Below are 72,089 nucleotides of genomic sequence, written 5' to 3' on the forward strand. Positions count from 1 at the left end.
AGCACTTCGGTGATCTCCGGATCGCGCCTAACTTAGATGGCGGGCAAAGTGGTTCGGCTGTAAGATCAGTTCGGCAGTCTCGGAGGATGAACATGTTGTCTGCTGCAGTATTAGTTAATTAAGACTTTATTAGCAATATAATGTTGTTTGAACACATAGTTGAGAACAGTGTGGTACTAATTACGGAAATATGAAGTTCAGTAATATCCTGAGGAATAGAAATCATTTTTCACTCTAAAGAGGAACGTAATTGTGCAGTTTCTCGTTTTCTGCTAATAAAGAGCGAAATTTAATAATTTCTAAAACAACAGTTCCTCACTAAGAGTTTCTTACAGCCTCAAGATTACGGATTCACGACTATCGTGCTGTTTTCGCCTTAAGGGACTAAAACCATAGAAGACTGCAAGTTGGGGAACATTAATTAGAACTTGACGGTGGAAGCAAATAGGCACCTCACGTGTACTGCAGTCTTAGCACAAAGGAGATCAGTAACACGTCATCTGTGGTAACATAGAGGAGGTACAAAGAAGATAAATATTTCTGAGGGAAGGGATTTATCATACATGCGCATATACCATTTCTCTCTTAGCTACCTCTTTTTCAACTTGTCGTAAACTGAAGAGCTGTTTTGACAAACACATGGGATAATGAAAGAATATGAAGTAAAGTACAAAACTAAAGAAAAAACAGCGCTGCTACAGCTTGGGATCCAATGCCCCTACTGCATATGTTCTTTAGAGTGTAATGAACCTCCTGATATTAATACTGACACAGATTATCATTTCTCCTGGACCCCACAATTCCTGGTGTTTATCAAAATTTCTTTTCCCTACAGACAACAGTTAGATGGCCGTTTAGCAATATGCTTGTGATAATGCTATTTCACTACGAACGCCTCATCGAAATCACTTCCATTCCATTTATCCTCTAAATGATTTGTTTTAATAACTACTTCCTCATTATATTCTTACATAGTTCTCTCAGCTCTCCAGTCCTACCCTGGATATGTCTGACAAACTACCATTACTTAATTACATCTAAGAGTGTAGTAAGCTACATAAAATATTTTTTGTATCTCTTTGGAACATATACCCACAAATGTAATCTTTTTCATTTTTAACTAACACTACCTAGCCTCTTCTTATTCTTTTCCGAATATTCATCTGAAACTTTTCTTCAAGCATTGTTTGTAACAGAAACTGAGTTTACTCCTCCTCCTCCTCCCCCCCCCCCCCCCCCGCAGATTACGAACAATATTGTCAAAATTGTATGAACTGTAGTTTAAATGTTTGACAATGGCAGGCACAGCAGTTCCATCTAGGAGACTATTACCAACGAAATCGTCTGCAAAGGTTAGACGGAGCAGGTTTTGAATTACCAACAAAATCGTCTGCAAGGGTTAAAATTGAGTAAAATTTTATTTTTGCAAAACAAGAAACATTGATATTCTTAAAAAACTAACTGTATTTCTGTTATAACAGTCCTTGTAATTTCTATTAAACGGTTTTGAAGATTAAGGTTTCTGACTTCTTACAGGTTCAGGCATATGTAATGAAGATTATTGTTCAGTACTGAAATTAATCGATGTATAGGAAACATCAACATGTTTTTGACAAATCAGTTCTCCGATGCCACCATGCTACACATTCCACCGAAAAAAGCATACATTTATTGTGGTGTCACCGCCACACACCACACTTGCTAGGTGGTAGCCTTTAAATCGGCCGGGGTCCGTTAGTATACGTCGGACCCGCGTGTCGCCACTGTCAGCGATTGCAGACCGAGCGCCGCCACACGGCAGCTCTAGAGGGACTTCCTAGCACTCGCCCCAGTTGTACAGCCGACTTTGCTAGCAATGGTTCACTGACAAATTACGCTCTCATTTGCCGAGACGATAGTTAGCATAGGCTTCAGCTATGTCATTTGCTACGACCTAGCAAGGCGCCATTATCATTTGCTATTTATCTTGTGATGCATGTAACGTCAGACCGATGTTCACCAATTATGGATTAAAGTTAAGTATTTCACCACCTGCGTCCGTTTTTCTAAGTTCTAAATTCCTTGTCATTTTCCAGACCTCACGCCAGCCTGCGTGAGCTTAAACGCGTGCCTTTCGGCTTCCTCCAAACCCCGTGAATTGGCTCCTGCCAATTCACATTTATTATTTTAATGTCCACCCGTAATCCAGTTTTCGCAACTATAGTACATTTTGTCGAAAATTAATAAATTGTTCGGCAACTGTCCCAATGAAACAATTATATAATAAAAAGAATCCTCTGCGTTACCATTTAATAATATATGTGGGTCGAAAAATTTATCTACCAATATTCAGCAAACATCTGGAAATGAGTGGTACAATCATAACTCTTTTTCTCTGGGAGAACAATAATAATAATCTTTCCAGCAAAATTAAAACTGGGTGACTCGCCAGCTCCAACGCATAGTGGTATAGGCCTAAATTAAGAGTTATCTCTGGTCTCAGTGGACATTAGATGAATGTGCAGCTGAGAGACTGGTGATCTGTTTTAGGGAGAAAGGTCTGAGAATTTGAGCTGTCCACTACCAATAATAAAATATTTTCTTTGAATTTGATAGAAGTCTTTCTTATTTCCCTTTAGTGACTTGGCTGTTTTTTAACGTAGTATTAGGTATGATGTCTGCCCTGAATTGTGTATAGTGTTGGTATAATGAACGTACAGGTTCTCATCAACTGAGTAATTGCTCCTTAATGAGTTCCATAATGAAGGTTCTAATATGTGAGTGCAGATATTAAGTATGACGAACATTAATTTATTGATTCCGTAGTCGTCAAACATTCATGGTAAGACTCTAAAGACTATTCATCATGATATACTTAAAAGACGTTTCATACAATAAGTCTGATTGTGAGTCTGTTCCTGAGATGGACACGGAACTTATTTTTGAAATCCGGTTTCCTTGTCCTCCATTCAGATATTAACTGAATTATCACAAAAAATTTTTGATGTTTCTACACCACATCGTGTCACACAGTGAAACGCCACAAAGATGAGCAGATCTAACTCCGCTTCTCTGTAACTCGTTCTGGTGATCAGTGATATTCTTTTCTTACTTTTTTCAACAGCAGTATATTATTTTAGCAATGGTGTCCTACCCATTCGTCTAATATAGGGTGCCTAGGAAGCTGTTTCCTCGGATAGCTAGACAACATACAAATAAATCTTATTAACAGAGTTTAATACAGTAAAATGAGTTGACAATACTTAGCTTTGCCTTTTTACAAAGAGCTGTTGCAAGCAATTGGCGACATGCAAATAATCAGTGTCCAGCTTAGCCTTTCTACAAAGAGGTGTCGCAAGCAGCTGGTGACATGTAAATAGTCAATGTCCTTCGATTTATAGCATTTACCTGCAAGCAATTAATATAGATCACAAGTCACGGGTAAATCGTTTGGATCACGCCTCGCCTTCTAGTGTGGCTCTTCTAGTGTGCGGTCGCGGCTAGCTGGAGCGGCACTTATGTTCTCCTCACCCTAGGGGCCACTCCTGTCGTGGTGCAGTCGTAGTCAGCGGGCTATTGGCTGACGTCGTCTGACAGCCTTCTCTACGGTTACGTTCCAGGCCAACGTGACAGCGCTTGATGTTATTCTGGAATATTACCAGCTATCGTTTATGTAAAACCTGTATCAAGTCATATTCCATATAATACAAAAAAAAAGATATCAAATTTAACTAGCACATTTAAGGGTGTAGGAGGGTAAAAACCCTTACATATGTCATTATGCTGGTTCTGTAACCACAGTCGTCACACGTAGGCAGGAGACGTAAGTGTTATATGTCAGAGAGTGGGAGTATTCTTATTTTGAATGTCCTTGTGTGGCATATTTCTGGTGGTGATGAATAAGCCCAGAACTGTGAAGAGCCGTTTATAATGCATGATCAGAGCAATGGTCGCTAATTGAGAACATGGATTGGACCAAAGTTGATCTCAGATGACTGTATCATAATAAGTTAAAAACTGATCAATACATTCAGCGTCTCGAAAAGAATAATTTACAGTTTGACTGTGTCTTTTCCGCTTGTTAAGAACATTACATAGTTGTAGATATTTGTCATACAGCAAATTGCTCCCTTTCCTGACAAAGTCACCTTGATTGGGTATTAATGTGATATTTCCATCTAACATTATGTTAACTGCTTTTTATGGACTGAAACTACATTTTTCAAAAAGGATTCCAATATGAAATACTGATATTAATATAGCATCCTGTACATATGTTTTGTTTTTGCCCCTATTATCATACAGCTAAGATGTTTAATTCACTATGTCGTTGTTAACTGACTGTGCGCCTCATATGAGCACGAAATGATTCCTTAACTGATTTTGAAAGAGAATATGAAACCATATCCAGTCAAATATTTTTCCCTTCTACGTACCCAAAAACGCTTTTTGGACATATAATATATAATCTATGTGTACTACTTATATAACCCTTTGGTTTCTATCACTGTAAGCTCTGTATTCTCCACTATTTGTGAAATAATACTTATTTAACAGTAGAATGGGTTTTCCGCATCTTTGGGACTTTTCCCTTTCACCAAAGTACTGAAACACATTGGGGTATTTTATTAATCTGTACTTGTATTTGTAATACATGTCGAAAACCAGTACATCAAAATTAATGATACTACCATAGAACCCATTTCAGAAATACAAATTAATGTGTTAATGGGAGGTTGCCAGATAACGATGCACCTACTGATAGATTGAATATAATTTTACCCAGTTTAAAAATATAATCAGCACCCACTTGGATAAAAATATATTATGGCAGCAATGAAAATATCTGGTTTTTGAACGAAAGTCGTTCTTTTTTGAAGAACATTTGTTTCCAGTAACTTGACAAGTGAAATACTTTCACAGGTCGAACCTTTCACGTTGCACATAGGGGATTATCAGGTTAATGAACAGTCTGAATCATACTGTCCATGCTCATTCCAAACTACTTAAGTTACGTAGTTAAGTCAGTAGAGTAAGAGAAAGAATGATAGGGCGGCATATGAATGTACGCCCCATTTTATTTCAGAGTGATTAGGGCAAATCACAGAGAGTGTAATGAGTTTCAGAGCAACAGGGAGATCGTCTATAGCGACCAGGCAAGAAGATATTCTGTCTGTGCGATTTCAGGTATTATAGCAAACTGGCAAAACGACATTCTGTCTGTGATATTTCATGTGTTGCCTTAGAGCGTCCATTTTTAATCTTTCCACAGCTGAATGCCGATACAATTGTAGCTGTTGAATTTTTAAACATATTTATTATACTAACTAATTGTTCTATAGGTTATTTGCAACTGTTGGTAGTGGAAAATCCTGTAGTGGTGACTTTTGAGAAACAAAAGGAGAACTGTTTGGTTATTGTAGCTGTTGAATTTTTAAATATATTTATTATACTAACTTAGTGTTCTCTAGGTGATTTGCAACTGTTGGTAGTGGAAAATCCTGTAGTTGTGACTTTCGAGAAACAAAAGGAGAAGTGTTTGCTTATAGCTAAAACATGTGGCACCAAGAAATTAAATGGTGAGAACAGAATAAGAACGATTGATTTGTGGTGGCCAAGTACTAAAAGAAAAGCTGGTACCGTTATTATAGATAGGCCTAATCTTCTACAGGAGAAACAAGAGAAATTCATGTCAGATGTAGGAGAAATGTCGCTGGTGGAGTAAACGTTATCTTGACGAAGAATGTAGGTATTTTCATAATCTTTAGAGTTGAATGACTGTGCTCTTTCCAGCTGTTTAGAGTACTCCTTTTTTCCTTTATCTACTCTCATCCTTCTTCTATTCTTTTCACTCTTTATGTTTGGTCAGGTATTTGAGGTACTGAAATTTGTAAGTGGATAGGACAACCATAGCACTATGTTAGAGAGAAAACTAACTGATCTAAGATATCGGTAGCTGCAGTACACCCTTTGGTATGAATAATTTTCAAAGTGTGATAAAGGTTCAGAGAACAAAAGTTGAGGTAACGGTCAAAATGGTATATTCATCGCGAGAAATAGTCTTCTCAAGTGGGAGAGTATAAGTAACAAACCACTGTTTAAATAATGGTTGTAACTACAAATGCTAAGACAAAGAGAATAAGCCGCAACGAGGCTTAAAAATATGTGTCGAGTTGGGTATGTTCTTAGGGACAGCGATGACATTGCAGCAAACCAGTCAGAGCAAATACACTCCTGGAAATGGAAAAAAGAACACATTGACACCGGTGTGTCAGACCCACCATACTTGCTCCGGACACTGCGAGAGGGCTGTACAAGCAATGATCACACGCACGGCACAGCGGACACACCAGGAACCGCGGTGTTGGCCGTCGAATGGCGCTAGCTGCGCAGCATTTGTGCACCGCCGCCGTCAGTGTCAGCCAGTTTGCCGTGGCGTACGGAGCTCCATCGCAGTCTTTAACACTGGTAGCATGCCGCGACAGCGTGGACGTGAACCGTATGTGCAGTTGACGGACTTTGAGCGAGGGCGTATAGTGGGCATACGGGAGGCCGGGTGGACGTACCGCCGAATTGCTCAACACGTGGGGCGTGAGGTCTCCACAGTACATCGATGTTGTCGCCAGTGGTCGGCGGAAGGTGCACGTGCCCGTCGACCTGGGACCGGACCGCAGCGATGCACGGATGCACGCCAAGACCGTAGGATCCTACGCAGTGCCGTAGGGGACCGCACCGCCACTTCCCAGCAAATTAGGGACACTGTTGCTCCTGGGGTATCGGCGAGGACCATTCGCAACCATCTCCATGAAGCTGGGCTACGGTCCCGCACACCGTTAGGCCGTCTTCCGCTCACGCCCCAACATCGTGCAGCCCGCCTCCAGTGGTGTCGCGACAGGCGTGAATGGAGGGACGAATGGAGACGTGTCGTCTTCAGCGATGAGAGTCGCTTCTGCCTTGGTGCCAATGATGGTCGTATGCGTGTTTGGCGCCGTGCAGGTGAGCGCCACAATCAGGACTGCATACGACCGAGGCACACAGGGCCAACACCCGGCATCATGGTGTGGGGAGCGATCTCCTACACTGGCCGTACACCACTGGTGATCGTCGAGGGGACACTGAATAGTGCACGGTACATCCAAACCGTCATCGAACCCATCGTTCTACCATTCCTAGACCGGCAAGGGAACTTGCTGTTCCAACAGGACAATGCACGTCCGCATGTATCCCGTGCCACCCAACGTGCTCTAGAAGGTGTAAGTCAACTACCCTGGCCAGCAAGATCTCCGGATCTGTCCCCCATTGAGCATGTTTGGGACTGGATGAAGCGTCGTCTCACGCGGTCTGCACGTCCAGCACGAACGCTGGTCCAACTGAGGCGCCAGGTGGAAATGGCATGGCAAGCCGTTCCACAGGACTACATCCAGCATCTCTACGATCGTCTCCATGGGAGAATAGCAGCCTGCATTGCTGCGAAAGGTGGATATACACTGTACTAGTGCCGACATTGTGCATGCTCTGTTGCCTGTGTCTATGTGCCTGTGGTTCTGTCAGTGTGATCATGTGATGTATCTGACCCCAGGAATGTGTCAATAAAGTTTCCCCTTCCTAGGACAATGAATTCACAGTGTTCTTATTTCAATTTCCAGGAGTGTAGAATGGGTCTGGGCAACAAGAAACTATTGTCTTGTGGATTGGAAATTGGTGATAGCAGATTACCACTGAATGTTCAAGTACTAAGGTTTGTAAACCTAGCTCGCAAGTGAGACAGAGACAAAGCTTATGAAATGAAATGACACAAGTTCAGAGACCTTAATAGTATCATATAGATATGATTTTATGTATATAGGCTGAAGCGGCAAGTGAAAATTGGTTCCAAGGCCAGGTACGATCCCGACCCTTGGTAAAAGAATTTGACTCTCCGCTCCAGTCTACATACATAAAAGACAGCTTATGGGTAGCTGCTGGCATCTTCTGTAACGAGGAAGGGGCAGACGGAGCACAGTTTCTTTGGACTGGAGGCATCACATGTGGAGATCCAACAGTTTCTCCACAACGGTCTCTAAATGCCACTAACGTCGTCACAAAAGAGAGAATTAGTGTTGCAGCTGTTCGATAACGGTACAAACTGAGAATTTGAAGTGGGTAGAATTAAAATGATCAACGACCAAACCAAGATTGCAATATTAGGAATTTCTGAATTGTAATTGGACTTATTTTTGTATATATTATTTAAAACTGTGTAATTTCTCCTGAATATCTCTGCTGGTTTTTATTTTTGGACAAAAAGTGAGGGAACAAAAGTCACGTTAGGACTAAGATACAATATAAAGCTATAACATGCACAGAGTTTTTATTTTAGAATATTAGGACATATTGGAGATTCAGAAGGACGCTGTTCCAAAAGACTGTGTTCCAGGTACTGATGTTCAAATCTCCTGGAATTTTATCTCTTAGTCTCCCTCTACGACTTTTACTCCCCACGCTTCCCTCCAGAACTAGAACCGGAGATCCGTTGATGTCTCAGAATGTCTCCTACCAACCGATCGCCTTTCCTAGTCAGCGAGTGCTACAAATTCCTTTTCTCCCCTGTAGTGTTCCGTACACACAAATTACGTGAGCTACCAACCTAATCTTCAGCATTCTTCTTCTGTTCTCTTCTTGTCTAAACTGTTTATAGTCCATGTTTCACTTCCATGCACTTCCATGCACGACATACGTACAAATAAATTCAAAGGAAATTTCCTGACACCTAAATCTATACTCGATATTAACAAATTTCTCTTCTTCAGAAATGCTTTTCTTGCCACTGCCAGTATACATTTTATATATTCTCTACTTCAATTACCATTAGTTATTTTGCTGCCCCAATATAAAAACCCATCTACTACTTTAAGTATCTCATTTACCAACCTAATCCCCTCCGCATTACCTGAATCGATTCGGCTACATTCCATTATCCTCGTTTTCATTTTTTTGTGTTCACCTTGTATCCTCCTATCAAGACACTGTCCATTCCGCTCAGTTGCTCTTACAAGTCCTTTGCTATCTCTGACAGAATTACGATGTCATCGGCAAACCTCGAAGTTTTATTTCTCCTCGCTGGACTTTAATTCCTAATCCAAAACTTTCTTTTGTTTCCTTCACTCGTTGCGCAAAATACAGATTGAATAACATCAGGCATAAACTACAATCCTGTCCGTCTCCCTTCTCAACCACTGCTTACCTTTCATATATCTCGACTCTTATAACCACCATCTGGTTTATTTCCAAGTTGTAATCAGCCTTCGGGTCCCTGTTCACCCCTGACACCTTTACAACTTGGAAGAGAGTATTCCAGCCAACATTGTCAAAAGCTTTCTCTGAGTCTACAAATACTGTAAACGTAGGTTTGCGATTCCTTAAGCTATTTTCTATGAGAAGTCGTAGGGCCACTATTGCCTCGCGTGTTCCTACATTCTCCGGAATACAAACTGATCTTCCCCGAGGTCCGATAAGTTTTCATTCGATCGTTACTTACTTAATCTGATTTCTACAGTAACTATATTTAGTTTCACTAAAGGTGGATAACTCATTTGGTTTAGTATGTGACAGCATCTGCCTTGTTGACTACATATCTTTCAAAACCTCATAAACCTATTAACATGTCCACCATTAAAGTTGTATGCCTTACAGAAGAACGACTTATCCAGTTCTTCCTTGTTTCAATCATCGTAGTCAGTCACCTGTTGAGGTCGTGCAAACCGACTCCGATTCCCTTAAATAAATTTAGCTTAATATTACAGTGGTCATAATATATACCTTCACTTACCCTAACTAGTAAGATTCTATTGATGCACGTATAATACTAGCCAACAAAATTTTATTCTTTCTCTGTTAACTGGCGTGAAAATAACTAATCTTTACATTTAAGGGTGTAATATAACGAAAACGTTAATGGAAATGCAAGATTAGACCTCGTTTTGAAGTTATGATAACTATACATAATCGTCTGTATACGCTTATGCATGTATTTTAGTATGGTGTTATCCCTCAGAGGAAGGTCATTAAAGACGCTACCGCTTTGCCTGGATTTTGTAGTTTTCCGTTGTTGATTCACTGACTGGTGTCCATCAGTTATCGGATTGACGCACTCCACTTCCCTGGTACTCATTTCCATGTCCGAAATTTTACATTTGAACAAATGTATCTGAAGGTAACTGTCATGACGGTGTTGGAATGCTCATCTTTGTTGTACAGTATGCGTATCTGGGACCAACGAAAATCATCCCTTTCAATTTTCGCCTCACTAAGATGTGTAGGTTGCTCGCGCAAATAGAAAAACTCATCTTCACTTTTGTCCATGATCTTAACGAAATTTTTCGTTAGGCCCAATTTTGTATGAAGAGCAGGGCGGATGATGTGCTCCGATACCACATGTGCTTCGTGAATAATATGAGCCTGGTTCAAGTGACTGTCTGTTATATCAAACTTTTTTTTATATTGAAGTGCTTTGGTACAGCTATCCCACAGGCACAGAAAGTAACAGAATTTGGTGTAACCCTGTTTTAGCCCGAGTAACAGGTCTATGACTTTCAAATACCCAGAAATGTGCCTTTTAAACTTATCATCGCTCAATCTAAGTAACAATCGTTTCGTGCATCATGTTTCTTTCAGGCAAAGTGCATTAACAATCGGACTCGATGGTAACACATTGCCGTTGTACAGTAGCACGCACCTGAGACTTACTTTGGAGGAGTCGATGTGAAACCTCAACTGATCACTTTTATATCAATACCAACAGCTGCCATTAGTCCCAGTACGTCTCTACAAAATGCCAAGTTCTTTTCAGTTTTGAAAGACGGAAGTAATGCCATTTGGCCGTTACAGATTGTAGTCACATTTACAAGTTTCATTGTCGTCATCGGGGGGCTTAATGCCAAGTTTAGTTTCATGATCTCACGCTCACACGTCCTCTGTGACCTCAATAGCACTGACCACAAGATTTTGATTTTTCCACTGTGGCTCAACATTGTGATCCGACTCCAAGTTTGCTTGCTGATAAGTATCACTCATATTGAAGTGTGGCGGCTACCTTTTATTAGACTGACACTTTAAACTGTGGCTGATTCGGTGTATCAGAATACCACTGGTTAGTACTGTTAAGATTATTCCATGAACGTGTTGTGTTATTTTGATAACCTTGGTGATATCTGTCATCAGTTCTCCATTTATGGTTCGTAGAATTACCAATTGACGGTAGGTCACCTGCTAGCTGAGGAGCCGGCAGTGAAGCAACAGAGCTCATGCGAGCTTCAGCTGATCGCTCGCGACTGTAGCAAACCTGTGATAAATTGTGTTTTTTTGGTGGTAAAACCAAATAAATGCTTAGACTTTATGTTCTAAGACCGCCCTTCTAAGAAAACAGAAGAAATACTGGTATCTGTCGCCACACATTTGTGGCAATTTATTATTAAACACTTCGTCAGAAACTTATTTTCAGGAGACCATTGATTATGATACATGTCAGAAGTCCTATGTGCATTGGCTACTCCACTTCTTACTTCTCCACTAACAACATTCCATTCCTTTTCTCTAGTACCTATCTGAGTATACAACTGAGTTGGTACACTGTCTAACCGGTGACGAAAATCCTGTCACTGTCTTCTCTATTTGTCATATCTCGTTCTTGACTGTACAGAAGTGATTTGCTCTGTACATGCGTCATTAATAGCTTTCTGTATCGCATTTTTAAACCATCACTCTAATCCTTCTGTGATCTGGTCATCTTTTTCTTTTAAAAACTCTTCTACCTTCCTTGGTCGATAGATCCTATTCTTGTGTTACTTCTTGCTGAACTGTTGATCTTACAGTGTGTTGTTGTAATTACAGAGTACCATAGTCGTCAGTTAACCCTATTAAGGGTCCAAGGATATACTTAATAGCGCCTTATGATTCTATAATTACGGTTGTTATGTAAAGACTGAGTAATGACGTTGGCAACTTCGGTTTTCAACTCCTCTGTTTCGTTTTTAACCTGCACAGTGACGTGTGCAAGCTGACTACCTTTCTACGCAAACTGTCTTGCATTTTATTCCTAATAACTGTCTCTTTTGATTTGTTGTTCATTCCTCAAATCACATGTCATATTTTGTAGCCTTTGGAGGACTTTCATAATAGGATCAGGGGTCGTAGAATCTGATTCACCATGTAACCTTCCCATACATAAAAATTTCTGGTATAAAATTGAAACTGAATTGAAACTGATAAATTTTCGACGTAAGCAGAGCTACGTCATGGTCCTGTGAGATCAACCAGAATAAACTGAAAAATTCTTACCTCACAATGGTGTCACCAGATAGCGCTGTCGATATATCTGCTCCTAAATGGTACAGATTAGTGCAATGCTGGCCTATCTACTACTACTGAAGAACATTTGTCTGAGATTTGCATTATTGCAAAAAACTGACTTTACTTGTTGACACAGCTGCATAGCTGGTCCTCTGGTTATTAAGCAACAAATGAATATGATCTGGGAAAAATTGTAAAATATTTAAATTTAGGTAAATGACTGGTAAAAAATTATGTTCTGAAAAACTTTATTATTGAAAACATTTCTGCAAACCATTACACAAAACATTGAACATTACAAGTCTGACTTAATTAGTGCTGACAGATCACAAAAAGATTGAAACAAATTCATATTAACAAATTTAAGCACGCGCATGGCGATGAAGAATAATAAAGTTTACCTTACACTACATCGCAATGAACTGTGCTGCACCAGCGGCGACTGCTATTGCTCTTACATGGCTAGCAACTGTACCGTAGCGGTGAGCTACTACGACTTCTCCGTAACAGCGAGCCATTGCGACTGCTCTGCAGGATCGAGCAATTATTACTGCTGCCGACTCTGCACTGACCTGCGATTCTGTTGCAGCACAGATGTTTTATATCGCAGGCAGCGCGTGAACCATACATCGAAATTACATTTGCTGCAGTCGGGTAGTAATCAGTAAACCTCTTACATAATGAACCCCTTACAACCAGTAGCTTTGTTTACAGCAGGTGACTATCTCACCTGTCGAAGTGGGAGGATTATTTACATTTTCCTCGGTGAATAAGGCTTCGGATTCCTCATCTGGTACAGTCTCTATATTTAACGACTCCATCATGTTGGAGGAAATGGACGGGAACTGCAGGTAGGTGCCGCTAGGTGGGAATGTATGTCGGCCGAGAGGCGTTATAACATCCACAAAAAAAAAAAAAAAAAAAAATATATATATATATATATATATATATATATATATATATATATATATATATATATATTACGAGTGGAATATGAGCGTGTTGATATATTCATTCAATTATGTAATTATTTCTTAAAAAGATGATAATTATGTAAAACAGAGACAATATTTGTCTCACATTCTTTGTTAATCTATGTCATTCTTTTCTTTTCTTTTGTACCCTTTTGTCTTCTTCTTCTGATGTACATCGCCGACGCAAGACGCGAATCGATTTGAGGTCTGTTAAATGAAAAACATTTAATCTAAAATTATTGTACTTAATTATTGTACTTATGTTCATTTGCTGGTAAAAACTAATAGAGCCAAATGCGTTAAAACTATGATTACTTATTGAAAATTCACTTCCTGTTTTAATTATAATTTTGTGTTAATTGTTTTATCATAGCTGCAAGAAGCGCAGCCATTGTTAGTTGCGAATATATAGCAACTTCGTCTGTACTTCTAGTTGAAAATAGCATGGGTTTGTGTTAAACTAATTTGAAAAACAATTTAATGATTTTTTTATTGGTAGCATCAATTTAAATGATTTATTGGGAAAAGGAAAATCTTCATTAAAAAAGAAATCCTATATCTTTTGTTGGCCGCCATCTTAATTTTTATTACAGCGGCAAATTTAAATTACTTGAAACTGCAAACTTTCAATACTACGATGTGTAAGAAATAAACGTGCACCGGTGGCATTGAACTCTATAAAAGAAAAAAAATTAATCGAATCAGACTGCATTTTCTAAGAACAGAGCTGATGGTATTTATTGTTGCACAAGATTTCATTGCTGATGTATGTGGCCAAAATTAAACTACGCACGAATCACGGAGAAAAATATTTTTTTGGTAGCATACGTCAGTGTTGTGTGCGGGTGGTATTCTGTGGTTCCTTTTCATGATCAATTTGCTAAGAATAATTAAATCCATCGAAGACAAAAAAAATTATAAAAGCTCTGATGTACGACCTGTAATTTTAGTGATATGAACACAGCTTACAGTCAACATTATTACACTACGTCAGGTGGAATTCTTGAGCAATTTGGACAAAATAATTATCCGGGATAAGTTGTAGTTTGAATAATTCATTATACATGTGTATAATATTGCCAGTATCATTTACAAGATCGAAACAATGCAATTGCTAAAAAAAATAAAATCGTATCACCCATATTCATTGCACTTGTCGATGATGATGATACACAAAAACCGCCACAGCGTGCCGATAAACACTGTACCTGAGTGGTGCAGTGATTAACGCAACTGCCTATTAAGCAGAAGATCCTGGGTTTAAATTCCAGTCCAAAACACAATGTCACTCCCAATGCAGCTGACATAAATAGTCCTTTTCCTTCTTTTAAATAATAAAAAAAAAATAACGGCAGAAAATTGCTCAGATATTAGTGGTATATTCCCTATGCATTTATCTGGAACAACCGTCCCATGGTTTTCCAAACTCTTTATCCATTATGGAGAAACACCGCAGAAACTTGTTTTTTGGATACCAAAACCAAGCCGCCGTAGGGCTGTAGCTATTACTATGTATTTCCTAAGATGATGATCTCGAACAGTTCGAAAATTTTCTTCACATCTTTATCCATTTTCTAAATACAGAGGTTCAGAGTTTTGCTACTTGCACACCTACAATACGCATGTAAACTCCGGTGTGAGGCGGAAACGTAGTGTATAAAGTGACGTAGCGCGGTGGAATATGCTGTAAAGTGTCTCCGTTATAACTGGGAACAACATGCTGTAGTACCGTAGCACATACAAATTTTTTTTTGCTCTTATAATGTGTTCTGAGGTGCTAAATTAGTTTTGCGTCATTTCAGTATCACAGAAGAAAATTACCTAAATTTTACTGACCAATACATTTCGTTTCGGATAAGATAGGTGCTCCGCTGCAGCAGAGAAAAGAAGGGAACTACCGAAAAAATGTTCCTTTCGGAGAAAAAAAACTGCAAATCTGTTTCTGTTTATTTAAAAGTGAGGTATCACCTGACTGATTCCACCATTCTCAACTCCTTTAAAAATTTTCCCAAACGTTTTGGCATCCCAACATATCCGCGGTTTTTATGCTGATGCAGAAGAAATCGGCGGCAGTGGCAAACAGCCGGAAAGTAATAAATACTGGAAGATAATAGACTGTGGTTGTGTTACAGAAAGAGCGAAGATGAGAATGGCAGTGTGAGAGAAGGAGAGGGATACTGCACCAGTGGAACCTAGTAGACAGTGACAGAACAGCGCTAGGAAAAGAGTAAGGGAGGCAATGGAAGGAGGGGGAAGAATAAAGAGAAAGTGGAAAGGGGTCAGAGCCAGTAATAAGAAGAGCACACAACAGTGACAACGAGGAAGGTAGAGGCAGTGACAGTGAGAAGAGACATCAGCAGTAGAAGGGAAGGAATTAGATGTTAGCAGTAAGAAGAGGAGACTGTGAAGCAAGAGGCAATGACAGACAAGGACAACGAGGTAATGACAATGAGTTGGGCTGAATGTGTGAGCCAGAAAGGGCAAATGAAAGTGGATGGGCATGAACGACTTACAACGATGGACTAGTGGGTCTGAGTGAGTTACAGTTAGGGGAGAACGTCAGAGTTTGAGGTGAGTTGCAAGTTGTAAAAAGCAGGAATATCTTCGCATTCCATAATTTTTGGTAAAATTTTTAAAGGTGCTGAGTAAGGTAGAATGAGTCAACTGCTATTCCACTTTTCAGAGTCTTTTAGATAAACAGGAACTTAATCGCATTTTTGTGCTCCGATAGAAGCATTTTTCAGCTGGTACTAAACTTTGAGAAAGACATCTTTGAGAAAGTAAATTTGGATGACTGCAGTTCATATACGTGCTTTATAATTTTAGTGAAGTAGGAAGTTAATCTTTTGAATGTAGTACACCAATGTAGTACACCAATGAACCAATAGATGTCACTTTCATTTTCTTTCCATCAGAGACAGTAATACATTTCAAAGTGTACATCAGCGACAGAATCAAGAGCCGCAATGGTATCTTTACGAGTACAGCCTAAAACTGAATTTACTTGTCTGGAATTTATGGGTTTACTGATATAGCTTTGCAAAAACTGTCATAATGTCTTATGGGATAACAGCAATCAGTGATTTTATAATGTTACTTAAAATCCGTCTTGATTGCAATTTCTTTTTTTTTATTTTTTTATTCATATGACCGGTTTCGGTTAATTCAGAACCATCTTCAGATGCTACGTCACATGCGACGTAGCATGTGAAAGTTTTTGGATTTGGACGGGTTACTCCTGTAACTGAAATATCAGATCTGAAGATGGTTCTGAATGAACCGAAACCGGTCATATGAATAAAAAAAAATTGCAATCAAGACGGATTTTAGGTAACATGATTTAGCTTTGTCTATTAAAACCTTAACGAAACTGCTTTGCTTTCTTCGATAGGTTTTATTTGTATTTGACTTCTCGAGACGAAAATCTTATTTATTGACAAAGTGATCATACAAGAGGGCAGTTTTTTACCGATTGAGGCGCAGAACCGTAAAAAGCGACGGAATGCTATGGCTCTTCTTTAACTTCCATTGCCAAGATGGGCGTATAACTAATCGGTAATAAAATAACTTAGAACAGTGCTATATTTTATTTGATGACAGCATGAGCTAATACAGTTTCATATAAACCCGTAAAATGGAAGAAAAATTATTTTAACAGGTTTTCAGTTTAGTAAATGAGAGAATAGAAAGAAAAGTTTAAAACTTTTATTCTGTAGCATTTTATTAATTCTCTCTACATAGCAATAACTAAAGTGCATAATCTTCTCCGTGGCATAGGCAGCAGCTGCGATTCATGAGGTGTATTTGTGTGTATCATAACAGTTTCAACATTTTTGCTCTGCTGCCTTTATTTGGTCGAATTATTTAGTATGCAAATGAGTTTTAGCAAAAATGAAGATAAGTGAGATTTTTAAAAGTAATTTTGTTATTCGTGCATTATCATATTTAAACGCAGCAAGCGTATTATCACATGCGCAGTTTACACCAGAATGCCCAAACATCCGGCACAAAGTCCTCATTTAATTTCGACTGATTAAACCCAGGTCTATGTCTATTCATCTTATTGCCTCATTTGTATTTATTTCTTCTCTGGCCAGCCTATTTTCCTCGTTTATTTTCTTTCGTATCATTTTAACAGTGACTTCAATTAATTAAATATTGTGGTGTTTCTTCATGCGTATGTCTTTCTGTTCTCACTTGTAATTATTTATTCTTCCTTATTGTAAATTAAAGTCCCTTACCGAGATTTTCTTTCCGTATGCGAAGGCTAAGGCATCAGTTGGTGCATCGTGGAACGGCATTGCGAGAATCCGAATCGCTCATCGCGGAGGAGCTGCTGCAACCTCTTCAACAGTACCCGCTCCAAAAACTCTGGAAAGTGTTTGAAGGATGTTTAAGGAGGGACAGGTTTTTGGGATCGTGGGTCTTTCCCAGGTCTGGGAATTTCCGAGACCTCGATGTGCTTTCATATTTCCGAGTAGACTCCAGATCTGAGGACTGAATTGAATGTGGCTGAAATTATGCCTGCGGCAATGTCAACAGCTCTACTTTTGCGATCTTTCCTCTGTTGAGCACTCGTAACTGCACTTCGAATTTTCTCACTGTCGGGTCGCTGTCGGATGGTAGTGACAATACCGTCAATTCAAACTCGACGTGGAAGCGATATGATGAAAACACGTCACTGGTGTTTTCTGACCCGTAATTTGGTAGCGCATTCGGCATAATGCGTCACCTCTGTGCCGCTGGGCGCGCAGTTGGCGCATGTGGACGAATGGTGAATGCGTGGTGTAGCTCGACCAGGTGCGTCAAACGAGAAAACTACAAAGAACGAAACTTGTCTAGCTTGAAGGGGGAAACCAGATGGCACTATGGTTGGACTGCTAGATGGCCCTGCTATAGGTCGAACGGATATCAACTGCGTTTTTTTAAAATAGGAATCCCCACTTTTTATTACATATTCGTGTAGTACGTTAAGAAGTATGAATGTTTTAGTTGGACCACTTTCTTCGCTTTGTGATAGATGGCGCTGTAATAGTCACAAACATATGGCTCACAATAATATACGAACACTTAGTAACAGGTAGGTTCTAACAATACTACCACTTGCAAATTAGGTTAGAAATCAGATTAATAATGTTGCTCACGCAGCGTATGTTTGCTTTATCGGGCAACAACAAACTTATTGACTGTGGATGGTATCGTCAGAATGGAAATAATGAAGTCACTGTAAAAAAGTCATTAATTTTGGCACTTATATTACATGGATTCCCACGTAGATTTCAGATTTCGTCGACGTTGTTATGGCTCATCTTGTTGATTCTAGGTTGATTCCACTTTGACTGCTAGAAGGTCCAGATCTGTATTTTACCAATATTTGAAGACATAGCAAATGCGTTTTTCAGGAAATTCTTAATGATCAAACAATCCCAGATCAGAACAACGGTATGGTAGAAATAATTTTTGACTTGGTGTTCACGTTCCACATTTTTATTAAACTTATTGTAAATTCACATATACTTCTTCTTAATTGTCACACCATCAAGAAAACAGCTTTGTATCAATCTTCATATATTTAATTTCCACTTTATTCAAACACAAGACTTGACTGTTCTTTTATAAAGCGAAATAACAACTTAACTTCTGCAAAGTGAAACAAAAACTGCTCTGTGCGCAGTTGCGCCAAAACGGTTACAAGTAAGTCAAAGATTATGACAGTCTCACAGAAATGAATACACACAAGAACCATATCACTGTAATATATCGATACATCGGAGTACCTATACATTAATAAAACCAAATGTGAATATTGTCACAAAAATATGTCTGTTACTTCGCAGAAAAGTAGTACGATATTACTGGTATCGAGAACTGGGGTTGGAGTGCCGTAATGGACACGTAAATAAAGAACCATTACAAGGTTTTTTAAACTAAAATACAGAACGTAGGTACGTTTGAACATTTTATTTCGGTTGTTCCAATGTGATACATGAGCCTTTGTGAACTTATCATTTCTGAGAACGCATGTGTGATTACCTGTAAATACTACATTAATGCAATAAATACTCAAAATGATGTCCGTCAACCTCAATGCATTTGGTAATACGTGTAACGACATTCCTCTCAACAGCGAGTAGTTCGACTTCCGTAATGTTCGCACATGCACTGACAATGCGCTGACATATGTTGTCAGGCGTTGTCGGTGGATCACGATAGCAAATATCCTTCAACTTTCCCCACAGAAAGAAATCCGGGGACGTCAGCTCCGGTGAATGTGCGGGCCATGTGCTTCGACGACCAATCTACCTGTCATGAAACATGCTATTCAATAACGCTTCAACCGCACGCGAGCTATGTGCCGGACATCCGTCGTGTTGGAAGCATATCGCCATTCTGTCATGCAGTGAAACATCTTGTAGTAACAACGATAGAACATTACGTAGGAAATCAGCATACATTGCACCATTTAGATTGCCATCGATAAAATTGGGGTCAATTATCCTTCCTCCCATAATGCTGCACCATACATTAACCCGCCAAGGTCACTGATGTTCCACTTGTCGCAACCATCGTTGATTTTCCGTTGCCAATAGTGCATATTATGCCGGTTTACGTTACCGCTGCTGGTGAATGACGCTTCGTCGCTAAATAGAAAGCGTGCAAAAAATCCGTCATCGTCCCGTAATTTCTCTTGTGCCCAGTGGCAGAACTGTACACGATGTACAAAGTCGTCGCCATGCTATTCCTGATGCATAGAAAAATGGTACGGGTGCAATCGGTATTGATGTAGCATTCTCAACATTGACGTTTTTGAGAGTCCCGATTCTCGTCAAGTTTGTCTGCTACTGATGTGCGGATTAGACGGGACAGCAGCTAAAACACCTACTTGGGCATCATCATTTATTGCAGGTCGTGGTTGACGTTTCGCATGTGGCTGAACACTTCCTGTTTCCTTAAATAACGTTACTTTCCGGCGAACGGTCCGGACATTTGGAGGATGTCGTCCAGGATACCGAGCAGCGTACATAGCACACGCCCATTGGACATTTTGATTACAATAGCCATACATCAACACGATATCGACCTTTTCCGCAATTGGTAAACGGTCCATTTTAACATGGGTAATGTATCACGAAGCAAATACCGTCCGCACTGGCGGAATGTTACGTGATACCACGTACTTATACGTTTGTGACTATTACAGCGCCATCTATAACAAGCGAAAAAAGTGGTCCAACTGAAACAGTCATATTTCTTTACGTAATACACGAATATGTAATAAAAATGGGGGTTCCTATTTAAAAAATCGCAGTTGATATCGTTTGACCTATGGCAGCGCCATCTAGCGGGCCAACCATAGCGCCATCTGGTTTGCCCCTTCAAGCTAGACGAGTTTCTTTCTTTGCAGATTTTTCATCTGATGCTTATTTCGTGAGATATTTGGCCCGGTTACGATCAATGGACCACCCTGTATAGGCAGCCCTCTGCCGGTAGATGGGTCCCAGTTGTAGCCTATAACATGGCGGTTAATGACGTAACTATGTCGGTGCGTGAAAAACAGCATCCTGTAAGCGAGTTCCAAATTCGAAGAGCTCGCCTACAAATGAAATACCCTCTCCCTCAGTATGACAGTAAAGGGCAACACACTATCGTTGCGACGTGTGCAACAGTTCGACGCCTTCGGTTCACTTGTCATCGATTCATCCTCCATACAGTCCAAACTTGGTGCCATCCGATTTTTATCTGTCTCCAGAACCTAAACAACACCTTGGAGGACTTACTCTGAAAGTGATGAAACGGTGCACGCAGAGGTGAAATTGTGGCTCTGTCAACCAAGTCAAATATTTTACAGTCACGGTATTAATAAACTGGTCCCTAGTTGAGAGAAATGTGTTTGTCGGCACGATCATTATGTTGAGAAATAAATATGTGGACATGAAGAATAAAGATGTAAAACGTTGGTGATATTCGTTGTACGTAAAAACTTCAAGAGTTTTCACATAAAAAATTCAGAGGCATTAGTTTCCAGCACGCTCTCGTAGCTTCCTTAGCGCGTCACCTTTCAGCAACGCCATGTGGTGGGCAGTGCTCATAATGTTTCGGGGCATCAGTGTGCAGCTGCTGAAGACGTCACTGCACTACTGTTAATGACGCACCGGAGGGTTCATTTTATTTGGTCTAATTTCCTTCGTGTGCGTCAAATAAAGAGACAGTATCGTGACTGAGATTAGCTTATTCCTGGAGGCTGCAAATCAGAAAATGTTTGCATTGCGCACCGCATTTGGACTTCCGTGTGCTGTGAAGTGGTCGGACGCTAGTGCCCGGTACTAGCCTGTGAATAGTTCAGGTTACACTGCGGTACTATACCCTGCGGATAACGCTCGTAGAAACTTGGCTGCTGCGCAATGTGAATATACGAGCTTTGTCATCGCTTGAGGGCCGAGGGCTAACGCACAGCTATATAACTGAGTTGGCTGCGCATGAGTCACAACAGGAAACTCTTCAGATAGAGCAATGTTGATAGAGGAGTTGGTACGAGGAACCACACTTGCTGAGGTATGAAGCAAAAGCATTTGACAAGGCATTCCCCTTTTGTAGCGATGTACTAATAGGTCATCAGATGAATAAGCATAGTGAAGTGGCCGTTACTTTTCTTGTGTCGTCGACCATTTCATTTACTACTGTCACGGAGTTAATTTTAACAGTTAACATGACTACAGTGAAATAATTTCATTAAAAGAGGCATTGGATATATCCTTAATCAGTCGCGTTTCCTTCACAGACCATACTAACGACTATCCGAGATGACGCAATAAGACAAGTAAGAAGCAACTTACATGGTGCCTTCACATACAGCAATACATACGACAAATTGTAGTCGCTTTTCAATAGAATGCATTCATACCAGCATGACGATGCTAAAATCTAATTTTTCGTGCTGTTGCACTATGTATTTAATTTCATTAATTACCTTTGCACGAGATGTCAGTCATTAATCCGCTTGATCTTCATTTGGAAGAATTTACTGGGATCGGTTTTGTTGTTTGTGGTGAGGGCAATGACCCTACCGCCCATAGGAAGACGTTTGGTATCCCCAAGTCAGTAGGTATGTCCATCTCTTACTTACAGGCATTGTGTTTTGTTCCAAAAACGAGCGCGGTTGTAAGGAATGCCCAAGAAGAGGAAAGGGAACAACTGTATATATGGTTCTCGATACTAGCATTATATGAAGCCAGAGATATGAAAAAGACACTGTTGTACTTATCAATCAACAATGGAACAAAGCCATAAAGGGAAACGCTAAGAACATATAGTATTGTTTACTTTAAAAAACAAGTGTTGCACCTTATATATTCATGGGAGTCGAGATAGAAAAAAAATTTTGAAAGCCTTTTTATGGAGATGAAGCAGTGATCTCGATGGAATCTTTTAAAATAAAAAATAAACAATTTTGATCGCAATAGAACATTTATTGAAAATGGCAACCGGTTTCGGTCAAATAGCTGGCATCTTCAGACCATAGGCGCCATAATAGCAGGTGGTGGTGGCTGAGCGGAGCAGGTATCATGGATGTTGTGAGCCACTGACGTTCATACATCCACGACGCCTGCTCCGCTCACCACCACCACCTACTATCATGGTGCATACGGTCTGAAGATGATTGCTGTTTAACCGGAACTGTTCGATTGCAAAATCGAAAAATAATCACAAATTGAATACAGAGTTGGTCCCTATCGCAAAGCAAGGTAATTAGTTCAACAGTCATCGTTTTCCGCCATAGCCTATCCTCTGACATGAAGAGCACTCGATAACATTGAAAGACTAGTTCACCAATGCCAAAGTGTTGATAAGTGGTAGGAAAGAGCAACGTGTAGAGAGGATGAGAATTCACATGGAGAATGGAATTCCCGACAAAGGCTCTTTATCTGCCTGGACTATTAATTATGCATTGTAGGTGGCAACATTTCTCATTGTAATAGGTACAAGCTGTGCTGAATCAATAATAAAATGCGGATGATTAGATTAATGTTCGTAAATCGTTGCTTAATATGCAGAGAAATGGCTAACTTCCTCCACTAGCTAACACTTGCTAAATTTGCACATCTGCCTGTACCAGAGAGAAGGCGAAGACGGACACCCTAGGCTAAGGCTACTTACTCTCCTTGTCCTTTATGACTAGTTTTCATCAGGATAGAACTTGAACGAAGCATGACAGAGCGAAGTGTGAGGAGGTGGTGTGCTTGATTCTGAAAAACTGGGAGCTACCCAAGTCTGAATGCTACCAATCGACAAGCACCGACTGTGGCAGTAACTTCACCAAGCCATCAAACTGAGAAGGGACTATCGCAAGTGCATCTGGTTGGCACCGACTATTTGCTGGGAGGATTTCCAAACGAGCAACTGCTGCTTTCCATTATCCGTCATCTTGTGGGTTTTAATCAATGAGTTAACTTCTAAGGTCATTAAACTGAAACTTCGTGTGGAATTTTACTCCTGCACATGAGGATGTTTGTCGTAGCTGTACTTGCCTAAACTACAGAAGTTAAATATGTGAAGTTCAGCGGTAAAAAGACATTGAATCTACACTGATTGTCATATCAAACTTTAAATCAGATTTATGTTTTACTGAAATTTTTAAATTGAATCGTACTATACATTTAAAGGAAGCACCCAATATTTAAAGTGCTATAATCTGTGACGCAGATCTAATTTTCCTTCATTTCACTACAATGTATGAGGTAACCTGCCCGTGAACGCCTGGAAAAGTATTTAACGATTTTCATAAAGCTTTTATGGCTCTAAATAAAAAATGTGAAGCCTAAGTGAGATGAAAATTCTAAGACAATAAGGTATGTCTGTTGCTGAACATTTTTATGTGCAATTAATCACGTTAGTTTTCATATTGACGATATTACAATCTTTGTGGGGATCAGTAAATTACATTTTTTCATTTGCCGCTTCATACTCTGAATCTACGTACTGTCTGTCAATCTTAATTACATCCTTGAATCTTTAAAGCTATCTCAGACGTAGAGTATAATCATATAATTTCAGTCCCAAGATTTTATTCCAGAAATTCTTACATCTGATAATGAAAAATACGGTTACTTTTGTAGTTATCCAGTATACATTCTTCTTCCTGTTGACTCTATGTTCCGCTTGTAGTCTGTTTTCCTCTAGGCAGTACAATGAAATATCACAAAAAATTGTGTGTAAAACAAACATGACAGAAAATTTAACTTTCGGGAAATTCTATTCAGAGTTATCTTTGAATCACCTCTGTTGTTCCTGATACATTTCTCTTGCAGTCTCCTTGGTTTGCATGTTCTTCATCATCTCTCTTCCATCTCTTGTTTTCCCCTCTTTTCTGGCTTCTGGTTGCCCCAAGGATCCATTTTTTCGACCCGGCTACTCTCATGGTTGCAATTTCTTGCAGTGGTTATTTCATGTTCAATCCAGAACATATTCCTAAAACTCAAGAACTTCATACCTACTGACTGACGAATCATTAAAACAAATTATAGCATCTAACATACCTTATATTACAGACGCTGTTTTCAGCACGTGTTCCCGTATAGTTGAAACGTTAATTCACATTTGGCATCTTTCGATGTAATCACAGTGGTAATTGTTTATTGTCATGTATGTGCCTGTATATACCATTAATAGCTTCTAACAGTGAAAACGGCAGGGAGTGACGGTGAATAGAAACATCACCAGTGGTAGCTGCTTCACTCTGTCTACACAATAAGCCTACTTCATTGTCACAGAGACAGCTGTGGATTGTCATCTGTTCAAGTTTTATGGATTATGGTAGCCGAAACTGTTTTCATCATGACCTCTGTATCACGACGTATCCATCTTATGGCTATACAATAGTAGAGCTGCGGCTTGTCGACGTCTGCCTCAGTGAGACGATCACTATTCACTATAGGTTTGCCGTTAGTGAGATATTTCCCTTACATGTCCTTTATTGGTGTATGTAAACGTGTCCCCAGCATCTTTTACAAATGTCCAAAACAATCTAGGTCTTTAATTTTTATAGTATTTTCGGAAGGCGTATTTTCCAATACATTTGCGAGACATTTCGAGCCATCATCTCCAAGCACTTTTTATAATGCACACCAAAATTTTTCTTTGCCCTTAGAAACATTCTGGAACTGCCTCTGATTCTATTCTTCCATTGTGCCTAGAGAAACACAAATCACAAACATGATACTGTTTGGTTCCTTTGCAACCATGACAGTATTTTGTCAAACATTCGGTGTTCACCACCTTTCGCTTTTCTAGGGAAGTTGATGCGACAAGGGCCTGTTTTAGGTAACCAAGCTTCAGCCATGTCCCATTAAAGGATGCAGCTATGCCTTTGTGACCTTTATTGCACACCACTGTATCTTTCACTGCTTTATTAATAGACCACTGCTTTATTCATAGACACAGCACTCACCTGACTAATGTTGTGAAAAGTAGCTGTGTGTACTTCTCAAATTCAGGAGGTGGCGGCAAACGCATGATGGCAAAAATGTCTGAACTGCTCTTCTACCCTTTCCAGTACAGTTCATTCCATATGTTGACCTAATATTTAAATTATAAACCCAAGTCACAAAACATTTGAAACTTGCTAGCTTCAAAATCTTCTGCTATTTTAATTCCACCTTTTTCAAAGAGCGTACACTGAGCAAACACCTTTAAAAGCCAGTAAAAAGCGCTGAGTTCAGAAATTAGGGAAACATTTTCAGTTATATTGTCTTGATCAATTTTCTTTGATGTATCACTTCGGGTCTCCAAATACTTGAGCTTCTGTCTAGACCCTTTTGATGCAGTCGGTTTGAAGATGTACTTACAGACTTTACTTCCTTGTGAAATAAGCCAATTACCGTACAACTTAGATTTTCTAGTACCAAAACCCTTTTCAGGAGGCATAGCAGCTTTCGTGAATGAGATAATAGCAACAGCTCAAATTACAGAATTCTTTATAAGAAAAACAACACTCGAAAACGAAACACGTTCAAGGAAAAACAGAACAGCATCGTGGGCCGTGTCTTCTAAAAGGGCTGCCAACTCTAAAAACAGTTGTGTACTATATTTTTCTCAAACAGGAGTCTAGTGATAGCATTTGACATGTGAAAACAGCGGAAACGTGGATGTCGCCGCTTGGACGAGGATCTTTAAGTAGGGTCTAAGAAAATTTCCGGATGTTCAATTCAATTCTTTTAACTACCATATTGTTCAAAAATTTAGAAACATCGATTTAAGACGAAATACAATAAATCGATTTTTGAAGCGGATCCACAAGCAAGAGACGTTAATGTTAAAGTATGTGTGGTAGCTTAAAATGTGAGTTTCGTGGCTCTGTATTTAATATCATATAGGCTGATGGAACGTTAAGCAAAAACCTTCAGTCCTAGTTACCCTTCGTAGGGGGTCTTCAATTGATTGTTGCTAAGAGAAAAGAATTAGTTTCTGCGTCAGTCTGTTGAGAAGCGTTAGAAACGTCATAGAAAGCAATGCCTGTAACCCGCAGTGTTGTCATTGTGGTCTTCAGTCCGTAGACTGGTTTGATGCAACTCTCCCTGTTAGTCTATCATGTGCAAGCCGCTTCAGCTCCGAATAACTATTAAAACCCACATCTTACGGTATCTGCTTACTGTATTCATCTCTTGGTCTCCCTCTAGGAATTTTATCCCCTGTTAATTCCCTCCTGTACTAAAATGGTCATCCCTTGACGTGTGAGAATGTGTCCTATCAACCGATCCCTTCTTCTAGTAAGGTTGTTCCACAAATTTCTTTTCTCCACAATTCTATTCATTACCTAATCGTTAGATACGGTACCCCCCATCTGATCTTCAGCATTCTTCTGCAGCTCCAGATTTCAATAGCTTCTATTCTCTTCTTGTCTAAACTGATTATGGTTCATATTTCACTTCCATAAATGGCTACTCTCCATACAAATACTTAAAAAAAACTTCCTAATATTTAAATCTATATACTGTCTTAACGAGTTTCACTTCTTCAGAAACGCTTTTCTTGAAATTACCAAATTACCTTTTATATCCTCTCTACTTCGGCTATCGTCATTTATTTTGTTGACAAAATAACCAAACTCATCTACTACTTTTAGTGACTCATTTCACTAATGCATAAATGCATAAATAATAAGGTGGAAGTCAAGTCGAAATTGCACGATTAAAATCTTATAGTTCCCAACTTTAACATTGGAAATTTGGTTGTAGGTAAAACTTATAAAAAATCTAGTGAATGGAATCATGAAGTCTAAAATTTTCATTTCATTTAAAATGATCCGTTTGAAGTGAAGATAGTTCCTCACTCTAACATATACTATCTGGTGTATGCAAAATCCAAAAAAACATTTACGCATTCGAAATGTAGTGGTCTTGAAACTTTATCTGACTTGAACGGAATGGAAAGAAAGCCGTTAAATAAGAACATGACAAAGAAATACTTTGAAAACTAATGTAATACATGTTCTCTTGTCACTGTTGTTCGTATGACATTAATTTTTGTACTTTTACGGTTAATTACCGATATAACGATACCATAAGTTTCACAGTCTCAAAAATTTATCCATGAATACTAATAACCGAACGTCTTAAAAACTGAAATGGAATGATAGAAAAGGAAACAAATTACTACAAGAACTGCACCGAATAACAATCTGCAGCATAATGTTGCTAGTGTCTAACAAAATATAAGGTGAATAATGGACTATCAAAATTGTTCTTTTAAATGAATATGATACAAAAATGGGAAAGTTTGCTGTGGACTGCCATAATTAGTAATGGATCAGCTAAATTATAATTACTGTAAAGGGTGTGTATAGTAAAAATTTTTGATGCAGTACAAAAACTATTAACAGACGAAATACCCTTCAGGTGATATTAATCTTTTTATTGAAATATCTCTTAAAAAACAGAAAATAAAAGGTTTTATTAGTTTCTATATAATTTAAATAATCACAAAAACTAACATCTGGTACAATGCAAATCATATGAAATGAACTGTAGAAAGTGTTTATGTTATACATATTTCATTTACTTCTCACACAATTGAAAATTTCCAATGTATTTCTTACCAATTGATATACAAAAAAGTTATGTGACACAAAAAGGTAGTTCCATGATGATATGTTTACACTAAATTATGGTATGTTTTTGAAATTTAATGAAATTATATTCCATGTGATGCCTACTGTGGAGGAATGAACAGGAATTTATGAAATATGTAGACGATTATGCCAACTGCTGTTGTGTTAAGCGTTATGGATGTTTCACTGATGATATGCTTATTCACTGAAACATGAAGCATGTGTAACACTTATATCTACAAACGACTGTATCACATTTGCAATCTCTTACTTCTTTCACTTGGAATGCATCCAGATAATTCAAAAAGATCATTCCGTAAATCTATGTAATCAGAAATTATTCTTATAAATATCTTTTTCAAAGACATGTTGTTTTGTGATATGTAATTAATAAATTCTAAGAAATGTAGCTGGTTCATGTTTAGAGGCCATAGTATTATGTATAGTAGAAAAGATGGAGAGCAGTCCTTCGGAAGGGTTAGTCATAGATGTCAATGGTGGATACGTGTATATTAGTATTTGTGTTGACCTTTGAGGGCGAGCTTTCGACAATAGACCATCTCTAGGTACTAAGTTATGCCGAATTTCTGCAAGAATGTATTAAAAGAAAATCGGATGAGAACTGTTGTCAATCATTGCATCGAAGCTTTTATTAATTTGCTTTGAAACTTGAAACTGCAGCGCCAAGAAGATAAAACGTAGAGTATTTTATGCCAAGAGCCATGACTGCATCATGTGGCATCGTTCTATTGCGCAGACCGCTATTAGGAAAAGTTTTCGTGTTATAAGTGCCTAATCTGGAATGTTTGTTAAGACCCCTCATTAGTCCTAAGTCACCTATTCCGATTCCATGAATAGTCTGAGCTTCAAAAACAAAATGAAAATGCTGAAAGGAATAATTGAAATAACAGAAAGGTTGGTAAATTTCATGAATGAATAATCTTGTGATCTGGGAGTAGATTTTGGCTAAAATGCTGCAGTGAGTACACATTAAACTGTAGGCTATAACATTTTAAACACTGCAATATGCCTGCTTGTAGAGCCGTTTTGGAACTAGTCATTTTTGCGAAACTTGCTAGAGCACTTGCCTGCGAAAAGCAAAGGTCCCGAGGAGTCTCGGTCTTGTACACAGTTTTAATCTGCCAGGAAGTTTAAAATCAGCGCACACACTCCCCTGCAGAGTGAAAATTTAGTTCTGGAAACATCCTCAAGGCTGTGGATAAGCCATGTCTCCGCAATATCCTTTCTTCCAGTAGTGCTAGTCCTGCAAGTTTCGCAGAACTTCTGTGAAGTTTGGAAGGCAAGAGAAAAGATACTGGCGGAAGTAAAATTGTGAGGACGGGCTGTGAGTCGTGCTTGGGTAGCTCAGTTGGTAGATCACTTGCCCGCGAAAGGCAAAGGTCCCGATTTCAAGTCTCGGTCGAGCACGCAGTTTTAATCTGCCAGGAAGTTTCAGATCAGCACACACTCCGCTGCGGAGTGAAAATTTCATTCTGGAGTCCTTTTTGTGTTTTATAGTTATTTATATACGCTGCCAGCGTTTAATCTTGAAAGCGTTGGTCAAAACGGTAATTAGGGGCAGAAGAATTTGAAAGTTCCACCTCTCTTTCAGTCAATATGCCAGTAATTACACAGTCTAACTTTTGTACGGCTCATTTAATTGTTATTGAAATACTGATACTCTGAAAATCATGTGTTGTAGTCACTACACTACAACTGTTTTAGAGTCACCACATACATTCGTGATCTGAGCTATGTAAAAGCTCATATATAGTAAATGGAAATAACTGGTGCTCATTTTAATTAGAACAACAACTCAGTAACTCCTTTAAAATAACTGATTAGCAGTAGTGCAGATGCAGGGCAAGCATACGTCACACTAATGAGTAGCTTTGCTCTGTTGCCGGCCGCGGTGGTATCGCGGTTCTAGGCGCGCAGTCCGGAACCGTGCGACTGCTACGGTCGCAGGTTCGAATCCTGCCTCGGGCATGGATGTGTGTGATGTCCTTAGGTTAGTTAGGTTTAAGTAGTTCTAAGTTCTAGGGGACTAATGACCACAGCAGTTGAGTCCCATAGTGCTGAGAGCCATTTGAACCATTTGAGCCATTTGCTCTGTTAAGTAGCACAGTGCGATTACTATTTTTCGTAACAAATAAACCAGTCAGTATATATTAACATTTTGTGCCATTGTACCTGAGCAGTATGCAGATAAATACGTGACTTACAGCATTGCTAGTTCATGTTAGTGGCTGCTAGTGTTGTCGATTCTGACTACTGAACACTTATTGATATATATCTTTTCAGAAGTTGTTTTACCGTTTGCCGTATATTTGCCTGCAGTTACTGTTGAGTAATTTGGGATGTCTGCAATCTTCGTTGTGTATTATCAAATCGTTGTACTGTTGACTACATACCATTGGTTAATTTCCCACTCGAATCAATTTTTAATCTTTCAGTGACTATCTCACACATGCAAACGAATTAAAGATTAATAAGCTTCCCATTACTATATTATCACAGTCATCTCAAAATCTTGGTAAAAGGGTATCACTACAGTGAGGAATTGCTAGTAATAGTATCCCCATATAGTGTTATACTAGCAGGTAGAACTTGGTGACTGTCTTTTCCTGCAGCTGGTAAGATTGCTGTTTTCAGAGGTCATAAGCTTACTGAGTAGTGCCACACCTAAGCTTATTATCGAAAGTACGGTCCTGAGGGGTGTGAATCCAAATTTGTTACTGGATTGGGGATTATTTCTTGGTAAGGAGGATGCAGCATGTTATCTTGGGAGCAGTGTTATAGACAGGCGTAGAAATATGGCCTGGAGAAGTGTGTTCGGACCCTTTCTATTCGTGTAGTATAGTAATGACCTTGCACAGAGTATTAGTAGTAACCTCATACTTGACTCAGATTACGCAGCTGTTAATAATGAAGTACTCTCTGAAAAGAGTTGCACAGATGTTTCATCGGATTTTGATAAGATTTCAAAGTGGCTCAAAGACTAACAATTTGTTTCAAATTATCGTAAATTTAAAACTATGTCCTTTACAAAACGAACAGGGCGTAATATCGTTAGACTACAATTTCAAGAAGCTACATTTGGAATCAGTCAGCTTATACAGGTATCACGCTGTAACGAGCTGTCCGTATATGAAACAGAACAATTACATAAGCTCTGTCGTAGGTAAAGCAGTAGGCACAGTTTAGTTCGAAGGTGCAATACTGTGGGAAACAATCAACCTTTAAACTATACAACTCAAAAATCCTCGTGCAATCCATCCTAGGATGTTGCTCAAGTTTTTAGGGGACATACGTAATAGCACCTAATATAGTCTAGAGATAACGTTTTAAGCAACTGTTCTTCTTAAATTTTGAATCAAGATCTTCAGCAATTATAACCGAAGTCTTTCAGCATATGACTGTCTTCATAGACCTTCATTATTAAATTTCGAGTCGAGAAAATCTCCAGGAATCGAACCTGGGCCAGCTGCGTGTTAGTCAGACATGCCGAGCCCTCAACTAAAGGGGTGGAAATAACCTGATGATTATGACGGAATGGAATGCTGTATTTGGGGATGGAACTGAAGGAGCCTTCACAAGAAAATATGGGCTTTGATTGTAGGAATGAGAGAGGATAAGTTCTAGTAGAGTTCTGCGATAAACTGTAGCTGGCAATAGCGAATACACTTTTCAGGAATCACAAGAGAAGGTGTACTTGTGCATGTCTTGGAGACGTATGGAGAAACGAGCTGGATGACATCCAGGTGAGACAGAGATTCGGGGGTTAGTTATTGGATTATAAGGCGCTCCTAGGTGCAGGTGTAGACTCACACAATCTAGTAATGAGGATATTTTAAAGTTTAAGATAATCTCCAGGAGGAAATGACGTGCAAAGGAAGGGGAAAAGAAGAAATGACGAATGATGAGATCTTTTTAAAGCTCTTTGAGGATGTAAAATTACACTAGTGAATTCTACAGTAATCAGTTCAGTTAAAGAGGAATGGATTCCCTAGAACGTGTAATCGTAGTGGTTGGGCATACACAGAGAGGTAAAAGGATGGCCACTGAGAAAGAATATGGGTATTAGATGAAGTACTTCAAATGATCTCAGAACAAAAGATGTGCAGATGTGATCAGGAAAAGGCAGAAATACAGTATAAGTCACTTAGGAATCAATCAGACAGGAAGTGCAGGGAAGCTAAGGCGAAATGGTTACACCAAAAATGTGAAGAAATTGGAAAAGAAATGGTCGTTGGAAGGTTAGATGCAGCATATAGAAAAGTAAAAAAATACCATAGAGAAGTTAAAAGTAAGGATGTGAACATTAAGAGTGCAATGGAAATTCCACTGTTAAACGCAGAAAAGATGGCGGATAGGAATAGAGAGAACGGTGAATGACACTACGAGGAATAGGAACAGTCAGCTGGAGTGATAAACAAATATGAATTAAGTTTGGATGACATAAGGGATCTCACACTGTAGAGTTGGAGAGAACCTGGAGAAACGTACTACCAGTTAACGTAGAAGACATAGATAACATCGCTCCGGAATTTCTAAAATCGGTTGAGGAAAGGGCAACCAATATACTATTCACCTTGGTATGTAGAATACACGAGACTAGGAGGATTGCGCCATACTTGCAGAAAAATATCATTCATACATTTCCACAGAACCGAAGAGGAGATAAATGTGGAAATTATCGCAAACACAGCCTACAATTCATGCATCCATGTTATCTACAGATCAATAGATAGAAGTCTGGAAAAGAGAACGAAACATCTCTTCAGTGAGTATTAGTTTCGCTTCAGGAAACTTAAAGGAACGAGAGAGGCTGTTCTCCATTGCACTTTATCATGAAAGCAAGACATAAGAAAAATCTAGGCCTCTTCATAGTAATTTTCAGGCATAAAAAGTTTTCCACGGTTGAAAGTGAAGTATTATGTCCGAAACTCTCATAAAAATATTTGCACGCTATAAGAAAAGATAGCTAATACGCAATATGTATAACAACGAAAAAGGAACAATACAAATGGAGGAATTAGATCGATGTACCCTTAAATCAAAGGTTTTAAGATAGGGATTCAGTGTTTCTACCTTGCTTTTCTATCTGTACATCGAACAAGCAATGACGGAACTAAAAGTGAGGCGCAAGTACGAGATTAAAATTGGGGGTGCAAGGACATAAGTAACAAGATTATTTGATTACATAACTACCCTTAGTCAAATCGAAGTAGGATTACGTGGCATTCTGATTGAAGTGAAAACTAATGACTGAAGAATACTAATTGAGACAAACCGACGGAAAACGAAAGTTATGAAGGGTAGCAGAAACAAGATTAGTGAGAAATTTACCATCGTAATTGGGGACGTGAAGAAGATGGAATTTTGTTACCTTGGAATCGAAATAATCTATGATGAAGAGATCAAGGAGAACGTAAATATCAGACTACCATATGCAAACAGGGAAAAGGGCATTCCTGGTCTAAGAAAGTCTACTGGTATCAAACCTTCACCTTAATTTGAGAAAGATATTTCTGAGAATGTGTTTCTGGGGCATGTCATTGTATGGAAGTTAATCATGCACAATTGAAAATATGCGAAAGGCGAGCACAAAAATGATAGAGATAGGGCACAGAAGACGGCTGTTGAAAATTAGGAGGACTTGTAAGAAATCATTAGGTTCTCCACAAAATCAAAGAAGAAAGAAATATGTGGATTTAACTGACAACGAAAAGGTACAGGATGACAGGACATGATCTAAGACCTTACAGAAGAACTTTCGTGGTACTGCAAGGTGCTGAGGAGGTAAATTCTATAAAGGACAATAGCGACTGGAATATATCCAACAAGTAACTGCGGACGTTTTGGGTGCTACTATGAAATGAGGATGTTGGTAAAGGGAGAGTGGGCGCACGAGCCAACCTTCCAATTACTTTTGGTGTCATATTACATCTCTGGACGTCATATTTAAAGTCACTGGCGATACGTGGCAAAGTAACCCACGAGAGAAGGGAGGAGGGGAGAGAGAGGGGAGATAGAGGGGAGGGGCGACGTCGTCCAAGGGAATCAAGCTCATATATTGAAAATGTGATGATATCACACAGCAAATGGTTAACAATGTTCAATAGGTAAACACCTTCTGTGCTTCTAGACTACCCAAATGTAGTTAAGGTACCTAGCAACTGGAAAACCCTAGCGCAGCTATTCAGTCTGCTGGGAGTATGTGTATGGAATGCACTTACAGTACGCCTCAGAGGAAGTTACTGGAAAGAATTTCGGTTAGTGTTTCTCTTATGTATAGTAATTTGTTTCTAAAAACGACATGCACGTGAGGCAAAACACATCGACACAGATGATGTCTTAACACACTGCTGAAGTAATGTGATCATGTTTCCGTAACAGAATAACTGTCAAGTCACGGAAGCCATAATTATCAGTACATACAGGGTGAGTCTAAAGTCTTTGAGCAACTGCCAGCTACGTGGGTAGCCGCGTGGTCTTAGGCGCCTCGCACGGTTCGAGCGACGCCTCCCGTCGGAGGTTCGAGTCCTCCCTCGGGCATGGGTGTGTGTGTTGTCCTTAGCGTAAATTAGATTAATTAGTGTATAAGCCTAGGGACCGATGGCCTCAGCAGTTTGGTCCCATAGCACCTTACCATAAATTTCTAAATATTTTTCAGCTGCCAATATTTACTTCAAATATTGGTGGGTCATAAGAAGTGAAAGAATAAATCACCTAGTTCGTTAGCAGGCAGAAAGCACTTCAATCACTGATGTTGTAAAACGGTGTCATATTAAGAGAAGGCACACGGTGTTCTGTGTAATCATGACTCAGGACGGAGCAGCAACACCATTATTTCTGCCTGTTACATGAGGTTTAAACAGACTTCCAGGGCGCTGGGTCTCCCGTGAACAGGGCAGACATTAGTCAGTGAAAAAAGTATTAGAACTGTGCAACAGGTGTCCATCAAAATCCACACGACGTGCATCTTGTCATATAGGGATTCCTAGGACCACTGTATGAAGAAGTCTAGCTGTAACTTCCAGATGAAGGATCTTGTGAAGCAGCTTCCGCAGCACAGATATTTGCACCAGCAACGAATATCTTCAACGAATTTCTTATTTCAGATGAGCCTAATTTCAATCTCAGCTAAAGTTAATGGGCAGAGTGTGAAGAACGTCACCATGCTAACTTAGATCACGTTAGGGATTCCCCTGGAATGAGTGTGTGGTTTAGTTTACATGACAGAGTCAGTGGCATTTTTTGTAGAAAAAGCCAGTAACAGCCAACATCTATCTGGATATGTTAGAACAGTTTTCAGAACTGAAATTTAGAGACTTGCAGCCCCATAATACCTTTAGATTCTCATTTTGTGGGTCTGCATTAAAAATGAAGGATAACAAATGTTGGTGTTACACAAGGATTGTCGTCAAATGTATGGCACACATGTTGAAGTATATGTTTTCATTTGCCACAAATTTGTAAAACAAATATTGGTAATCGTACAAAGTCTTATCTCCCCCGCCCCATACATTCGAACATTCTCAGAATGAGGCGAGTGGTAAGATCAACATTAGCGTCTGAACTGCATCTCACCTACTGAAATGACCTTGGCTAGGAAACACATGCGCCTCCGACATATGGTCCAGGCAGTCAGCAACGAGAAAAAAATCTTCTAACGTAAACTGTAAAAGTATCCGAATTATATGTTTTAAATAACGCACTGCGATGGAACAGCGTCGTAGCATTGTTATATTAAATAACAATACGCTGTCATAGTTGTTCATCATCATATTCACATACGCTCCGTACGATGCATGTGTGTCTTCGAAATGATACACGTATGCCGTCAGGCAGAGTGATGCAATACCCGACCTGGTTGCCGGAGTTTTCTAGGGCTACAATGCTCTAGTTCTACTAGCACACAGGGAAAAATTGTACCAGTGGACGTTCGTGGAAAAGGTCGTTATCCTCTACACTGGTTTATCCCTCCTCGCAGATTACCTATATTTCACGTAATAATACCTCCAGCGTCACAGTGACTCAAACTCCAGTATGCAGAATACCACTATTCTCATTCTTCTTCTTCTTCTTCGGCTTTCACGCTGTTTACAGTGCAGGTTGTGTTCAAAAAAATGAATAGCCCTCTATGAGAGAACGTGAACCCTATCGCATAAACTGTATCATCAGTTTCAAGCCTCTGGCCGGGTCTGTTTGCAACATAAGCCTCTCCGTCATCTTCTGTCTTGCTACCATCTCTCCGTATTCAGCTCGGTACAGTCTTCTCCTTTCTTCTGGACGAATCCCTCCACTCCTTTGAGCCACGTGTCTCTCGGTCTTCCTCTTGGTCTCTTTCCATCCAGTCTTATCTTGTGTAACCTCCTGCGTATCCTCTTCTCCTCCATTCGCATAACATGCCCATACGTTCTCAGCCTTGATTTCTCTATCTCCTCCTGTAATGGTTCCACCTTCATTAACTCTCTGATCCTCTCATTTCTTAACCTGTCTATCTTTGTCACTCCAATACTGTTCCTCAAGAATTTCATCTCACTAGCTTGTACTTTGCTTTTCTCTCTTCCTTTCACCATCCAGGTTTCGGATGCATATGTCAGGATCAGGACATAATATGACCGGCATATAACCTTTTTACTGATTTGGAGTACATCCTTGCTCCATATCAGGCTTCTGACACTCTTCCGAAATGCTTCTGCTTTTCTCCCCCGCTCGTTTATTTCTCTGTCGTTTTTTCCATATTCCTGTATCAGGCTCTCTAGGTACTTGAAACTCTCCACTCTCCTCAATAGTTCCCCACAAATTGTTATTCCAGTTGTTCCTCTCTCCTTCGTTCTTGTTGTGATAATCATCTCACTCTTGCTTATACTAAATTTCATCCCATATTCTTGTACTGTTCGTTCCCATAGTCCAACCGCACTTGTACTTCCTCCTCCTTATTCCCCCAAATCATCAGATCATCTGCAAACACCTTAGCCGTCGTAGGAATTAAAACTGTGTGCCGGACCGAGACTCGAACTTGGGATCTTTGCCTTTTGCAGGCAAGTTCTCTACCAGCTGAGCTACCCAAGCACGACACAGGACCCGTCCTCACAGCTTTACTTCCGCCAGTACCACGTCTCCTACCTTCCAAACTTCACAGAAGCTCTCCTGCGAACCTTGTCCCGTGTTCGAGTCTCGGTCTGGCACACAGTCTTAATCTTCCATGATATTTCACACCAGCACACACTCCGCTGCAGAGTGAAAATTTCATTCTGGAACCATAGCTTTCACCTTTCCTTCACCAATTACTTGTGCTACTGTACTCGTTATATCATCCATCACTACAATGAAGAGTAATGGTGAAAGTGCACTTCCCTGCCTGAATCCATTCTGTTCACTCCAAGCTTATCCCGAAATAATCTGTTTTGCTACTCCTCTGTTCTCCAGGGTTTTCCATACTTTGCTTCTACATCGTCTACGCACACTATCATACGGTTTTTCAATGTCCAGGAAGGTCATTAGTAGATCTATTCCATATCCATAATGCTGTTCCTGTAGTTATCTTACATTAGATCCACCGTGTTCCTACCTATCCTGAAGTCACGGTGCTCTTCTCTGATCCCTCCTAATTTTGCCCAAATACGTGCTTCCAAAATTTTCTCAAAAATCTTTACGCAGTGACTCTTCAATGTTATACCCCGATAGTTCTGGCACTCTTTTCTAAGTCCCTTATTAAAGATTGGGACAATTATTCGCTTCTTCCTGTCTTCTGTCATCATCTTCTGTCTCCACACAACTTTCATTACTCGATATAGCCATTGAATCCCCACCTCTCCTGCTGATCTCACCATCTCTACACTTAGCTCATCCATTCCTGGTGACTTCCCTCCCTTCGTATTACCCAATGCCTTTTCCACTTCTCCCCGTCTAAGGCCTTTTTCTATTTGATGTTCCTCCACTTTTTCTCCTCGGCTTGTTCCTCCTAATCCAGGTCTCCATTTGGGTTCAGGAGTTCTTCAAAATACTGCTTACATATTATTGAGTTCCACCTTATTCTCTACATCTTGGCCACTTTTGTTCACCATTCTGGCATAATCTGTCGTACTGATCTTCCTCTTAATTTTTGAACCTTCACTAGCCTCCTCCATCATTCTGGTCCACTGTTCCATCCACTTTCCTCTCTCTTCTGTCATCACACATTTTGCTTCTTTCTTTCTTTCTTGATACTCTTTTCTTGTCTCTACTGTTCTCTTCTGGAACCGTACCCTATAGGCTCTATTCTGCTTCTGTAATACATCCTTTATTTCATCATTACACCAGGGTGTTTCTTTCCATCACTTTTTATTGCTTGTCCTCCCAGATATTGTTTCCGCCGCACTTACTAATGTTCTGTTGAATCTACCCCATTCCCCTTCTACCGTTTTTGATTCATCCTTTGGGATGCTTTCCTTTATTACTTGTAGGTACTGTAGAATGCTTTCTTCCTCCTTCAGCTTTCATGCCCTTGTACTTTTCTTGCTTTCTGTGCCTTTGTTATCCTTAGTCCCTCTCAGGTTCATTACCAGCAAAATGAGGCTGCTATCCAAGGCCCTTGATGGTATTATGTTAATGTCAATGATGTTCCTATTCATCTCACTATCGTACAGGAAGTAGTCGACTATCGACTTTCTCTTTAAGTCTTGACTTGCCAGGTAATCTTATGGCTCTCTCTTTTCGTGAACCAAGAATTCCCAATCAGCAGGCCATTCCTTTGACAAATATCCAATAGTCTTTCCTTCCTCAATTCGGCAGCCCCAATCATCCGGTCCAAGCACACGTTCGCAAACTCGTCTTTCTCTTCCAGCGTGTGTGTTTAAATGCCCCATTACTATCGCATTCTACCTTTCCATCTGCTTATGGATTTCTTCATCAAACTCTTGCTTCTCTTCAGAAGTGCAACCCACCTGCGGCGCATACACTTGAATTGCCTCTATGGTCGTCCCCTTCAGTGATATTAACTATAAACTATATGTGATCCTACGAGATATGACAATAGTGTGGTTAGGGCATTCGAAAGACTGCCCTACAATTATTCTAATGTGGAAAGGCCACGTCTGCATAGAGAACGAATACTTGTATGTAGTCTCTTAACTATTCGTGAAACTCCTAGCAATAAGACATTCTTCACGAGATAACTGTAATCGAACAACTTAGACTAACGAAGTTAATTCGCATTCGGTCAGCTGTTCCTCAATTTAACTAACATAAAGCCAACACTATCATAACGATCAAAGATTTATAATCACACTAGTATATTGCAACGTCCCACCCAAAAGTGTGTTTTGGAATTCCGTGGAAGAAATTCAAAGTAAGTATCGCAATTATTCTACCCTCAACAACTTACATCTCACACGAACGCAATTCAGCAACCACACCTAATCTGCAATACACTACACACAGTAAGGCCAATAGCACGATATTACAATCGGTCTATGGAAGAAAACTCTTCTTTTGTACACCCGCTGTACACAGTTGTACAGTGCATGGTGGAGGGTACATCCTACTAACTTCTTATAGACGAGTGAGGACCTATGAACCCGAAGTTCAGGATATATAAAATGCATACACATGAGTCGAGGAGAACTTTCACACACACACGCACACACCCACAAGCTACGACTCATATTACTCAAAAACTTTTTATTTAGTTCCATGTACAAAAAGAGTCATTCGGCATGGAGAAAGATTACAGGCTTGTATCACACGGTAAAGCATCCTTTAAGTAAATACTTTGAGGGAGATAACAGCAATTGGGGTGGGGGTGGTGAGGGAGTGACTACGCTCATACAAACAAACCAACCATCCCATCTAGTCGTTAGCTGATGCAGCTGTTGACGAAAACTTTTTAACTTTTTATTTCACCTACAGAGATTCGCAACCTGTCAGTGTCGCTGTTTAAGTTTCAGGTGGTAGCTGAAATAGAGGTTGACGTACAACAAAGGAAGGTTCAGCTCTCTGAAATACAATATTATAGCTTGTGCTTTGAGAACCTATTAACGAACGAGTTCAGGCCAGCAGTGAGCGTCTTAGAGCCTTGATTGAAAGTATTTTAGCGGCACAGCTCTGAAACTATTGAATCGCATGACGACGTATAGTGCATTATTAAAACAATGGTGTCGCAAACACCCAGGTGTTATGTGATGTGACGTGTTTCACTGCCTATCAAATACGTGAAAATGTGAAAAAAGTTTTCAGTGACATTGAGCGAGGTATTATACAACATCGCCTGTTTGTTGGCCCCGAGTTGAGCGATTTCATGGCAGCCTGTGGACGATATTACATGGTGGATTTAGCGAGTAAAAACAGCACGTATTCGGTAAATATTACCATATGGCGGGTGGTTTTGATGAAGGAAGAACAAGCATGTATTAAGGAAGTCTGTATACATGAATAAACGTAATAAAATATGATTGTTTTTAAGTGTTGCAACAGATGCATAATTTCCTTCACTTAAGAAAGAACATGGTTTCTAACTATGGAATGGATTGTCCGAGTCTGACTCTGAGGAGAGTGGTCTAAATGTGATGTTGCTGATATGAGCATTGTGTATGTCTGTATGAGATGAGGCTGTAATAAATTAATATACACTCCTGGAAATTGAAATAAGAACACCGTGAATTCATTGTCCCAGGAAGGGGAAACTTTATTGACACATTCCTGGGGTCAGATACATCACATGATCACACTGACAGAACCACAGGCACATAGACACAGGCAACAGAGCATGCACAATGTCGGCACTAGTACAGTGTATATCCACCTTTCGCAGCAATGCACGCTGCTATTCTCCCATGGAGACGATCGTAGAGATGCTGGATGTAGTCCTGTGGAACGGCTTGCCATGCCATTTCCACCTGGCGCCTCAGTTGGACCAGCGTTCGTGCTGGACGTGCAGACCACGTGAGACGACGCTTCATCCAGTCCCAAACATGCTCAATGGGGGACAGATCCGGAGATCTTGCTGGCCAGGGTAGTTCACTTACACCTTCTAGAGCACGTTGGGTGGCACGGGATACATGCGGACGTGCATTGTCCTGTTGGAACAGCGAGTTCCCTTGCCGGTCTAGGAATGGTAGAACGATGGGTTCGATGACGGTTTGGATGTACCGTGCACTATTCAGTGTCCCCTCGACGATCACCAGTGGTGTACGGCCAGTGTAGGAGATCGCTCCCCACACCATGATGCCTGGTGTTGGCCCTGTGTGCCTCGGTCGTATGCAGTCCTGATTGTGGCGCTCACCTGCACGGCGTCAAACACGCATACGACCATCATTGGCACCAAGGCAGAAGCGACTCTCATCGCTGAAGACGACACGTCTCCATTCGTCCCTCCATTCACGCCTGTCGCGACACCACTGGAGGCGGGCTGCACGATGTTGGGGCGTGAGCGGAAGACGGCCTAACGGTATGCGGGACCGTAGCCCAGCTTCATGGAGACGGTTGCGAATGGTCCTCGCCGATACCCCAGCAGCAACAGTGTCCCTAATTTGCTGGGAAGTGGCGGTGCGGTCCCCTACGGCACTGCGTAGGATCCTACGGTCTTGGCGTGCATCCGTGCGTCGCTGCGGTCCGGTCCCAGGTCGACGGGCACGTGCACCTTCCGCCGACCACTGGCGACAACATCGATGTACTGTGGAGACCTCACGCCCCACGTGTTGAGCAATTCGGCGGTACGTCCACCCGGCCTCCCGCATGCCCACTATACGCCCTCGCTCAAAGTCCGTCAACTGCACATACGGTTCACGTCCACGCTGTCGCGGCATGCTACCAGTGTTTAAGACTGCGATGGAGCTCCGTATGCCACGGCAAACTGGCTGACACTGACGGCGGCGGTGCACAAATGCTGCGCAGCTAGCGCCATTCGGCGGCCAACACCGCGGTTCCTGGTGTGTCCGCTGTGCCGTGCGTGTGATCATTGCTTGTACAGCCCTCTCGCAGTGTCCGGAGCAAGTATGGTGGGTCTGACACACCGGTGTCAATGTGTTCTTTTTTCCATTTCCAGGAGTGTAGGTACTCTCCCACTTACTACAATTATAGTTCTTGCTCTGTGTGTGTGTGTGTGTGTGTATGTCATTCTGCGTGGAATGAATAGTTGTCAATGAGACTGCCACAGCAGAGAAACTTGTGGCGGGCCTTATCCAGCTAGTCAGAAGATGATTACAAAAAAAAAAAAAAAAAAAAAAAAAAAAAAAAAAAAAAAAAACCTCAAGAAACATAGAGGTGCAGCGCGAATGGTCACAGGTTTTCTTGATCCATGGGAGAGTGTCACGGAGATGCTGCAGAAATTGAAGTTGCAAATGCTCGACAATAGACGAGTACTACCTCGAGGTAGCCGACGTATGAAGTTCACGGTCCACCCTTAAATTGTGAATCACGGAATATGATAGAAACCACGATGTACTGCTAACGTGTGGATCGCGAGAACACTATTCGACTAATTACAGCACGGAATGAGGCGTTGTACCCGCTCTCCGACCGTGAATGGAACGGGAGGAAACCCTAATAAGTCATACAATGAGAAGTGTCATGTGCCATGCAATTCAAAGAGTTTGGCAGAGCGTGAAAGTAAATGTATAAGTTATTCTGAAATCATAGAACTCGGTGGCGCGGCCGTAGTCCTTGGTCGCCTCGTCTATCATAGATTGCAGTCGGAAGACAAGTTTGGAGGAAACGAAGGGTTGTCACATTGGGCTCCACGAACTTGCGTCCGAAGTGTTGTTACAGTTTTGCTGTTCATTACTTCGGACATGGACATGTAATGACCGCAGTTTTGTGAAAGCCATTCTCGGCACAATTCATGTTCTGGCTTCTAATACGTGAACACTTTAATAATAATGATTTCAGTGTGTGTTGCACCTCCAGCCCCACCACTCAGACCCTTAGTTACTCAGTACAGAACTCCCCGCATCTAGGGACATGTTCGAATGCTGTTCGAATGCCTCCAGGGGTCAGGACTTGGACTGGAAATCAGAATTAATCTTCCCACATGCAGCGCACAAGCTGATGACACTCCCCTCCCCTTAACCAAACAAAGTGGTCCTCAGTAAGGCAAAGTTATAATACTAGAATATCCTGTATGATTCATATTGTCAGCGTATACAAAAACCATTTCCTGAATTTAATCGTTCCGCCCATTTCAAGGTAACAAATAGACAGATATTAATTTCTGAGCTTTTGATTTGCTCTGCAGCTCCTAACTAAATATATGCATGTAACATTATCATTCCCCTTATAGGAGGCAAAGCGTTGCTAGGTGAGTACACCACCTCAGTCCAATCATAGTTACTTATTACCTGTCCAGTGCTGTACATAGCCTTAGATTCTGCAGTCATGATCGTCATTATTCCAGTCTTTTACAGCGTCCACAAATTTTATTTTTCAGTGCATGTCCCTAATACAATGAACAAAAATACAGTATCTACACCCAGGACACAATAGAGCGAGAATTCACTCTAAAATAAAATAAAATGAAAATAGTCAACTACAGTAGAAAATAGTGCTATACAGGATAGACAACATTTTAAAGAAAAAGGGACATCATGTAGGGTACAGAATAAACACACACAAAAAAAAGGCTTTTAACAAGTTACATGCAACTCTACTCAATCAGTGTACATAACAAAAGCGCAGCAACTATAAAACTAGATATTCGGAAAATCTCACTGCCCTTAGAGGTATCATCTAACATAGCACATTTTCTGAAGACATAATAGCGCACAAGCACTAACTAACTAAAATAGATCTACAAAATTCCAGTCACAGCCTGTATCAAAAACTTAATAACGGAAGAAAGTTTTACGCTCAGAAGACAGCGGCAGAAGAAAAACTTATTGCAAACGACTGCACGGTACTACACAATGGCACACGGTTTAACACATTAGAGATACTATATAGAAAAGAAGAGAAATGGAAAAAGAACACACACACACACTAAGGGAAAGTAAAAGCAATTCAAATGTGGCACCACACTGATATAAAAGAAGTGACCAGGAACATAGAAGCAACATAATCTAAATATGCAGAAGTGTAACTTACGACGAATCTAGCGCAGTTGCTAATGGCAAATCAAGAAGAACCCAGAATGATGGAACGAGCCCAGCTGTGTTTTGTACCCCTACCTTTTTCCGTCCTTCTCCCCTCCAACGTCGCCACCCACTCAAAATACAATATGAAAAATGTAATCCAGTTCTGCTAGTGGGAAATGAAAAAAGAATTCAAGATGGTGCTTTTTACGCCATCGTCTTCCCTCTACCCGCTATCGCTGGCCAATTAAAGTACAAAATGTACCCCGACTGTACAAGTGTGAAAAAGATCCAAGGTGTTGGAACTAGCTCAGTTACGGTTTGTAAACCATCTCACCTCATCCAGTCAGAGCCTAGTATTTCAGATGCCATTACAATGAAACAGCCAATCATAAAGTATCCTAACAGCAACCATCTTGTCTACGATCAAAAATATCCGGACTATCTGAATTATTTATAAATAATAGTGTTTAAACTATTTCCACATTTAGAATACGTCGTCAAACGAAACACTTTTACAAAATGCGTAAATAAGGTTAAAATTTTTTCGTAGATTTTGTTTTTATTCCTGGTCACAAAAAGTTGTTCATTCACTGCCTCGACAGTCGAATTTGTAAATATCCTTGGAAATCATACATATTTCACTATGTACCATGAAAACATGTATAAAACACACTCTCCACGAACAGTTAAAATCCAAAATTTGCTTTTGCATTGTAATTAACAAATTAGATTCGTAATTGTCTAAGATGAGCCTTACTTTATATGGTATACCATCAAACTTGAAAAAAACGAAATAAAATTAAGTCCGGCTCTGTGCTCGTTTGATGTCGACGCCAAAAGATAGCCGCTCTCGTACATACTCATTGTCTGATTTATGTACTACAGTCTAAGGTACAGCAGTACCTAAAAGTAATAAAAATTATGCTAAACAGACAACTGAAATTTTAAATGGAGCGAGAAACATCGTTGTAGTAAAACCTGAGGGCTAAAGTACTAGGAAAAACACAAACAAATAGGCTTCCTGAATTGCTCACAGCTACTGGAAGAATGTAATTAATTCCTTTATTTAGGTCTAACTCTTAGTGTAAGCCGCAACTGGTCTATGACGCTTGTCAAGTGTTACAGTGGTATCTAAATAAGTAAAGGACGTGATATTTTGATCTGAAGCCAGTTACTGGTGGTTTGTAGAACGAACTGACATCTACTGTTTTTTACAAGTTCTTCATTAATTAAGGAACAACGAAGATAATGCATCGTCAGCAGAAACTTAATTGATACCTGATATTGCATTCAAATACGCACAAAATGAACAGATGCAGTTGTTACCAATCATAACTATGACTCCCATTTTAAGACGGAACATAAATATTGTTGTAGGTGCAACATATAAGGAGTGATTCTGCTTCGTTTACGCACAACATGGCCACAGAAAGGGTGAGAAATCTAATGTCTTTAAAGAAGATGACCAAGTATACATCTCTAAATTAAAATTTTTGATAAAATGTTTTATCATTTATCGAGAACAAAATAGATTGTTTACCGTAATATGCAATTATAGTTAGAGATATCTAGAATAAGAACTTTACACCAACATGAAATTAAGATTTCGAGCAGCTATGCTTCTATTTGAGCAACTATGCCTCTTATAGGGCTACTGATATTACCATAGGAATTGCAAATTCCTAGGGAACAAGGCCGCGCGGTGTAAGGTATCTTGTCACGGTCCGTGCGGCTCCTCCCGTCCCAGGTTCGAGTCCTCCCTTGGGCGTGGCTGTGTGTATCGTCCTTAGCGTAAGTTAGTCTAAATTAGACTAAGTGGTGTGTAAGCTTAGGGACCGATTATCTCAGCAGACCTTATCACAAATTTCCAATTTTCTTAAGGAACAACTAAATGGTGGAAAGTAGGGCTTACCTTGATGCTGTATAATCAATAGTATGTTAGCGAAAGATATGAAACAGGGAATTAGTTGCGATACGTTCTATGGCTTTCCTTACAACACTCTTACTTTTCTTGATGCAGACTAAAACTTACAAGATCACCTGACTTAAACATCTGAAATTTAGAAGTTTGCTGTTGGCCTGCACTCACCATCGTGAATGAAGGTCAGTGGAAAGATCGTACATCACTACTTAGGAACAGAGAAACCTCAGTTATTTTTCCGGACATGCTAGTAGTATATGTTCCCTTGTTGATGGCTTTTTTCGTGTCACAACATATGGCACATCCTCTTGATGAAGTCATTGTCTATGAAATTCCTAGTGTAGTGTGTGGATAACTCACACATATTATAATACAAGATTTCCCCCATGCGCTGAAGTTTGTATGTAACACATTTTCTCTACCAAATAAATAAGTATGTTCTGATTTGATTTGCTTCGATTATTTTTCAGCAAAAAATGTAAAACTCTGCAACACAGACAGATACATCTTAGTCTAACACATTACAATTCCGAATACAATGACGGACAAACAGCCGCAACACCAAGAGGGAGTTAAGCGACATAAACAAAAGTTGGTAGGCGTGGTTCTATATCTGAAAGATGTCTACACAGATTTTGCGCCAGTTTGTATGAATGCCGCTAGTAGCGTCACTATGAGGGTGTAGGTCAGGTTTGCTTTAAATACACGCAGTAACGGCCGTGAGCGTTAGTTACCTCTGAGATTACACGTGGTGAGCTGATGTTAGTCAAGAATGCCTTTAGGGCTACAAAGACGCGATTACTAGCGTCTCACTGAATTCGAACGTCAAATAGGGCTACGAGAAACTGGATGTTTCTTCTGCAATACTGCAGAGAGACGTGGCAGGAATGTAGCCACTGTACATGGCTGCTGGCAGCTGTGATCATGAGAAGGCAGTTGTGATCATGAGAACGTACGGTAGCAGGAAAACCGGTCTCTGAGCCACCAAGTGGCACTACCGAGACAGAAGGTGATCGTGTTCGGCTTATGGCTCTGGCGCATTTTACTGTATCTGCAGCAGCGATTTGAGCATCAGTTGGCACCGCAGTGTCAAAACGAACTGTGACAAATCGATTACTTCCAGGACAGCTCCGAGACAGATGCCCCATAGTGTGCATTCCACTGACCCCAAACCGACGCCGTTTACGATTTCAGTGGTGACAAACGAGTGCTTATTCGAGGGCAGACTGGAGGTCTATTGTGTTTCCTAATGAAATTGGTTCTAGGTTCTGCCTCGGTGCCAGAGATGGACGTGTGTTCGTTAGAAAGAGCATCTGGAGCTATGATCTGGGGTACAATTTCGTTTGGCACGAGAGGCACACACGTGGTTATTCCACGTCCCCTGACTGACAAATTGCACGTCAATCCGGTGATTCGCCCCGTTGTGCTGCCATTCATGAACACTACTCATGACGGTGTTTTCCAACAGGATAACACTCGCCTTCATACCACTGCTGTAACCCAAGATGCTCTACAGAGTGTCGAGAGCTTACTTTGGATCTGTCGATCAACAGGTCTTTCATCAATTGAGCACATGATGGTACGATCGGACGACAACTCCAGAGTCATCCACAACCATCAGTATTCGTCCTTCTATAGATTGTCCAAGTGCAGTAGGAATGGAAATCTGGCCCACAAACTTGCATCCGGCACCACAAACTGGCATTCGGCACCAGAAACACAATCCGTGGACGTTGGTATGCTTGCATTCAACATTGTGGCGGCTACAGCGGTTCTTAGTCCACCAACATTTTACATTTGCAATGGCTTATCTCGTGCTTAGATTACGATCTTGCAATGTTAACCACTTAGAACGTTATTTAAAGAAATTGATTCCCGATATTTCACTAAACTATATAAATTATTCTTGGATGATGCTACTTTCTATCTGTCAATGCATCCATGAGGATATCAGGAATAATGTGCTTTCATTGTAGGATACATCACGTTAGGCTTCAAATACATGTGTCAAAGAAAGTTTTACATCACTTCGGTTCCAAGAGTTCCGGAACCTGTACAGAAAATTGGAATAGAGATCAACATAAACATCATTTCCGCCCTTTTTTTTGCTCATGAAAACCACACATTGCATGTTGTACCGCCATACAGCGAGACTCTCAGAGGTGGTGGACCAGATTGCTGTAAACACCGATACCTCTAATAGCCATTAGCACGTCCTCTTGCATTGATGCATGTCTGTATTCGTCGTGGCACAGTATCCACAAGTTCATCGAGGCACTGTTCGTCCAGATTGTCCCACTCCTCAACGGCGATTCGGCGTAGATCCCTCAGAGTGGATGGTGGGTCACGTCGTCCATAAACAGCTCTTTTCAGTCTATCCCAGGCATGTTCGATGGGGTTAATGTCTGGAAAACATGCTGGCCACTCTAGTCGAGCGATGTCGTTATCCTGAAGGAAGTCATTCACAAGTTGTGCACGATGGGGCCACCAGTTGTCGTCCGGGAAGACGAATGCCTCGCCGGTGTGCTGCCGATATGGTTGCACTATCGGTCGGAGGATGGAATTCACGTATCGTACAATCGTTAACGCGCCTTCCATGACCACCAGTGGCGTACATCGGCCCACATAATGCCACCTTAAAACATCAGGGAACCTCCACCTTACTACACTCGCTGGACAGTGTTTCTAAGGCGTTCAGCCTGTAACCTCCCCAGAGAAATTTAAAAGATAATATTTAATAGAAATGGAGCCAAGTGTAACCTCCCCGCAAAAATTTGAAAGATATTATTTTAAATGCGAATAGACATAGAGCTACATGTAACCTCCCAGCAATTAAATTTAACGACAATGACAATTAAATAAAAATTAGCAAGCTGACCCTAATGTAAGCTGCCCACAAAAAATGTAAGACAGTTCAATGATAATGAAATCTCAGTGACAATGAAATTACAAATAGACCGAAATGTCGATCTTTAGGCCCTGATTAAACTCAAATTCTTACCTCAGTAAAACTGGATCTGCTCTTATTTTTCGCCATAGCTCGAAGGAAATGCATTGCAAAAATTTTGAATTTAAGGGAAACTTTTCTTTAAGGAATACCAAGGGAAATTTTTCTTTCAATAAAATGTTTCTTTTGTTAAAATGCTTGGTTTGAAAACAAATTATTATTGGGGCGATTCTTGAACAAATTAGTTACAGTTAATTTACATTACATTATCAAATGTGCGCAATGCTGCTTCATTACCTTATTTAAAAATCTACCTCGTCCTGAATCTTGACCAGTGTGCGATGTCGACGTCCGCCAACTCCTCACACACAACTGCGACTATCTCTCGCGCGCTACAGCCACAGACTACGTCATCTCGCATGCGCTACTACTCTCGAACTCTAACTCGCAACTGAACTCTCGTGCGGTCAAGCGCAGACTAGGAACGTCAAATAGCTCTCTGGTCAGAGACTCTGCAATGCCTCGCCATCGCCGCCACACAACATACGTGTTTCGTAACCCTCCACTGGGGGTGGGGGGGGGGGGGGGGGGGGCAAAAATTTGGCAGCGATGGTGAGTCACTTGGACTTGCCAAGCGCGGCAAAATTTTTTTCTTTAATTAATCATCTTTTACAATTTACAGAATATTCGGATGTAGTACATGAATTAAATGTGGTGCACATGCACCGAGTACAAAACATTTCAGATAAAGGCAAAATATGAGTACAAAACATATTAGCAAATCACAAAAATGTATATACAAATTATTTGATAGATAACAAAGTGCCCGCATCTCGTGGTCGTGCGGTAGCGTTCTCGCTTCCCACGCCCGGCTTCCCGGGTTCGATTCCCGGCGGGGTCAGGGATTTTCTCTGCCTCGTGATGGCTGGGTGTTGTGTGCTGTCCTTCGGTTAGTTAGGTTTAAGTAGTTCTAAGTTCTAGGGGACTTATGACCACAGCAGTTGAGTCCCATAGTGCTCAGAGCCAGCCATTTGAACCATTTGAACCAGATAACAAAGTGCACACGCACTGAAAAATTCTTTAGCATTTTCAGAACAGAATGGCAAAAGATCATGTTGACAAGTGACATGAGTGCACATGCACTGCAGTTCAGAACATATCAGCAAATGACGAAATGTATATATAATGAGTAACAAATGACATAAGTACATACGCACTGAAGTATTGAACATATCATAAAAGGTATACAGAATGAGTACAAATCATATTGAAAAATGAGAAAAGTGCACAGGCACTGAAGTTCAGTAGAAAACATATTAACACATAACATAAGTGCACATGCATTGAAAAACTCTTTAGCATTTTCATAACAAATAAACGCAAAGGTAAAAAATCATTCTGACAAGTGACATAAGTGTACATGCAGTGCAGTTGAGAATATATCATCAAATCAGAAAATATTAATAAACGGGAAAAATACACAGGCACTGTAGTACATAGCATATCAGAAAGTCACAAAATATATACGTAATGAGTACTAATGGCATAAAGTGCACACGCACTGAAAAACTCTCTAATAATTTTACGACAAATAAACCTAATTAGTACAAATCATATTGACAAATGACAAAAGTGCACACGGGCTGTAGTACTCTCTAGTATTTTTCTACAACAAACAAACAAATCAAGGAGTGTAATAAAGTGCACATGCACTATAGAAGTCTTTAGTAATTTCAGGATAACTGATCTTATTAACCAAAAAAAAAAAAGGAAGTGCACATGCACTGTATATGACTTTTTCATTTTACAAGAATTAGGGAAGGAATAGGAAGGATTGCATCATGGTTGTAGCACTTAGGTTGCACGCAGCTGCACTGAAAGTCCATATCTTTCCACAGAAGTACAACACCAAGTGAGACAATTTGCAGTTCTTTTCCCAGAAGTATTTATCAGCGTATCCAAGACACTGAAATGTTGTAGTAATATTCCCTGTTATCATTTTGGCAGTACATCAGGTACATCAAACAGTGGGACCATAATAACGTCTTCATCGCTCACGGTGGTGGACAGCATGTCGTGTCAACACCACGCTCTTACAAGGCACACCAACGTAGAATTAGTGCAAAAAACAAATATAGTGCTCCATGATCATGAGGATGGACAGGACAAATGGATATTACAGTAATTCCAGGTAGTTAGGTCAGAAGGTGAAGGACATTAAGTCACATAGTAGTCTTCATTGAGAATTACATTAGTAGTTTGCGGCATTCATAGCCCAGTTATTGAACATTTCTGTACCATGTATTTAGTATTACAGAATAATGTTCATAAAATTAAATTATTGGCATCATGGGTAATCGTATTACAATAAACAGTGGCAGTCCTTGGCCAGTCACTAAGCATATTCAGTATGACAGAATAATGTTCATCAAAAGTCATCATTGAAAAGGAGAGTCAATTATTGGCATAGCATTAACATAATTCATTGAGTTATACAAATTATTGGCACTCATTGACCAGTTACCAAAACATGAAAAGTCATCATTGAAAACAGGAGCTAATTAATGGCATAATTAATAACATAATTCATTTAGTTACATTAATTATCGGCACTTAATGGCCAGCAAGTATTGAATAGTATAAAACATTGTTCATCATTCAGTATTATTCAGAACTCTCTTAAATGAGTAGCATTATTTGAAACTGGTGATACACATCATTAAGAAGTCATTATTAAAAAATCAGTTAATTACAATCATAGCATTAATAATCATGGGCATTATGTCTCATTACAATAAACAGTGGCAGTTATTTGCCAGTTACAAAGCATTATTTTATATATATATATATATATATATATATATATATATATATATATTTGTATCATTAAGAAGTCATTACTGAAGTGACATACTATTCAGAGCTGATCAGTATTACTCAGAATTCTCTTAAACTAGTAGCATTATTTGGGACTGGTAATACATTTTTTTTGTTTCTGTGCTAGTTAGTTAGCAATGCATTGCTTTGGGTAATTATAAGGGAAAGCAAGAAGAGAAAAAGAAAAAAAATGCTTCTGGGTTGTTCCTGTAAATGAAAAATGTGTAACGTCATTCGTCATGAGTCAGCTGTAGCAAGGGTGTGACACAAGTGGGTAAAAAAAAAAAATGCAAGTACTAGTATAGGCTTAATAAGTAACAAGTTTAGTATCTATCATGAAAGGCTTCTCCTGGAAAAAATACAAAATGGATTATTGAGCTGAAAGAAGAAACGCAGACTATGCTGAAAAGTAGTGAACTTCGAATTAACAGGTAGTGAAATGTGTATAAAAATGTGTTCCATAGCTGTCCTTTCCAAAACCTTCAGTCATCATACCATACGACATAAAACATACTGTCAAAACAAACTGCAACAAATACTTAAATAACTACATAGCATAAATACATAAACTTCAACATCATCCTCATCTGTAAAGAAAAACTTCATTATCCATCACTTCATTACTTATATTATCATAACTCCATTATTATCATCACCTATAAAGAAAAACTTCATTATTCATAGTAGCATATTCTTCATCATTATTCTTCATCAGCATTCATTATCATCTGCAAAAAATCACTTCATTACTTATTACACAACTATTCCTTATCTCTAGCATATTTCATCACTAAAACTAAGATGTGTAGTTCTGTCTGACAGCCTGCATCAATCGCCTTGTATTCTGAAAGAAAAAATTAGTTAAGACTGCTATTCTACGATGTGCATAGTATATTCTTGTTAATGCTTGTTAATTCTGATCCATTTACTCTTCCTCATAAGGTTTTTTGCATCTTCTTTCGTTTATTCCGTGTGTGAAATTCCCATTTCTGTTTAATTTATTTCCTTTACGTATCATTTCTTTCTGAAATTGATGAACAAAGATTAATGCCTTGCATTTAAATCATATACCCTGTAAATAATGACTGGTTAATGGTGACATAATTAAGCATACAGCATAACATGACAGAAAACGTAATATGTCAAAGGCATAGACAGTGTTCAAAGGCAAAAATGTACAGAGAATATCACAATGCAGCAGCAAAAAATAAATAAATAAATAAATAAATAAATAAATAAATAAATAAATAAATGTAAAACAGTCACGATGTTGAGACATCATAGGGCAAAAAATGTCAAAATCAACTGGTGTGTTATACCTTAACTATTTCACAGCGCATATAAACCAAAAATGAAAACAATCGTACATAAAAAAGACAAAATGTGATGTTCGTTGTGTTCAGCTTGTATGTAGTGTAGTTAATAGAGGCGAGAATTAAAGACTTTAATGGAGAGAGAATTTGATAAAATTAATACGTCATTACATAGAATTGCATAATTATTCATAAAATGCGTAAGTTTATCCGGAAAATATGCAAGAAGAGCGACCTGCTAACCTTACCTTGCCGGGCACTTGCCAAGAAAAAATACGACAGTCATCAATAAGTTGTCACATAAATATAATTGCATAAGTGGTCATAAAATGTGTAAGTTCATCTGGAAAATATGCACGGTCTGATGTGTAACGACAAGAAGAGCGACCTGCTAACCTTACCTTGCCGGGCACTTGCCAAGAAAAAATACGATAGTCATCAATAATTAGTCACGTGAATATAATTGCAGAAATGATCATAAAAATTAGTAAACAGCATTACAGTGTGATAAATCGTAAAGTATGTTCACTCAATAAAGGGTTTTATGTTGGATAAATGGTGGTTTCCTTTCGATTTTCTGGTTCTCAGAGTTTCGACGTGTACAACATTGGAGTGAGGAATGCTGCGAATTCGATATGGACCTGCGTATAGAAGTTCAAATTTACTGCACTCACCTTTTATTTTATTGGATAAATAGTGTGTTCGTACTAATATCTTCTGTCCAACGTGAAAGTCACGGCGTATACAATCCTGTTTTTGTTGTCTTCTCCGGCAATCTGCGGCACGTTTGATGTTGTTCAGCGCAATGTCAATTATTTCGTGGTGTCGTAATCGACGAGATGTAGGAAAGTTTACTAATTCTTTAATTTTGTTTGGTGGGTCAACGTTTTTCAGTATAACAGACGGAGATAGCATAGTGGATTCATTTGGAATGGAATTAATTACATCTTGGAATGAGACTATGTGTGTGTCCCAATCAATATGTCTTTTGTGACAGTATATTCTACACGGTTTACCAATTTCTTTCATTAATCGTTCACAAGGGTTCGAAGAAGCATGGTACTTGGATATATAGATCGGAGAAATGTTTCTAGCTCGTAACATGCGTGTCCATATAGCAGAACGAAATTGTGATCCATTATCGGAAATTACTCTCATCACATGCCCTACATGAAATAGAAAATGTTTTACAAATGCTTTCGAAACCGTTTTAGCAGTAGCTTTGCGTAACGGAGTGAAAGTAACAAATTTTGAAGTGAGTTCAACAGCGACAAAGATGTAGCAATAACCTCTATTAGTTCTCGGAATTGGACCAAAAATGTCTACTGCGGCCATATGTCTTAATTTAACAGGTATAATGGGATATAATGGAGGAATATGTGAAGTGGTGTCTGATTTAGCTTTCTGGCAAATTTTACATGACGCTAAAACTCGTCGTATACGTTTTTCCATGTTGGCAAAATAACAGTTCTGTCTCAGTATAAGAAAACATTTTCTGGCTCCGTAATGTGCGTAACTTAAATGAGTATACCAGATTAATTTGTTAACAAGCTCGTCAGGAATGCATAATAACTAATTGTTGCTGTCTGGATGAGAGCGGCGAAACAGAATGTCATTGCGTACAGTGTAGTGGTTCCTAATCGTAACATTATTCCTATCTTGCCAAAGGTGTTTAATTTCTTTCCACACATTGTCTTTACTTTGCTCTTCTGCTATGTCCTGTAATGACGATGAAATAAAATTTTCAAATGCAACTTGCTGAATGTACATAACGCTGAAATTTGCTTTGCAGAAGTTGGTTGCGACATCTTGCTGATTGTTGCTGAGAGAACGAGATAATGCATCTGCTACAAAATTTTGTGTGCCGGGAATGTGAACAATCGTAAAATTAAATTCCTGTAAATAAAGTTTCCATCTGCTTAATCTATCGTGTGTGAATTTAGCTGAAAGCAAAAATTGTATCGCTCTGTGGTCTGTGTAAACGGTGGTATGTCTGCCATAAAGAAAGTGCCGAAATCTCATAAATGCCCAAACAACACATAATGTTTCAAGTTCTGTAACGGAATAATTTCGTTCAGCAGGTGACAAAATGCGGCTTGCAAATGCGATTTTTCTAATTACTGTTGAGCCATCTTCTTCAATCTCCTGAAAAATATGTACGCCTAAAGCGGTTTTAGAACTGTCGGTGGCAATGGAAAAATTTCTGGTAAGATCTGGATGCGATAAAAGTGGAGCATTCAGCAAAGCATGTTTCAGGTTCACAAATTCAGAATGTGCTTGCTTATCCCATGAGCAAATAGTGTTTTTACCTGTTAATTGGCATAATCTTGGTGTGTCTAAAGCAGAGTGATGAATAAATTTGCGAAAAAAGTTAATTAAGCCCAAAAAAACTGCGTAATTGTTTCTTTGTCGTAGGAACAGTAATGTCACGTAGAGCTTGAAGTTTTTCCGGATCAGGTGCAATGCCTTCTGCTGAAATTACGTGTCCAAGAAATTTTATAGTAGTTTTACCAAAATGCGATTTACTGAGATTAATTGTGAGTCCTTGTGCATGAAAAGTTCGTAACAGTTGTTCAAGAATTAGATTGTGTTCAGTCCAGTTAGCTTCTGCAATAAGAATGTCATCTACGTACGTCGTAATTCTGTCTTTAAGTTCTGTCGGAAGTATTGTGTTCAAACCGCGAATAAAAGCTGCAGAAGAAATAGTTAAGCCGAACGGTAATTTACAAAATTGATAACAATCGCCAAAACAGAGAAAAGCTGTATATTTTCTGCAATTCGGATGAAGTTGAATTTGCCAAAATCCCGATTTCAAATCTAATGTAGAATAAATGGCCGTACCATGAAATTTCTGTAGCAGTTCCTCTAAAGTCTGTGGTCGATCTGTTTCATTAATAATAATGTCATTAATGTGACGTGAATCAAGTACAAGGCGAAGTGAGCCATCTTTTTTCTTAACAATGTGTAGCGGGTTTATATACGGACTAACTGCTGGTTCTATAATTCCTTGGTCAAGCATATCCTGCAATTCTTTTTTAACCTGTTCTCTGTGGATATATGGAATGGGATAATGCTTTGCTTTAAATGTGTCGTGCTGTTTGACTTGAAATTCATACATAAAACCGGACATAGTACCAGGAATGTTGTCAAAAACTGGAGCTTGCTGTAAAAGAATTTTGTGTAATTGCGTTCGTTCATCGTCTGTATTTGCACTACTTTGTTTAACTTTATCAGAAATTATCAGCATTACGTCGTAGTCAGCTTCGTCTGGATTATTATAGTTATGTACGCACGTATCAGTGAACAATGTGGAACTACAGTCTATGTTATGTGACACGGAAATGACTTCTGTGCGATTAATTGTTTGTTCTTCCGCAGATAGTGAGTGTTGAAATTCTATAGCAAATTGTATATTTTCATCCTTCAACATTAAATAGGAATTCTGAAAATCGATAACTGCGTCGTGTTGTACCAGAAAATTCGTACCTAAAATAACGTCTGTTGTCAATAAAGGAACAATCCAAAAATTTGAGTGAAATGTGTGACCTGCAATACAAAATGATAAATGCGTCTGTAATTTAACGTCTACTCCTTTACTCGATACTGCTCCTTTTACTTTCGTTTTGCTTAATGGTAATGTGGAATAAGTATTCTCTTTGTTACACTCGTTAAAAGTTTCTTCATTTATTACTGACATAGGAGATCCAGAATCAATTACTGCTGAAAATTTCGAAGATCCAATTTTAATTTCGATAACAGGATGTGAAATGGTTTTCTGAACTACTGGTCTTTCCTGTAAAAGAGTGTCTCTGATATCGTCAAAAGTAATTACATTTTCGTGAACAACATTCTGCGTGTCTAAAGTAGTGCCTGTATCACTGCAAGATGCGACCTGTACAGTATCTAGTCAAATTCTATCTGACGTATTATTATTGTCAGGACGATTCTGTGGCATTTCTACTATTTGAACTGTTCTATTACTTCTTCAAGACGTATTACGCTCTGGATGATACTTACTGTCGGGTTCATTCATGAGAATATGTTCTTGTTGATTATTTTGCTGTTGGTAAGACCGACTGTTATTATATGTACGCTGATAATTGTGCTCATCGTTTTTACGTCTGTCGTGATAGTCATTCCTATACGGTGCATTGCGATAGGAATTGAAATACTGTGTTTTTTGTACGTAGTTGTTTCTTTGCTGCCGTGCGTTACTATTTGTTGTATCAGGGACTATACGTGCACGCGGCGAAACATTAAAGCTTGGTTGACCTTGTGCACTACATTGTTGGTTAGGCATGCTAACCGGCTGGTTTTGATGCTGTTGTTGTGAAAAACCTCTATTGTTACTAAAATGTGGCTCCTGTTGCTGAAAATTTTGACGATATTGATAATCAAAATTTTGTCTGTTATTGAAGTTTTGGTGGTTGTCATTCCTAAAGCGTCTGTTACTTTCACTATTGAAATTACGTGACTGATCGTAATTACTGTATGTTTGTTGACCTTGGTTATTATATGAAAAATTTTTGTTTACGAAAGAATAGTCTGATTGTTGTACTTCCCGTTAGAAGTGACACTCTTAATGATCGTGGTAATTTAGAGATACATAATTGAATGAGGCAGATTCACTATAGGGTTCACTTAAATACTGGTTTTGTTGCACCATGTGCTCAAAAAATTGCGTCACACTCGGAAAATTTGAGTTCTCATAATTCGGTAAACTAATTAACTGATCTTTAATTCCGCGCTGTGTCGTCTTCGACCAATACGCTGATAGAAAAGCATTCTGAAACTCTTCTACTGAATAACATTGTCTCGCGATCGGCCTCATACGAGTTGCCGGTTCGCCTTCCAAAAAACTGCAAATAAATTCAAGTTTGTGCGTTACGGGCCAAGTCGGTGGAAAAGCAAAGCTAAATTGTTGTATCCAATCTAGTGGGTGAATCTGTGTTCTGTCATTTTTAAACACTTTAAATTTTCTTACTGACAAAAAATGTTTGTAATCAAAATTATCGTCTCTGTGTGATGGAACTGGTTCATGATTGTAAGAGAATCTATTTGTCTGTGTCTGTTCGGAATCTAAGTCGTATACTCTCTGTTGATTACCTAAATTATACGCACTGCGTGAGTCTGACAAATGTTCGCAAAGTGGCGTCTGCTGTGATGTGTTATTAACTGAAATATTTTTCATCTCTGTTACTTCTTGCTGTAAACTAGACAATTTTCTAGCAACGTGTTATTAGACGAATCGATCTCATTAATTGTCTGCTGTAGATTTTGAAATTCAGGTGTTTGGTTAAATGAAACCGGTGCAGTATCGTCTGATTTATTGTCATTAGTACTTTCGATAACATCAATACGACTGGCCAATTCATTACATTTTTCAGTCAGTATTTTTACATGATAATCGGTTTTAGAATCGGAGGCATTAATCTGTTTTTGCAACTTACGTGTAGTTTCGTTCAGTGTTTTAACATCAGCTTTGACGACATCGGAATCCTGTGTTAGTTCTAATTGTTCGAATCTGTCTGTCACTATCTGAATATCTGCTGTGTGTGTATCTGTTTTTGATTTAAGGTCAGAAATCTCATCACGTAATTCCGCGTTCAACTGTTCGATGGTATTAATTTTGTCCGATACCGTAGCAATATTGTTGTCTACATATGTTTTTGCCTTCGCAAATATTTTACGTTTGTCTTCCTGTCTCTGTGCTGTGATTGTTTCCATTACTTGTCGTTTTACTTTATTTTGATCCTGTATGAATTTGCGGAAACGCGTATCACTGTTTTGTATGTGAAGACTAAGACGTTCGTTAATTTGAGAGTTCTGTTGGTCGAATTTCGCGTCAATCTTTTCATCCATTGTGCGCGAAAGTTCTGCTGTCATTGCTTTAAACTCGTCGCGTAATTGTGTAGCCTTTTCAGAGCATTGTTTACCGACTGCGCTAATTTCTTCTCTAAGTGTTTCTGTTGTAACTGTTTGCATATCCCTTAATTCCTGAGCAACAGATCTAATTTCTTCGCTACTTTTCTTTGAACAAGCCTCAATTTCCTCGCGTAACTGTTCCTTGGTGTCATGACACTGCGCGGCAACGGCTGTAATCTGCTCGCTAAGCTGTCTGGAATTGTTGTCTAATTTTTCATTAAAGCATTGTTTGAGTTTTTCGTTATCTTGTTTGTTATCTTCACTCTGTTCTCTGACCTGTTCACTAAGTTGTTTGAGATTTTCATCATTGTTGTCTAGTTTTTCACTAATTTCATTAATTTTATCAAAGTTTTTGTTCTGTTCACTAAATTGTTGTTGTAGCAATCTTGCCATAATTTGTTCCAAATCAAAATTAGCATTTCTATTCTCTGTGCTGCTTAGTGCCGTACCTGCGATTGTCGCGTTCTGTGTGACCATTTGGTCATTCTGTAATTCACAAAATTGTTTGCCAGTCAAATGTACACTGTCGGTCACTATTTCGGAATTAAATAAATCCGTCCTATTTTGTGTATCCTGTTCATTTTCATTAGACAAATTTGTCTGTTCGTCACTCGAATTTTCCAAACCGGGTGTGTTAAGCTGGGCAGCGTTCATTACAATAGAGCTCCCCGCGTCATCAATTGTCGTCAAATTAACAGAGGACACAATTAAGTTCGTTTGTTCATCATTAAGATCTACATCATTATTGGTGGTTGGAACGCACTGATTGTCAGTGAACGCAAGATTGTCATCATTCCACTGCGCGTCACAAGCACTATCGGTGAAGTTGCTGAAGTCAGTAATTTCATTCATTATACCTCACGATACACTATTTATAGTCTTTCGCGGCATTTTTACTATAGTCACTATTATTCACACATGAAATAAGCACAATGCAAAAAGCAACAAACACAAATACAACAGAGCAACGAATTGCCGATGATCTGAGGAAAGAAGGTCACAAAATTAGTAAAAGCGTTGCGCCAAAAGCTAATTATATTTAAGCAAATAAGAGCAGATATCTGACTGTTTCTTAGAAGATTCCCAAAGAAATACGGTCCTGGCCGGATGTCGCCAAGTGTAACCTCCCCAGAAAAATTTGAATGACAATATTTAATAGAAATGGAGCCAAGTGTAACCTCCCCGCAAAAATTTGAAAGATATTATTTTAAATGCGAATAGACATAGAGCTATATGTAACCTCCCAGCAATTAAATTTAACGACAATGACAATTAAATAAAAATTAGCAATCTGACCCTAATGTAAGCTGCCCACAAAAAATGTAAGACAATTCAATGATAATGAAATCTCAGTGACAATGAAATTACAAATAGACCGAAATGTCGATCTTTAGGCCCTGATTAAACTCAAATTCTTACCTCGGTAAAACTGGATCTGCTCTTATTTTTCGCCATAGCTCGAAGGAAATGCATTGCAAAAATTTTGAATTTAAGGGAAACTTTTCTGTAAGGAATACCAAGGGAAATTTTTCTTTCAATAAAATGTTTCTTTTGTTAAAATGCTTGGTTTGAAAACAAATTATTATTGGGGCGATTCTTGAACAAATTAGTTACAGTTAATTTACATTACATTATCAAATGTGCGCAATGCTGCTTCATTACCTTATTTAAAAATCTACCTCGTCCTGAATCTTGACCAGTGTGCCATGTCGACGTCCGCCGACTCCTCACACACAACTGCGACTATCTCTCGCGCGCTACAACCACAGACTATGTCAACTCGCATGCGCTACTACTCTCTAACTCGCAACTGAACTCTCGCGCGGTCAAGCGCAGACTAGGAACGACAAATAGCTCTCTGGTCAGAGACTCTGCAATGCCTCGCCAACGCCGCCACACAACATACGTGTTTCAAGCCTGACCGGGTTGCCGCCAAACACGTCTCTGACAATTGTCTGGCTGAAGGCGTATGCGACACTCATCGGTGAAGAGAACGTGATTCCAATACTGAGGGGTCCATTCGGCATGTTTTTGGGCCCATCTATACCATGCTGCATGGTGTCGTGATTGCAAAGCTGGACCTCACCTTGGACGTCGGGAGTGCAGTTGCGCATCGTGAAGCCTATTGCACACAGTTTGAGTCGTATCACGACGACCTGTGGCTGCACGAAAAGCATTATTCAACATGGTGGCGTTGCAGCCGGAGTTCCTCCGAGCCATAATCCGTAGGTAGCGGTCATCTACTGCAGTAGTAGCTCTTGGTCGACCTTGAGCGAGGCATGTCATCTACAGTTCCTGTCTTTCTGTATCTCCTCCATGTCCGAACAACATCACTTTGGTTTACTCCGAGACGCCTGGACACTTCCCTTGTTGAGAGCGCTTCCTGGCACAAAGTAACAATGCGGACGTCATCGAACCGCGGTGCTAACCGTCTAGGCATGGTTGAACTACAGACAATACGAGTCGTGTCCCTCCTTCTTGGTGGAATGGCTGGAACTGATCGGCTGTCGGACCCCTCCGTCTAATAGTCGCTGCTCATGCATGGTTGTTTATATCTTTGGATGGGTTTAGTGACATCTCTGAACAGTCAAAGGGACTCTGTTTGAGATACAATATCCAAAGTCAACATCTATTTTCAGGAGTACTGGAAACTGGTGTGTGTAAAACATACTGTACCTCTTTTTGCAAACGTCTTAGTAGCTTTTACTGATACCCCATAGTAGCTTTTGCTATTGTGCTTAGGAGAAATGCTTCACCGGAACATTCTCTAGTTTGCAGCATGCTTGCTGTTCACGTGTTTCTACGCTCTGTACGTCATGCTGACCCGGGCTTAGCACATAAAAGGTATCTTATCTATTCACATATTTTATTTGTTTTACGTTCTATTTGCAACTTCATCAAATTTACTTTTTTATTTTCATTCCTGTTCAAGTTATTTTTGTTTCCGGCAAGACTTTTGACTAGCGGATGCCTTATCCAAATGATTTTTATTCTTATTTTGTGTTCTGCTGTGGCATTTGACAAATTAAGTTTCTTCTGTTACATTTTTATGTAAGTTTAGGCACATATATCCTTCATTACAGGTTACTGTTTGTTACATTAAATTTTTTTTTGTTCTATTGTCGTGAGATTGATTTGATTTAATTTGATTTTAGCAGGGAATTAAAAACAGCATTGGTCAAGCCCACCGCTGCCCGCACCGAAACAAGAGTTTATTATGCGGTGTCGTTCCCTGTCTCTAGTAAAGCCAACCAATGCCCTTGAACAGTGCAAGGAGTACAACGAGTTCCTTTACCAGTGCTTTGCTAGACTCAGTTCCTTCAGGTCTGGTTGATCCGAATAGTCTGTGTCTTTTAATGTCCAATGTCTCGCATTCGAAGATCAAATATGATGCTGTTCCTCGCCCACAGCACACATCCTGCATTTTGGGGTCTTCTTCTATTATGCCCATTGCATGTTGGTGTTTTTTGAAGTTTCCATGGCCTGTCAATAGTCCAACCATGAGTTTCATTTCCCTCCTGTTCAAGCCCAGGATTGAGAGACTTCTCTTAGAACATGGCTTTGGCGCCAATACGTTGCCATGTTTTTGGTTTTGGACTTTAGCCCAATATTCTACATGGTGTCTCCTTATACAGTCTCGTAGTTTTATTTTAATCATCGCCTTGGTGATTGTCAGGACAGGTTCTGTTCCAAAAGATGGTGTCATCGCCTGTATCCTTGTCAACCTATCGGCTTGCTCATTACCACTAATCCCCGAGTGACCAGCGACCCACAATAGGTTTACCCTATTGCTTTCCCCTAGCTCCACTAGGACTGTGGCATTCTGCCACCATCTTTGATCTTGTTGCAGAGGCTGCCAGTGCTTTCAGGGTTGCTTGGCTGTCTCAATAAATGAAAATGCTACGACCTCTGTAGCACCTCCGCAAAGTCTCCTCCACACATACGCTGATGGCGGATGTTTCTGCTTGAAACACAGTGGTCATCTTCCCAAGAGAGAATGCACTCTCCAGCCTTGGCTGCACTCTGTGTACCCCGCTCCCTACACCCTGGTCTAGTTTTGAACCATCGAGAATCAGACTGTGAGTTATTATATAATTGGCTGCCATTTTCCCAACCATACCTATGTTTACCTGACTCAGTATTTTTGTGTGAGATCCTGGAAATGCCAGTGAGTTCCAGTTTTAGCCAGTCTTCGACTGGTGTGCTCCAGCTGGTGCATCCATCGTTACCCATAGGTGTAACGGGGGCAAGTTCAGCATGGATTCCATCCCAGCAGTGGGTGTGCTGCTAATTCCGCCTGTAATGGTTAAACAGGCTGCACTTTAGCAAGCTCCTTAGCAGCTACCTGCTGTTCTAACTTTTTCCACCGCACCGTAGCCCCATAAATAACCATAGGTCTTACTACCATGGTGTACATCTAGTACATACTCGTCGAGCTTAAGCCCCAGTTTTTACCACAAGCTCTCCTGGTATTCATCAGAGTACCTTTCGCCTCCTTATATGAAAGGTCTCATCCAGGGATACCCCTAGATATTTCACTATCCCCTTCACTGGTAGAGTTTCATCGAGAAGCTTGAGATGCCAATATGTGTGTTGGATCTGCTTCTTCATAAATGATACTACAACAGTCTTCTTAGGACTGACCCTTAGATCCAATTTTGCACAATATTCGGTGCTCCTTGTCCCATAGCTCTGACTGTACTTCAAAATTTTCCAGGTATTACTATGACAAGGTCGTCTGCATATCCCTGGCAAAACTACTGCTAGAATGTAATTCTACAATGAATTCATTTACCACAAGGTTCCACAGTAAATGGGGCAGGACCCTCCCTGTGGGCAGCCGCTGGTGGTGTTGATTACCATTATTTCTAGCATCATGGTGGTTTCTACCACTAAGCGTGGCTGTAATCCACCTGCAAATGGTGGTCTCTAGGCCATACACCACTGATGCCTTAACCATGGTTTCGAAGGTTGTGTTGCTAAAAGCATGTCCAAGAAGATGCAGAGGGCTATTTCGTGAAAGTGTAGTGCTTTCTCCATCTTCCCAACAAGTTGGTGGAGTGCAGTTTCACACGATTTTCCTGGTTGGTATGCATGGTGATTTATGTGTAGAGGGACCCTAGTTAACCTCATCTCCCTAACATGCATATTGACCAGTTTTTCTTTATGTCTTAAGAAGAAAGGAGGACAGACTGATTGGTCTTTTATCCTTGGCTTTGGTATGATCAATTCTTCCTGGCTTTGGAGTGAAGGCAACTTTCACTGCCCTCCAGATTTTAGGAATGATTTCTGCTGCTAGGCTATTTCTAGATAACCTGCATAAAAATATTATTAAGTTCACTTCTGCTGGAACGCTGGAAAAATTCCATCTGGGCCAGGTGTCTTGAACGGTTGGAATGTTCCCATCATTTTATGTGACATAATTTGCTATCAAATGCACAGTTCGGCTTTAGAAGTGATTTAACTACTTAAAATACTGTATTCTCTTTTCTCTCTGAGGTACTGGATGGATGAAACAAAAGGTTTCGAATGCTAGGCATCGTTTTTGATTTAACTAAGGCGTTTGATTGTGTTGATCACATAATATTGCTCCAGAAGTTGGACCATTATGAAATACAATGAGTAGCTCACAATTGGTTCACCTCTTACTTTAACAACAGACAACAGAAGGTATTGAGAATGGCTGTCATGTGGGGTGTGAGTGGGGCACAGTCAATGGGGGGTGCCCTATGGATCAATATTGGGGCCCCACCTGTTCCTTATTTATATAGGGTGTATCATAATTAATGGCGTAAACGCATACAGTTGAAAGTACACGATTATAGAAGCAAAAAAGTAAACATAGGGTCGAAATGCATACCTTAAGAGCTACGATCAATTTTTCATCTTCGATTCTGTGCAACAAATCTCTTCTACTGCAAGTTTTTTGCTTTCCATATTTTGGGAAGTGGTAGTATGGACCAAAATAAGAAAAAAAATGTCCAGCAAACATGTGCTCTACAACGCATACCTTAAAAGTTACGAGCACTTGATCATTAGAAGAGTTGTGTTTCAAGGTAGTAAAGAAGAACAACTGCTCATATCCCTTAAGGAATGCATTTTGGAGCACATATTTACTGGACTTTTTTTTCTTGTTTTGGTCCCTACTACTAGTTGCCGAAATATGGAAAGCAAAGAACTTGCAGTAGGAGAGATTTGTTTTACAGTACCGAAGATGAAAAATTGCTCGTAGCTCTTAAGGTATGCATTTTCGACCCTATGTTTAGTCAGACATTTTCGCTTCCAGTATCATGTACTTTCAACTGTATGCGTTTACACAATTAATTATGATACACCCTGTATAAATGATATGACCTCCAATATCACAGATACTTCTAAAATATTTATACACTCCTGGAAATGGAAAAAAGAACACATTGACACCGGTGTGTCAGACCCACCATACTTGCTCCGGACACTACGAGAGGGCTGTACAAGCAATGATCACACGCACGGCACAGCGGACACACCAGGAACCGCGGTGTTGGCCGCCGAATGGCGCTAGCTGCGCAGCATTTGTGCACCGCCGCCGTCAGTGTCAGCCAGTTTGCCGTGGCATACGGAGCTCCATCGCAGTCTTAAACACTGGTAGCATGCCGCGACAGCGTGGACGTGAACCGTATGTGCAGTTGACGGACTTTGAGCGAGGGCGTATAGTGGGCATGCGGGAGGCCGGGTGGACGTACCGCCGAATTGCTCAACACGTGGGGCGTGAGGTCTCCACAGTACATCGATGTTGTCGCCAGTGGTCGGCGGAAGGTGCACGTGCCCGTCGACCTGGGACCGGACCGCAGCGACGCACGGATGCACGCCAAGACCGTAGGATCCTACGCAGTGCCGTAGGGGACCGCACCGCCACTTCCCAGCAAATTAGGGACACTGTTGCTGCTGGGGTATCGGCGAGGACCATTCGCAACCGTCTCCATGAAGCTGGGCTACGGTCCCGCACACCGTTAGGCCGTCTTCCGCTCACGCCCCAACATCGTGCAGCCCGCCTCCAGTGGTGTCGCGACAGGCGTGAATGGAGGGACGAATGGAGACGTGTCGTCTTCAGCGATGAGAGTCGCTTCTGCCTTGGTGCCAATGATGGTCATATGCGTGTTTGGCGCCGTGCAGGTGAGCGCCACAATCAGGACTGCATACGACCGAGGCACACAGGGCCAACACCCGGCATCATGGTGTGGGGAGCGATCTCCTACACTGGCCGTACACCACTGGTGATCGTCGAGGGGTCACTGAATAGTGCACGGTACATCCAAACCGTCATCGAACCCATCGTTCTACCATTCCTAGACCGGCAAGGGAACTTGCTGTTCCAACAGGACAATGCACGTCCGCATGTATCCCGTGCCACCCAACGTGCTCTAGAAGGTGTAAGTCAACTACCCTGGCCAGCAAGATCTCCGGATCTGTCCCCCATTGAGCATGTTTGGGACTGGATGAAGCGACGTCTCACGCGGTCTGCACGTCCAGCACGAACGCTGGTCCAACTGAGGCGCCAGGTGGAAATGGCATGGCAAGCCGTTCCACAGGACTACATCCAGCATCTCTACGATCGTCTCCATGGGAGAATAGCAGCCTGCATTGCTGCGAAAGGTGGATATACACTGTACTAGTGCCGACATTGTGCATGCTCTGTTGCCTGTGTCTATGTGCCTGTGGTTCTGTCAGTGTGATCATGTGATGTATCTGACCCCAGGAATGTGTCAATAAAGTTTCCCCTTCCTGGGACAATGAATTCACGGTGTTCTTATTTCAATTTCCAGGAGTGTAGTTGCAGATGACACTAGCTTGGTAGTAAAGGATGTTGTTTACAACATTGGCTCTGTTTCAAATAGTGTAGTTCATGGCATAAGTTGATGGCTTGTAGAAAATAAACTAACGCTAAATCACAGTAAGACTTAGTTGTTACAGTTTCTGACATACAATTCAACACAAACCGACGATTTAATTTCACAGAGTGAACATATGATTAGTGAAACTGAACAGTTCATGTTTCTCGGAGTTCAGATAGAAAGCACACGTTCAAGATCTTGCCACGGTATACGAAGTGAGTGATCGTTCGACACGAAAATTAGTCTACTTTGTTCATTTTCATTCGCTTATATCGTATTGTATTAGATTTTTGGGTAAGCCTTCCATTCTCAAAGGATATTTTTAGCTCAGAAACGGGCGGTTTGGGCAATAAGTGGTGTAAGTTTACGAACCAGTTTTCGGGTCCCGTTCTCTAGCTTGGATATTCTGACATTTGCGTGTCAATATATACATTCTTTACTGTCGTTTCTTGTTAGTAATATCAGCTTATTCCCAAGAATTGGAAGCTTGCACTCAGTTGAAACTAGGCAGAAATCCAATCTGCATTTGGATCGCACTTCCTTGTCTCTAGAGCGGAAAGGTGCGCAGTATACTGCTGCATCCATTTTCGATAAGCTACCAGAAGAATTCAAAAATCTTAGCAGTAATCCACGCGCTTTCAAATCTAAACTGAAGAGTCTTCTCTTGGCTCACTTCTTCTGTTCTGTCGAGAGGTTCCTTGAAAAGCTAAGCTGATTCCTATGTTACATTGTTGATTGCTTTTACTTAAACTTGTGGCCTGTCTTTTTTTGGGTTCATAAATATTTTATTTTATCTCCTATTACTTTTATATTGTACTTTCATCCCCTGATACGTTTCATGACCTTGGGGATTTGCTCCTCGATTTGGTCCTACGGAACTAGACGTGTAAAATAAAAAAAAAAAATCAACTTGTCTGCCTTCATTCAGCAAACAACTATTCTACTCGAGAAACAATGTTGTGAACGGCACTCTATGGCATATCGGTAGGTATAGTGAGAGACTGCCGACAGATGTTTTTTAGCATTCCTAAAGAGGTCGGACGATCGCGGAAGACTTGTGACTCCAGGTAACCCCACAACCAATAGTAGTAGCGACTGAGGTCTGGGGACCACGGAGACCAAGTATGGCGGAAGTGGCAGCTCAGCACTCGATCCACCAGGCAGTGTGAGCAAGAGATCTTTCACACGTATAGCAGTATGGGGTGGAGCATTGTACTGCATAGAAGTCGTATCTTCGAGCAGGTGTTTATGAGCCAGGCTAGGGATGATTTGATTCCTTCTCCCACTACAGATAATTTTATACGCGGCTTTCATGCTGCTTCACTGACGTATTGCTGTCCAGCGCCAACTTATGGCCAGTTTTTGCACAAGTTTCTTGTTTCAATAAAACCTCATGCCATTTCGGGCATTCGTGGATATTTTTACATCTCTGGTACTTACACTTGGGCAGTTTCAAATGTTAACGGACTTTTGGGTCACCCCGTAATTACATTACACATCGTTACAATTCGGAGCCCTCTAGCGACAGAGGTCTACATGTGCTTAAAAGCGAAGAATAAAGATGTAGAACATTCGTGGGGGTATGTAGTGTCTATGCAACTAATTGCATAGACGGTTCATTTCTGCACAGATTTAAAGCAAGTAAGGGAAAGACGGAAAACAGAAAAAATGACGATTTAGAATGTTAATAACGATTGTGTTATTTAATAAATTTGAATAGTTTTCGCAAAAAAAAAAAAAATCCTAGGGCATACCTTTTCAGCATGGCCTTATCTAATGCGTTCTTGAGTCTGTATCAGTTACCTAATCGTTGCATTTCTTACTTGGGGTCACGGAGGTAGGGTAGGGCGATGCTAGTTGAGCACAGGCGAAAGCTGAGCAATCGAAATATCTATGAAACTGTTCACCGCACGCTAGTGCATCAAATTGCGGAAGGAAGCGATCTTAGGAGGGGAACCCAGCGCGCGACCGCCAGTCGATCGAGTGAAGTACACACGTGCATTCTTTTATTTTGTGCTGAAAAAGTAAAATAATCGTATATAGCAATATTTCTTCTGTACTAGTCAAATCGTATCCGTTTTCAATCAGATAACTGTTAAAATCACGTAAGTATAGTATATTTTTGATACGTATAAAAGTTCTGGATATAATTCTAACCGTCGTTTCATAACCTCACTTTTGTTTTAAATTTTGCGTCGGGGATCGTTGAGCAATAGTTGCTCAACTAACCCCACAACAGAACAAAAGTAATCAGGTATCCCGGTCCGACAATTTGGAAAACCCGCCGGAAGGCTTGGACTTCGATGATGGCCGCTACAGCGCTGCGCACGGGGAGACTCCCGCCACGCCAGCCTATGAGCGCCAGCGGCCACGCTTTTTAGGCCGCGGAGCCAGAGCATGCTCGTGTTCCCCGTACCCCTCCACCTCTGCACCCATAATCTCCCCCTCCTTCCCTCTGTCCTTTTCCCAGGCTCCCTCTTCCCCATCACCCTTCCATCCTGTTTTCTTTCTTCGCTGTCTACCCTCTCTTTGACTCCTTTCTCTCCACCAAGTCCTTTTGCTTTCACCTCCAGTGCCTTCCCCACTCCTTCTCGTTTCTGCCTCCGCCCCACCCATTTTTCTGTCCCCTTCCATCACCTCCCCCCTTTTGCTTTTTCTATCCTCCCCGCTTGCCCCCCCCCCCCATCTCCTGTCTGGGTCCTCCCCCCCACCCATCTGTCTTGGTGTTCAAATGATGTGTCAGGGTTGTGCACCCCATTTTTTTTACTTGTTGTGAACAGACACAATCCTGTCACTAGGTGTGTTTTTTAAGTCTTGCGAACAGAAACTAGACTGTCGCCATGTTTTTTTAATTGTGCCTGTCTAATTACTCTATGTTTTAATCAGCTTCACCAACCCTTTGTTTTTATAATTTAACTTCAGTAACTTTTCGCCCTGTTACAGTTTTCACCAGCCACCGTTTTAGAGCCTGTTTTTATTGTTTATTCTCCACTCATTATGTTTTTAAACTCTTTTGTAGGCTGTAGAGCAGCATATTACGCTGCTGCCAGCCCACGCCCCCCCCCCCCCCCTCCTCCTCAGATAGATAGGAATCTAAATTCAGTAAAGAACAAAAAAAAAAAAAAAAAACCACACACACTCATCAGTCGTGTCTCGACTGCGCTTTCGTAAACTTCTATTGCTTATATATATTTTGTTTGAGGATGCGGACTTACAAAAAAAAACTGCAAGAGTTTCTTACACTACTGAAGACTTAAATGACACTGCAAAGGTGGTGAATGACGAGGGAAAAAGTGGGAATGCCGCCGCCAAAGAATTCAGTTTCAAACGAATGACTTTGAGAAGATTTTCGAAGAAATTAACTGTAGGTGGTAATTCATCCGTGGATTATGCAACAACAAGGCATGTATTTTCTCCCACACAAGTGGACTCTTTAAAAAAATACTTGTTATAAATGGCATCAGTCTTCTATGGGTATTCCCCAAAGACACTTGTCGCCTTGCCTACGAGTGTACAGCTCAATTTGGCATTAAAATTCCATCCTCCTGGACGGAAAATAAGCTGGCCAGTAAAGAGTAGCTTACGATTTTCTTGAAACAAAATCCGGAGCTATCCATTTGAAAGCCACAACCCACCAGAAATGGTGCGGTATCATCATTTAATGACGAAAATGTCAAAGATTTTTTTCGCAAATAATCTGAAGTAATAGATATGGATTCAGTGCGTCAGACATATGGAAAAAAAACAGGAGTTTCCACTGCGCTCAAGCCAAATAAAATTGTAGCTGCCATGGGTAGGCGTAACTTCGGCGCCATGACTTCTGCGGACTGAGGGGCTAACGTTACAGTAGGAACTACTGTATCTGCTTACGGAAATACAGTACCTGTTATATGTTTGTGCGTTCAAGAAAAAGTTTTAAGAGACACTTTCTTAATGGTGGGTCCCTCTGGTTTTATAGGAGCAGGCAATTCCGGTGGATGGGTTACAAAGAATTTCACCAGTTTATGCAATATTTTATAAGACATGTGAAACCGTCCATAGAGCACCGTGTTTTGCTGGTATTGAATTATTACTTCTCTAATTCGAAAGTTCTGACTCTAAATTTGGCCAAAGAGAACGAAGTTGTAATTTAGTCCTTTTCGTCACATTGTAACCACAAGCTGCAGCCATTGTATGTCTCAGTCTTTGGACCATTAAAAAAGTATCATGCTGGTGCTTAAGATACATGGCTACGAAATAATCCGGGAAAGACCCTAACTATTTACGATATACCAAAAATTGTCGCTGATTCGTTACCAATGGCTTAGCAAGTATAAATATTGCCAACGGTTTCCGAAAGACTGACATGTTCCCGTATAATGCGAACATTTTCAGCGAGGATGAGTTTTCACCATCCTTTGTGACCGACCGTCTACTTCCAGAAACTGTCGAGGTGGAAAAAGAGCGTCCAGAGCAAGCAATAGGTCTAATGTGCAACACCGAACATAATTCCACTCCTTCTACGTCCACCAGCCAAACTGAACCTGAACCTGGTACAAGCAATAAAGAAAACGAGCTGTCCGATCTAACGCATACATTTTCCCCAGAAACTGTTCGACCATATCCAAAATCAGGTCCCAGAAAAGCAACCCAAACTAACAGAAGAAAGAGGAATGATGCTGCTGTAACAGATACTACTGGAAAGAACGCATTGCAAGAGGAACAAAATGAAACTACTACAAAAATTAAAAATCCAAGAAAGAACGTTGATAAAAAAAGGAAGAAGAGTATTTCTAAAAACATATTTCAGTC

Source organism: Schistocerca nitens, chromosome 6 (assembly GCF_023898315.1).
Source record: "Schistocerca nitens isolate TAMUIC-IGC-003100 chromosome 6, iqSchNite1.1, whole genome shotgun sequence".
NCBI classification, from domain to species: domain Eukaryota; kingdom Metazoa; phylum Arthropoda; class Insecta; order Orthoptera; family Acrididae; genus Schistocerca; species Schistocerca nitens.